The sequence below is a fragment of the Acinonyx jubatus genome, chromosome C1 (genome assembly GCF_027475565.1).
Source record: "Acinonyx jubatus isolate Ajub_Pintada_27869175 chromosome C1, VMU_Ajub_asm_v1.0, whole genome shotgun sequence".
NCBI lineage: Eukaryota > Metazoa > Chordata > Mammalia > Carnivora > Felidae > Acinonyx > Acinonyx jubatus.
The window spans coordinates 155,431,079-155,484,727 of record NC_069381.1 but is presented as its reverse complement, the minus strand read 5'-3'; the positions used below and the strand labels follow the sequence as shown (position 1 = coordinate 155,484,727).

General features: G+C 39.2%; 1 protein-coding gene across 2 annotated transcripts; it reads right to left on the bottom strand.

The window, feature by feature from the left end:
• Window positions 1-13,003: 13,003 nt before the first annotated feature.
• DHRS9 (dehydrogenase/reductase 9) lies at window positions 13,004-35,137 on the bottom strand. Of its 2 annotated transcripts, none has more exons than XM_015087294.3 (5): window positions 34,984-35,137; window positions 21,729-22,100; window positions 20,047-20,305; window positions 16,536-16,699; window positions 13,004-13,817 (listed from the first exon to the last, which is right to left on the bottom strand). In XM_015087294.3, exons 2-5 carry the CDS (start codon window positions 22,039-22,041, stop codon window positions 13,594-13,596), a joined length of 960 nt encoding a protein of 319 aa, XP_014942780.1. In that variant the 5' UTR covers window positions 22,042-22,100; window positions 34,984-35,137; the 3' UTR covers window positions 13,004-13,593. The 2 variants fall into 2 exon arrangements, with proteins under 2 accessions (XP_014942780.1, XP_053071213.1); XM_053215238.1 differs by lacking the exon at window positions 34,984-35,137 and adding an exon at window positions 32,985-33,301.
• Window positions 35,138-53,649: the final 18,512 nt, after the last annotated feature.

Sequence of the window (53,649 nt, the reverse complement as noted above, 5' to 3'; positions counted from 1 at the left end):
CCGAGCTTTTGTTAGAGAGGGGAGGTGAAAATGTCTTTAGCGCTCAGTGGTCCCTGCTCCTCGTTGAGACCCCAGCCATCTTTTTCTCTCCTCTGAAAAGTGCTTTGGCTCTAGCGCAGGGAGGTCAGTGGGAGAAACCAAGTGAGGGTCAAACTTTTTCTTTCTCCTTTATTTTTTGTTAGTCATGGTTAGTGGCTGAATTTTTAAAAAGATCCAAAAGCAGGAAGTGGGCAACTTGAATATTCTAATTTGCATATTCATGTCAAACCTGTGTTGCCAGGACTCTGTTATTTCAGAGACTGTTGCCAAGGGCCCAGCTTGGAAGGGCCTCCGCATGTAGGGGGGCACCTGGGCCTTTGCAGAGGGCTTCACAAAATGAGAATACCCCGCCGTTCCCCTTCTTTCTGCTGCTCTCTGGTCTTCCCCTGGTGGAATGAAGGACAGCTTCTCTAAGTGGCTGATGTCACCCATCCGTGTGCCTTTCTCCATGAAGGTATTCACGTGCAGTGAGCTGCAGGCACAGGATTTGGAGATAGGGGTATTTTTCTTTTTATGTCTGTGTTTTTGATCACCTGCTTGGTTTGTTTGTTTGTTTGTTTGTTTTCAGAGAGAGAGCATGAGAGAGGAACAGGGGAGGGTCAGAAAGAGAGGGAGAGAGAGAATCCCAAGCAGGCTTCTTGCTGTCAGTGCAGAGCCTGATGTGGAGCTCCATCTCATGAACTGTGAGGTCATGACCTGAGCCGAAATCAAGAGTTGGACTCAACTGACTAAGCCACCCAGGTACCCGTCACCTGCTTTTTTTTCTTCTTTTAAATTACACTTATCATTGTTTGTGCTCTGTGTTAACCTGGGTTATCCTAGATGCTAGCAATAGTGGGGCAGGGAGCATGATGGTTTTCCATCAGACACAGGAAACTTGTACTTTTACTATGTTCTCATAGCAAAGAACTAGAGGAATGTCGGATTTAGTTGGCCTGAGAGGAAGAATTCTTCAATAAGATAAGCTATTAAACAGAGAAATTAGTTTGTTTCGGAACATGCTAGATTTCTATCCATTAGAAGTGATACTTCTTAGGAGTAGAGGGACGGATTATGTTCCTTTCCAGGAAGAGCAAACAGAAACTGCAGGACCCTTCCTGGAATCCCAGGGGTTTTATGAGCACCAGGTGCCCCCTAGTGTCCAAATGGCACCAGTGGGTTTGCATGCTTTAATCCTGACAAAAACATAACACAGGTGAGGGAGAGAGGAAGGGGAATTGCAATTTCTATTTGTTCCCTGGGGCCTGGCGTGTTGCAGGGGAGGAATAGAGGAAGGAAGGGGACCAGTTTCAGGAAGCCATAGTGTCTTGCCCCCAGACCACTCGGGGAGAGGGCCGACCGAGGCTAGGGCTTCCTCACCAAGTATCACCATAAGAACAGGTCCATGCAGTGGAAAGAGCCTGGATTTGGGAATTAGAGACACTGGAGCTCATCTCCTAACTTAACCTTTAACCAACAGTGCGACCTTGGACCGAGCGCTTGATCTTTTTGATCGTGGCACCTTCTAGGTGGTGGCAAGAGCAAGTGTATTTCAAGGTTAGGATGAGAATGAGACAAATATGTGAATCACCTGCTACCTGACCCCCTTTGCCTCTTGCCTGTCCCTCCTCCCCAATTTGAAACCGCTTCCCAGGCCCAATTCGCTTGACACACAGCTACACGGGCTGGCTTCATGAATATGCTATTTCCATTTATAAAAATATTATAGGGGTTTGTGGGGTTTTTTGTTTTTGTTTTTGCTGTTCTGATAATTAAATAAAGTAAATCTCCCTTAAACTTGGCCAAAAAAAAAAAAAAAATACCTCATGCAATCATTTCCACGTGAGATGTGGCCATTTGGCTTTTGGCAATTGTTAAGAAAATGCTGAGCATTCAAACCTGCGCCACCTGCCGGCTGAATCAGGTAATCCCCTAATGGGCTGCCGTGCAGTGTCTGGGAACGACTCTTCTGAAATGAAGCTTCTGGCTTCATTAAAAGTCATGAATATATTTCCCCAGCGATCCACTGCAATGTAATATCAACATATTTTCCTGGAAAATCACAAATCTTAGCTTCTAACTTTCTCTTATCTTTATTTGGGGAAGCTTTTTTTTTTTTTTAATCAGGAGAATTTGGATTAATTAGAAAAGACTCTCCTCCTTTCCATTTTTACAATGGAGGAAGAAAAGAGGGATTATGGGTAGCCTAGGTAGCATAGGTAAATGTGAAAATATTTTACAGACTAACTTCTCTTACCATAGTCTTAAGTCTTCCCTAGAACAAAGGGGAATAAATTAGAACACATGAATAAGTCATTTTGAAAAACTTGCCTTGTGTGTGAGAGGAAGGGGCAGGAGGAATGGAGACCATCCATAAGTATCTAATGAACTAGGACTGAGTTCCACCTCAGTCAGGTCAGGTGTGTGTGTGTGTGTGTGTGTGTTTGGGCATGACAGTCAATGTCTCTCAAATCTCTGGTTTTCTCAGCTGTAAAAAGATTCGTTATAATAGCACCTACTATAAGGTTATTGAGATTACATGAGATAATGCATACATTCACATAAAAAGTGTTCAGTACATGGTATGTCTTTCTACTGTCATTCATTCACTTTCTTTTTGTGCTTATTTTGGGTTTGTGATGTATCTTTTGCAAGCTTCGTTGGCAATTTACAGAAGGAACGGGTGGTCTTACTTCACTTCCTGCTGAAATGTAAGAGAGTTGTCGCTTTAACCATCTAGGGATGAGATGTAGAGGGAGGTCTTATGCAATCCTGCAACAGGACATTTTGCCAGCCCTTGACTTGGCTCTGAAAACAAAAGACACAAAGGAAATGCTCATCACCTAACTTAGAGCCAAGGACAATGCTAACTACTAGGCAATATGCCAGTACTTATACTTGTAGGCATCATCAGATGTAGCCTCTTGTCAGCACACTGCTTCTGGGAGTTGAGGGGGCATCCAAGTAGAGTGTCCCACTAATTTGTTCTTGGTTTTGATTTTAAATGGAGACATTTGTAACAAAGAGCCATAAGTCAGGTGCCCCAGTGATGTTTCTGTTGTCATCCCCAGGCTGCTTTGTCACCTAAGGAAGGACCTGGACCTCTCAATTTTGAGCCCCCCCCCTTTTTTTAATTCCATAGTACCCTTGTCACAGTGTTCAGGTTGAGTGTGATGGCTCAAGTTCAAAACCTAACCACAATATTTCCTGTGGTTTCCACTGCATTTCATTACACAGTGCTAAGAAAGTACAGGGGGGAAATGTTGTAGTGTCATTACCTGGGAGAAAGGCAATAATGTCAGTGAATTTATGGTAGCACAAACAATATCAGACGTAAATTCACCAAAGATTTTGTATAAGAACCTGTTCTTACAGCAAGATGATTGTGGTGCTTATTTGATGATAATTTTCATAGTTCGAAACTCCATATGGAAGATCAAGTGAGTTTACTTCACTCATAAAAAATAAAACTTCTCATTGCTGAGGCTTAGATAGTCTAAAAATATACACTTAGAGAGCAAGATGGACCCTTAGCAGCATCTGGTGCTGGTGGCCGCCTCTAGGAGGCTGTCCAGAGTAGAAGCTGATTGTCCTGACTGATACCCCCCAGATCTAGATGCTGGGTAAGTTGAGTATCCTACCTGACCTCTACTCTTCTTCATAGCCACCTTGCAAGGTTGTTGTGTGAAGGTTAAGTGAGGTATTCATGCATGCAAAATAATTAACATAGTGCCATGCATGCATAGTAGTTGCTCAATACGTGGTATTATTGTTATCATCAGCCCATTTCTGCAGCTCTTCAGGAATGATGATGTTAGGGGTCTTAGATGTGTATAGGTCACTCTCTGGGGTCAGTCTTCCTTCTGTATCATGGAAGTCTCTTATCTTTCTCACAAAAGAAGAAACCCAGGTCTTATCTGAGCCTTGCTCTGTTGTGAAAATGACAGATAATCTTGTTGCAGTCTTCCTATCTTTCAAGACTCTTGTTCCTTTCTTTTTTTTTGAAATTAGAAGATGAGTCAGAGATCTGAAGGGTCTTACCACTCTGCTTCTCCAATTCTAACACATGTCTAGTAACTGGATGCCTTGTCAGGCCAGTCCTCTGTCTTTGTCATAGTACCTTAGGTAGGACGCAGTGGGTGCTGAGAAAATGGTGACTGTTTGTGTGGCTGTTTTCTCCTCCACAGGTGCTGGTTCTTCCTTTCATCATTTTGAGTGCTCCACTCTGAATTTAATCCCTTCTTATCACACTTAACTTATAGAATTGAGAAGAACAAAAATCAGAATATTGCTCTTGTCCTTGTCTCTGGCCAATCCATTCAAATAATGGGCCAAGATGGGGCTGACCTACAGCTAAGTTCTACCATGAACCTTAGATAATTTGAGAAGGTTCCAACAAAATAAACAATAACAATAGCTGACATTTATTGAGCTAAGCTTGACATGCATTCACTAATTTAATTCTTATAACTGTCTTAGGTAGCTACTCTTGTCATTCCCAGTCTATAGAGGAGGAAACTAGGGTTTAGAGAAATTAAGTACTCATCAATAGTAAAGTCAGTAGTAAAGGCAGAACTGGATTTTTGACTCCAGCAGCTCAATCCAAGAGTTCTTTCTTTTCTCTTTCTTTCTTTCTTTCTTTCTTTCTTTCTTTCTTTCTTTCTTTCTTTCTTTCTTTCTTCTTTCCTTCCTTCCTTTCAGAGCTCACACAAGCAGGGGAGGGGCAGAAGAAGAGGGAGAGAGAGAATCTTAAGCAGGCTCTACATCCAGTGCAGAGCCTGCTTGATCACATGACTGTGAGATCATGACCTGAGTTGAAAACAAGAGTCAGACACTCAACTAACTGAACCACCAGGACCCCCGAGAGTCTTTGTTCTTAATTACTTGTGAAGCACTTCTAGAAAGGTATATCACAGTTTTTAAAAGGTATTCATTTGGGACAGATGCTTAGAAGCAAGAAGGCAGAGTAGGTGAGCTGACAAGGATTGCTTTACTCCATAATTTTGCCCAATCAATGTGATGTTAATACCATCATATGGTTCTCTAACAAAGTAGCACAAACTTTGGCTTAAACAACAGAAGTTTGTTGTCTCCCAGTCCTGGAGGCTAGAATTCTGAAATCAAGATGTTGGCAGGGTTGATTCCTCCAACAGCTGGGAGGGAAGGTTCTGTTCTAGGCTTCTCTCCTTGGCTTGCAGATGGCTATCTTCTCCCCTTGTCTCTTCATATTGCCTTCCTTCTAAGTGTACTTGTCTCTGTGTCCAAATTTCCCTTTTGAGAAGGACACCTGTCATATTGGATTAGGGCCTAACCTAATGACCTCACTTTAACTTGATCACCTCTGTAAAGACCCTATATCCAGATAAAGTCACATTCTGAGGTACCACGGCTCCAAGCTATCTATTTATGTGGAGGGGACACAATTCAGCCCCTAACGGCTCCCCTCTGTCATTTCAAAGTAGTGATCCACATCGTGACCCCATCTCCCCATAGCAGGGAAGTGGTTTACTTGACAGGGAACTGTCCAAGAGAGTTAGCTTTTGGAATCAAATAGGGCAACTTTGTTAATGCCTCATTTGCCACTTTTAGGCTATACCTCTGAGAACTCACCTACAAAAATAGAAAGGACAGGTTTAAGAAATAAGGAAAGAAAAGGAATGTTTCAGTCACTGGCTAATGTTTAGAAGCTCTTGACTGTTGATGATATGCAACAGACTCTCAAACACCGTTAAGGAATCAGATATCCCTGAAAGAGGGCGAAATGTTTTCTAATTGGTTTCCTAAAACAGTTAGTTAGTCTCTCATAGAGGAGAGACTTACCTTCTGAATCACTTATTAATGATTTGGAGATCCCACTTGTAACAGTAGAGTTGGTCAATAGCGTTATACTCTTAAGAACTGCTTATAATCAACACAGTTATCTCCTTTCTTATTTTATCCAGGGTAAGGATTGTTGCACTAAATTAGAGAGGAAACAAGGCTGTACTAAATACAAGTTTTAAGATCTATTGAATGAAAGGATAACAGCACCATGATTAAGTCAAGGACTGAAGAAGTAAAATGACGAACTCACAGCCGTCTATTGCCTCTGGCTGGGCCAGATTTAGAAAGGAAACTGTGAGCATTTGTTTTAAATATTTCTACTCTTTCATTCATTGAAATTTGAACGTGTTATTGAGAAAAGTAGAAAAAGTGTGTAGAGTCTAATACTGCTACCACTTGTGTAAGAATGAGCACAAGGAGGAAATCTATATATTGGTATTTAATCTACATGTCCCAGGGGGACAAGAGCTCCCAGCTAGGAACTAGAGGACTGGTGGGAAGAAAAGTAAATTCTCACAGTATATTATTTGCAGAGTTTTATTTATTTAAACAATATCCATTTTTAAAAGTCAGTCCATGTTTTGGATAACTGCATACACACAACTAAACTAGTCAGGGACACACAAGTTCCAAGCTCCTTCCAGCCTCCCCTTCTCTGTGCTGGCCCCGGGGCTGCCTCTGGGCACTGTCTCAAGTATAGTTTAAGTTCATCTGGAAGCCTATAAATGTGGCTTTGAGCACCTTCTTCTTCGTCCTTTTCAGGCTAAGATGAGCTTTCCAGGATTGAAGAAATGACGTTTCAGACCTTATAAGAAGTGGGATGAGAGGCATTTGGCTTCTTGCTCTGTCAGATTTCAGGGACTGGAAGTTCTTAGCTGTCTATCACTGGAATGTGCCATATCTGAGTAAATGTTAGGAGTCTTAGGTTTGTGAGAGTCTTGAAATGTCAACCAAGTCCGCCATTCTGGCTCACTTGAATTCCTTCTCCAGCATCTTCCCCCCAACGGCTCTCCTCCCTGTGATTGCCTATCAGCCATGCTTGTTCTTCAGTCAAGCTCTTTCTGGCAAAAACAAAAACAAAAACAAAAATGCTCCTCCTTTATATGGTGCTGAACTTGAACTCTAACTAACTTCTACTCCTGCCCCTGGTCCTATTGTTATAGCCCCCTGGAATAAGTTTAATTTCTGCTTTCACAGGGAGGACTCTTTGAGTGACTGCTCTGTCTCCTGTTTCACAGGCTCTTCTTTCAAATACCTCCAGAGTCTTCAACTCTGTTTCCACCAAGCTGCTTTCAGATAACCTTGATCTCCTGGACACCCTCTTTGGAATGTCTGTGACTACAAGAGACTGGGGTTCCCAACATTTTACCAGTTCTCTGAGCAGCTGAGAGTACAGATAGACATCACCAACCTTAACTATATATTGTAAATTTAAAATTTAGGGATGCCTGGGTGGCTCAATCAGTTGAGCATCTGACTCTTGATTTTGGCTCAGGTCATGATCTCTCTGTTTGTGAGTTTGAGCCCCATGTCGGGCTCCTCACTGGCAGTGTGGAACCTGCTTGGGATTCTCTCTCTGTCCTTCCTCATGCCCGCATGTGTTCTCTCTCTCAAAATAAATAAACTAAATAAAATAAAATAAAATAAAATTTAAACCAAGGACAAATGATCATTTATTTATTTTTTCCTTGCAAGGGTGCTGGGAGGGGGTAGGTAGTTACTTCCTACCATTACATCACACTGTTGACTCTCTTTGAACTATTGCATAAAATGCCTCAGTATTTCTACAACGTGGCTTTGAATCCCATGCTTGTTTTTTAGAACCACAGCAGAACCCTGCCTCTTTCTCTATATCATTTCATCTTGTTAGCCCATGGCTAGAACTCAGATTTGAAACCCAGATTCTATATTCTTAGGTATTCCCCTGGTAGGTTCACAAACTGCCTCTTGTGTCTTCATCTAAATCAATGATAAAAACTGCTCCTCTTGGGGACAGAACTCAAATCGGATTCAATTCTACTTTGGAATTAGAATGTTCAATGTGGGGAAGGGGCCGACAGAAGACTTGAGTACTTGGAGAATTTTCTGACCAGATATTTATGTTTATCTCAGTTGAATGAGCACTGGAGTTTGTAAAATATGAAGATGCCTGTTTGTATTTTTTCTCATGAAGAAAAGCCCTGTTTCTTAGAAAGGTGTTAGCTGCTAGGGGTGGAGAGTGTGTAGAGAAATGAGAAGAGCCTGAAGCCCTTATCAATCATTTCTCTCAAGGGCTCAAGGACATAGGGAAGGGGCCTGGAGATCACTGGCCAGGAGATTTGTCTTATGATTTCACCAGTCAGAATTTTAGAGTTTCTCAATTAGGATGGCTACAGAGTTCCAGAAAGAACTTTAAAGTTTTAAAATCCACTAACTTTTCTTTCTCTTTTTTAATTATTTTTCTTGAGGGGAGAATTCACATTTTAGGGAATTAGAATTTAGGAATCATAGATCATTAGAGTTGAAAGAATCTTGGCTACTAGGCTCCTCATTTGTGAAATGGAACAGTAAATGCACGTGTTGTGTAAATGCTATACAAACTATATGAGAACATTCACAGACAACACTCTGGATGCTGGTGTATTTTAAAGGTTCAGTGAACACGAACTGTTATTATCATGATGGTTTCAGAAAAAGCAGCTTTTTCTCCCCTCTCTTCTCTCCGCTGACAGATTTTGGCTCAAAAATAATGAAGAATATTCCATTAACCAGAGCTAATCAACAAGGTAATTAAAAGGTGGTCAACCTACCATTCTTCAGTGGTTTTGGAGCAGAAACTTGTCAGACCAGGAATGTTGCTAGTGGGAATGTCTCTGTGAGAAATACTAGCCTGCATGTCCTCTTCCCGCCAAGTCAGAACGTCCAGCTACCTATGGTATTATCTTGGATCGCAGTGTGTTAGTGCTATGAGGCCCTGACCCCTTCCCAGCTAAGATCCTCTCCTTTTCTCTCACTAGTATTCCCAGGGCTAGCACTAGCCACAGTGACTACAACAGTCCACCCCTTCCCCCCCTCCCCCCCAGTGGCACTTCCAGAATCACTTCTGGAATTGACAAAAATTGACAAAACTACAGCCATGGGGGAAACAGTATTTGTGGGATGCTAGCTTTCTGTCCTCTTTCCTTTTTCTGATCTTAAAAGCTAAAAGATTCAAAGAGTTGGTCTTGGGTCAATACAGATAATCCAAGATTAGCAAAAGTTGATTACATATAAATTCCTCAAACTAACAATAATAGTAACAACAAATAAATAAAATTGATAACTAAAAAGAAAAACAAGAAGAAGAAACAAGAAGAAGAAAAAAAAGGAAATCTAGAGATTTTAGTTAGAAAGCTTCAAGGACCTGAAAAATGGTGTATAAGTACTTTTGTTATTTTATAAGAAGTGAGAAGAATTTTATTTATTTGTTTATTTATTCATTTATTTATTGTAATGTTTTTATTTATTTTTGGGACAGAGAGAGACAGAGCATGAGCAGGGTAGGGGCAGAGAGAGAGTGAGACACAGAATCTGAAAGAGGCTCCAGGCTCTGAGCTGTCAGCACAGAGCCTGACGTGGAGCTCAAACTCACAGACTGTGAAATCATGACCTGAGCTGAAGTCGGATGCTTAACTGACTGAGCCACCCAGGTGCCCCAGAAGTGAGAAGAATTTTAAACTAGAATAGAGGAAAACAAAAAAGAATATATATACTCAAAATTATGCATCATTCTTATGCATAGTATTATTGCCTAGGCAAGACTCATGTTAGATTAATTTAATAAAGTTTTTTTTACAGGCCCAGTATTAAACTTTGGAAAAGTACTCTGTGAGAGTCAGTTTCAGCACAGTGGCTCTGAGTGTGAGCTCTGGCATCAGACTGCTTGGGTTTGAACCCTGGCCCACATTTACAGTTAGCAGTTAGCTTGGGCAAACTGCCCACGTCTCTGTGATTTCCTTTCTCCATCTCTAAAACAAGTATCTAATATCCAAAGATACAATACACACATATTGTATCTAATATCCAAAATATATAAGGAACTTCTTCACCTCAATAACAAAAACAAATAACCCAATTTAAAAAATGGGCAAAGGCCTTGTGTAGATATTTCTTCACAGATGTGCAAACAGCCAATAGGTAAATGAAAAGGTGCTCAATATCACTAACCACTGATGATCAACTAATGCAAATCAAAATTATAACGAGGTATCTGGGGTGCCCGGGTGGCTCAGTTGGTTGAGCGCTGATTTGAGCACAGGTCATGATCTCACATTTCATGAATTCGAGCCCCATGTCGTCAGGCTCTGTGCTGACAGCTCAGAGTCTGGAGCCTGCTTCCGATTCTGTGTCTCCTTCTCTCTCTGCCCTTCCCCTGCTCATGTTCTGTCTCTCAAAAGTAAATAAACATTAAAAAAAATTTAAAAAATTATAGTGAGGTATCAACTTATATTTGTTGGGATGGCTGTTATCAAGAAAAAAAGATAAGTGTTGGTGAAGTTATCGAGAAATTGGAACTCTAGTGCACTATTGGTACAAATATAAAATGGAGCAGCTGCTATGGAAAACATTGTGGAGGTTCCTCAAAAAATTAAAAAAAAAAGAAATACCACATGATCTAGCAATCTCACTTCTGGGTATGTAGCCAAAAGAATTAAAATCAAGATCTTGAGATATTTGTACTCCCATATTCCTTGCAGCACTATACACAACAGCCAAGATGTGGAAACAATCTAAATGTTTACCAATAGGTAAACTAACAAAGAAAACGTAATATATACATACAGTGGAATATTATTTAGCCTTAGAAAGAAGGTGATCCTTTTATACATGACAACATGGATGAATCAGGACACATTATGTCAAGTGAAATAAGCCAGCCACAGAAGGACAAATACTGCATGATTTACTTACACGAGGTACATAAAATAGTCAAACTTATAGAAACAGAGAGGAGGGGCACCTGGGTGGCTCAGTTAGGCTTCCGACTTCGGCTCAGGCCATGTTCGAGCCCCGCATCAGGCTCTGTGCTGACAACTTGGAGCCTGGAGCCTGCTTCAGATTCTGTGTCTCCCTCTCTTTCTGCCCCTCCCCCGCTCCCACTCTGTCTGTCTCTGTTTCTCAAAACTGAATAAATATTTAAGAAAAAAAAAAAAGAAAAGTAAAGAAACAGAAAGGAAAATGGTGGTTTCCAGGCACTGGGGGAAGGGTATAGGGGGAGTTGCTGTTCACCCAGTATAAAGTTTTATTTGTGCAAAATGATTAGGTTCTAGAGATCTGCTGTACGTTCTGATGATACAATACTGTATTGTACACTTAGTTTAAGAGAGTGGATCCCATATTAAGTGTTCTTACCACATTAAAAACAAATAAACAACACAACAATAGCAACAACAACAAAACATACCCTGGATATGGTTGGGGTTAGATGAAATCATTTGTGTAATGTACAAATGCATTAAGAACCTGACATGTACTAAATATTAAATAACCATTGATATTATTTTCTTACTATACCTGTGGGAAGCTAGACTTCTTGCATTACCTGATCCATAAGACAGGCCCCACCGTCTATTGGGCAGCATCATACTCAATTTCCATTTGTCATATCTAAGAGGAAAAAATAGACCCAGAATCCCGAGAGTAAATCTTTTACCTGATCGTGGGACTGAATGATTTTTGTCCAGGGTTTATGCTATGTATCCATAGCAGAACCCTTCCCATGTCCAGTTCCTCAAAAGGGACTGGAGTGGGACTGTTCAGGGCAGTTGCCTGTTGTAGAATGTGACAGAATGCCATGTTGCCTTGCCTGACCTATTTCAGGCCAGAGTGCTGTTTATTTCTAGGGCCTAATCAGGCAAGAGCCGTGATCTGGTTCTTTCTTGGGCAGGTGCTGTGTGCAAAAAGAGTTTGAAAAATTCTGCTAAGCTAGAATCTGCATTAGAGCCCTGGCTATTTTAGTACCTCATATATATAGTACGAGGGAAATGACTCATATTTTCATTTTAAAAATGAGTCACAGAGCTGAGGAAGAATGTCAGTATTATGAATGTCAACAGAATTGTCTTATTTTTTAACAGGCAAAAATTCAGGAAACTGTTGACCAGCATTGTCCTTATAAACTGTGATTTAGATTAAATTGTTATGAATGATTTCTATATATTAAAAGGCTTTTCATTTTGTGACTGTTTAGCTATTTCCTCCATGCTGATGAGACTGTGGTCTCTCACATTCCTGACAATTATTGGAATTAATAGAGAAGAAAGTCAAAATTGGTCACTTTCCTTAGAAACTCCTGGAAATTTTCCTTATTAAATATTGGCTGGGTTGCCCAAGGAAATTGTGGAGTTTCTGGACAGATTTTCAATTGAAGGGGTGGTTCTTTTTAGCCTGGATGGCTTGGCCATATCCTGCTTATAGGCAGAGAATTAGATGAAATGATTCTTGATGCTCTTTGTTCTGTGACCACTGAGCCCAGAAAGCCTCAACATGGAGTTTCTCCAGACCAACAGATAGATCATGAAAAGTCACCATGGCAACTAGTTTCTGAAGGGAGGCTTACAGCAGAACCAGAGGTAGGGAGCCATTGTGGAAGTAGTCAAAGGCTTAAGGAAGTTACAGGATTTTAATTGAACTGATTCTTTTTTTTTTTTTAATGTTTCTTTATTTTTGAGAGAGAGCCAGAGCATGAGTGGGGGAGGGGCAGAGAGAGAGGGAGACACAGAATCTGAAGCAGGCTCCAGGCTCTGAGCTGTCAGCACAGAGCCCGATGCGGGCTCAAACACAGACGGTGTATGCGTCAATGATCACGGTGGCCTTGAATAGGCTGTTTAGCCTCCATAGCTCCCTCTAAAATAGGCAGGCTTGTCCTGGAATCTCCCTCTCTCCACTTTCATACTTGTTTCTAACATTCAGTACTCTTGTCCTGCTCTTTTCCTTCTCCTACTTGCAGTCCTACTTTGTGTTTTTCTGCTCCCTGTAGCCGATACCAGTCACATGATGCTTCCTCACCCTTCCTTCTCCTGACCTGTCAAAGCTTACAAAAGTGAGTTCCAACCCTTCAGAGTCTTCTTCTCAGCAAAATAACATATCCAATCCTCTCATGAAAAGCATTCTACTTACCATTTTTTTTAAAAAATGCTGTTAATTTTTTAAAGTTTATTTATTTATTTTGAGGGGAACAGGGCAGAGAGAGAGAGAGAGAGAGAGAATCCCAAGCAGGCCACACTGTCAGCGCTGAGCCTGATGTGGGCTTGAACTCATGAACTGTGAAATCATGACCTGAGCTGAAATTAAGAGTTGGACACTTAACCAACTGAGCCACCCACGTGCCCCAGTATTCTCCTTATCTCAACATTTTGGTAAGGGGCAAATACTTAACATTCTGGAGTTCAAGGGGTAGTGGCTAGAGGCATGGAGCGGGTGATAGATATCATTTTGAATGGGAAAGTCTTTCAATTTCCTTTACATCCTATTAAGCAGGCAAAACCTCAATATTGGGCAGGTGCCATCCTGGCCTTTCTATATGACCCATCATCACTGCCCTTCTTTCCAAAGAAGGCTTGAAAAGGGACCCTGGGACATCCCGAGTGGTGGTTGGATTCCCTCATTTATCAAAAGAGGCATGATCTAAATGAGTCCAGGTGGGATCAGGTAAAGAATGAGACCAAAAAGGAGATGTGTCCTTGAAAGCAGCCAATCTCATAGCCTGGGGGCAGGGATTTGTTGTCAGCTGACTCACACTGCCTTGGGATTAGCCAGCTCTACTTTCTGTTTCAACAATAAAAAGTCTTGCAAAACTGCTGGCATGTGAGACAGAGGTATCCAGAAGGTCTTGGCATCTCTTCCAGCAGCATAATGGGTCTTAGGGAAGAGACTCGTGAGAGCGTGGTCCATGCACTCCACCACCAGGGAGAGGTCCATGTTCACAAAAGAATTAGTGTCTTTCAGTTTGTCTAGACCTGTAAAAAGAGACAAAAACACCCTTATTCTTTGGAAGAAGGGGAGAAGTGGTGTGGGAGGCTAGGGTGTAAAGGGGAGGATGCGTATGTGGGTATTTATTTTGAACTGGCTGTTATAATTGAGGCCCTTTGTGGTGGGTTTCTATCTGTTCTTCAGGAAAGGATACAACCGTGCTTTCGTTAGACCCCTGGCTCTCAAACTTGAGTGGGCAGCAGAATCTCCTAGAGGGCTTGTTAAAACACAATTGCTGGGTTGGTTCTGACTCACCACCTGTGAGATTCATATATAGCCTTTAATACTACAGTGTTAAAGTGGGACCCAGTAGGTAGGTGTAAAGTGGGACTCAATAATTTCCATTTCTATCAAGTTTTCAGGTGATGCTGATGGTGCTGGTCCAGGGAACAAACTTTGAGAAGCACTACTTTAAAGCAATGAAGGACAGATGCTTTATAGTCTATGAGGCCCCTGAGCCCAGGAAGTTGTGGGTTCGAGTCCAAATTTGTTTTAGGGGAATACTATATAGGAAATGTGGGTGTGCATGTGTGTGCATACGTACACTCACATACCACATACTACTATAATTCAGTGAATAAAGAGGGAATCATTCCTAAAAGTCTTGACTCAGAATGCTAAACACAGGCTGGTTATCAGACAGATGAAATGTCTGCCTAATGAATTATGATAGCTTTAAAGAGGCAGGTATTTTATCAGAGATTGATAATGGCTCAAAGCATTCCTCCTGTGCTCTTAAAACATACCTGAGTTGTGTCTTCTTAAGAGAAGTCTATGATTTTTAAATCTTCCCTTCTACTTCAGGCCTTAGTGGCTGCAAGTTATTCAAAAAACCTAACTGAGATTACCTAATAAGTCTTAGTGTCTATTTTAAACTCTTACAACTATTGCCTTGGAAATGAAGAAAGGTAAGAAAGGTGAGCTTAAATTTGTGGTCTGCTTTGGAACTGTGAGTCTGGCTGATGTCCAAGTCCTGATTTGGAAAATTCTAAGAAGAACAATCAGTAAAAGAGAGGATACCTCAGCCAGGGGCCAAGTAAAAAATAATTTTCAGATGGCAGTTCATGATATATTCATAGGCATTTAGAAATATCAATGTCAATATCAAATAGAAAAAGCTCTTTTAAATGAGGGATTTTTTTTCTGAACTACTTAGGATCTTCAGAGTTGGTAATGAGTGAGAAGCTGAGTTTTTAATGGCAGAGGTTCTCAGCATATAGTGATATGATGGCACTGGGAGGTTTGTCAAACCAGATGTTCTCGTTGATATGTATGTATGCATCTGTGTGTGTGCACAAGTGTGTGTGTGTTGGGTGGGGTTGGGTGGTTGAGGAAGTCTGTCATTCTAAAAGCCTCCCCAGGTGGATCTGACTCAGCTCTTGGCTCCACCTCCAAAACTTCCAGCCTTGAACCTTGTCACAGTTGGCTGACTTACCAAATCCATCAACAAAGAGGCAGGACCAGAGTTTTAAGGTTAGAGTGACACAAAGTTAGGTGGGGCCCTGTTCGGCTCAAAGCAGGAGCTCAGTAAGTGTTTGAGGAATGTCGACTAAGTTTGTAATAAGACCAGGAAGTTTGAGGTGGAGGCAGAGCCCTGTCACAGGAAGTTCCACCAGCTCCTTAAAGCCTTGTTTACATTATAGTGCAGGGCCCAAGGATAAATGGTGAAGTCAGGCTGTCTGGGTTCAGATCTAGCTCTTCTACTTACTAATTGTGCAACATTGGGCAAGTTACTTCTCTATGCCTCTGTTTCTATAAAATTAAGGTAATAGCTACTTCATAGGGTTTATTTGGGCATTTTAAATGAAAGAGTCCATGTAAAGCACTTAGAATGGTGACAAGTACATAGCAAATGTTCAGTATACATTAGTCATCATAATCTAGTCTATTATTATTTCTCCATCCCTGACTCAATCTGATTTATGTTACTTCTCCTGCTCTCTCCACCCCCACCCCCACCCCCCCAACCCATGCATTCTTGCTCTGGAAAGCTTCCACCCAAATAATTCCTTCCTGTCCTTTAGGCCTTACTCTAACCTGACCTGTCTCATAAAGGCCACTTAACTAGCAATGCATTCATCCAGTTCTGAATTTCTTGGGTAAGTAGAGACTGCACCATCTAGCACCCACTCTGGGCTGTTGGGCTCTGTCTAAGAAGTATAGCATCAATTTTCTTACACATTGTAGAGTCACTGTTTTACAGTTTCACGTGGTTACTTTTTCTTGTCAACTTGACTGTATACTAGGTAAGGGTCAGAGTCTGAGTCTTTATATTTTGTAACCTCCATGAATCCTTGAACAACGTTTAGTGAGTGGTTGTTTACCAAAAAGAGGAGGTTTATGTAGAGTTGAAGATGGGGGGGCTCCAGCCTGGACACGATCAGGAAGAACTGTATAGCCTTCGGTAGGACATGCACCTTTCTAAGCCTCTGCTGACTACTCCTATGGTTCTTTTGAGGAGTAAATTATAAAATTTATAAGGTGTTTAGTATAGAACTTGGCACTTGGTAACTGCCCAGTAAATGTTTGTAAACCCTTGAAGTGAGAGATGGCACTGGAATTAATATGAATCTCTGATCCATATCTAGGATTCCCTATTGGTATATTATTATGAACACCTTATTTTTTTTCATTTAATTTTGAGTCTCCTTCGTGTTGTCTATGATAATGAACCCCAGAGGAACCCTGGTCCACCAGAGACTTACTTTTTTCAATGTAACCTTCTCCGTATTGTTGTTTTATATCTGGAGACAGATGTTTCCAAATGGCAAGTTTTTTTTCGGTGGCCTTTACTGGATCTGATAATCCTGTTTTGAATAATCCTGGTTCAATACATGAAACGTGTACACCAAAAGCTTTCATGTCCCGTCTGTGAAAAGAATACACTGATGATGTTTAATCTAGCTTGGTTTGGAGAATGTTTGCTATTTGGATGACTATTTTCTTATGAATTTTTTTCATGGAATCACAGAATTGGATAGGTTGGAAAGGAGTAGCTTGTTCTATGCTTGCAGCTTGCAGGTGAGGAAGCTGAAGTTCAGGGTGGCGAAGGGAGGGCGGTTTAGTGGCAGAATGGGAAAGGCATCTGGGTAGGCCCATCCCCAGCTTAGTACTCCATGTGAAGCCAGATTCTCTCATTAAATTGACAAGCATTCAGGTTAAGGACAGGTTTCTTCTCAGTATGCAAAGCACCTTCTGGAGAAATGGACTGATGATTGGCCTGGGTGGATAAGTTTACCTCCATTCTAGGAATGTGAAGAGATTGTGGAACAAGTGAGGCTAGGCTGAGGGACACAGTGTGACAATCCTTGATGTGGCTAATCTGTTCCCTCTGCTGCTCAGTGAGCTCTTTCATTGTGTGGCCTCAGAAAACCAAAGGTCTGCTCATTTACTGGGCAATAAGGTTTTAGGGGAATCATGGAACCCCCCTCCCCTACCCTGGGCCTTTTAAAGCAAAATAAAGTATTGCAAACCATTATATGAGTAATTACCTCCTAAATTTAATTTATATTTCCACCAAGGATATATAAGGAAGTAATTACTCATTTTATACAAGTCTTTATCCTAAGATTTTTAAAGAACTCTACCAATGAACTTAAAATGTGATTTATCTTAGGTTCTGCTTTCTAGCAACATGCCTAGTGGTTAGTTTGCAGTGTACTTAACTAAAAATACAAATTATCTTGATCTTGAAAGATTTTGAAAATATGTTGCTTGCATTAAAATTTCAAGGGTTATTTTCCAACTTAATTGTACTTCACACACCTATCTTCTGATCTCCTTTGGGTTTTGGAAAGTATTTGGGAAGATTTGTCTCCCCACCCACTCATGAAATACCATATAATCTGGGGACAAAAGGCTTTAAGTCACCCAACTAAGCTTACCAGGTAAGTAAAACCAGCATGAAACCAGTATTTTTGCTTGGCAAATACAGCTTTAAAGAGACCCAGGCTTCTCCCAGTTGGACCACTGTCCCTAAACCCTCCTACATATAGAAATTCTGGAGCTGCCACTTGACTGTGGCCTGCATGCACAGTACCTTTTCCAATACCAGTTCCATGATTTAGAAAAATACCCACTCTTTATTGGGTAATTTCAGGCATGGAGAGCTGTATTGCAATCACACAAACACTTCACTTGAAAAAAAATTTTTTTAAGTGGTTATTGGTCCCCAAGAGGATAGGAAGAAACCCTGTTGCTTTTTGTCTTTCTCTTTCCACCCATCATGTGGCCCTATGCCCAGCACACACATGGGAAGTAGATGGCAGAATAGGGTGACATCTGGTTGGAGGGAAGTCCCAGGAAACAAGAAGGAACGGGAAAGATCACAGAGAGGAGCTGAGGAAAGTGACCCCGTAACATTGTTTATGCACTGCACTTGAGCATGTATGGATCTGACTTAGAGAAGCAAACTCTGGGACAACCATCTTCTGTATCCTAGACTGGCTACTGTGTGGTACATCTATGGGACATCTCTGGTAGCAAACAGGAAAAAGTACAGCATGATGGTTAGCAGTTGTGACCTGAATACAACCTCATCAATTGTCTGCTAAAACAAAAATATCAACCTTCTCTATAGGACTTAAATAAGACCCATAGTCTCATATAATTCCAAATATTCAGCATAAAAAGAACTGGAAACATTCCAAAAGAACTGGAACATTCCAAATGTTCAGCATAAAAAGAACTGGAAAATCTCAACTCACATGGGAAAAGACAATGGCAGATGCTAATGCCAAAAGGACACAGATGTTGGAATTATCAAAGTCTTTAAAGCAGCTATTATAAAAATGTTTCAAGTACAAAAGAAAATACTTTTGAAGTCAATGGAAAGTTACAGAACTTCTCCCCAAAAGGAAAAGGCAAAGAACCAAATGAAAATTTTACACTTGAAAGATATAATAACCAAAATAAAGTATTTATTGGTTGGATTCAATAGCAGAATGGTGATGGAGGAACGTCAGTGGATTTGAAGGTAGATCATTAGAAATTATCCAATTTGAACAGCAGAAAGAAAAATGATTGAGAAAGTGGACAGAACCTTAGGGATCTGTGTGATAAAACCAAAGGTCTAACATTTGTGTTATAGTCTCAGAAGGATAAGAGAAAGAATGGATTACAGGAAAAAATGTTTGAAGAAACAATAGCTGAAACCTCACCAAATTTGGCAAAGATATAAATCTACAGATTCAGGAAGCCCTGTGAATGTCAAATGTTATAAACCCAGAGAAATCCATGTCTGGGTGCACTTTGTTTGCTAAATAAGTCCTTTGTTTTAGGCTCTGGGGTTCTCTGGTAGGCACACACGAAAATGATGTGGTCAGTGCTTTCTTGGGGGAGCAAAATCTCCACCTCTGATTAGTAAATTCCTGCTCTGAGTTTTATTTGGAAATGGAAGCACCAGAGGAAAACTGTATTTCTTGTCCTCAGGGTGGGGTTGGGGAGGTTATCGTCTCTTTAGCTGTAGTGTCTGAAATGTATGGGAATATGGGTCAGGAGCTTGCAGAGAGAGAGAGAGAGAGAGAGAGAGAGAGAGAGAGAGAGAGAAAGCTATGTAGCTGAGTCATTATTTTGTGATAATTACATTTACTTTACCAGATAATTTTCTACTGAGGGTTTATTTATTTATTTATTTTAATGTTTATTTATCTTTTAGAGAGACAGAGCACAAGTGGGGGAGGGGCAGAGAGAGATGGAGACAGAATCTGAAGCAGGCTCCAGGCTCTGAGCTGTCACCACCGGGCCCAACGTGGGGCTAACCTACAGCTGTGAGATCATGACCTGAGGGAAGTCAGACGCTTAACTGACTGAGCCACCCAGGAGCTCCTCTACTGATGGTTTAAACAGAATGGTGTTGTTGTGTCTGCAACTGATAGTTACACTAACGGAGAGGTCTGCCTTGATTTAGCCTCCCTGTATGATTCCTTAACTATTTAACAAACTGACTTGTTGAATACAAATTCACCATCTCTATCAGCATCATGCATCAATGCAAAAAGTAAAAAGAGGCTTGTCTAGACTTAGGTCCAAATCTCAGTTCTACCACTTACGAGCTGGGTGACCTTGGGCAAGTTACTTAATCTGTTTCAGGGGTATTATCTATTGGGAACTATTATTGGGAATAATTTAAAGCACTAAATAGAGTGCCTAGTGCATAATAACCACTCAGTAAACATTACCAACTAATATTTCTTAGTATGTCAATGTTTACTTTACCTTAAGCTGTCATTGAAGCCTTCTAATGCATATTTGGAGAGAGTATAACCCCCTCCACCAAGTGCAAGCCGACCTCCAATGCTGGAGACATTGATAACCCTTCCTTGAGCTTTTTTGACCAAGGGAAGCAAATTTAATGTCACATCGATGAGGCCAAACAAGTTCACTTCAATAGGTTCCCTGTAGTCTTCCACTGTCAGCCAGTCGGTGGGAGCCAGCACTCCGAGAACACCAGCATTGTTGATCAGACCCCAGAGACCTAGAACAGAGAGGAAAGAAAGGAGTTGTGATAGAAGATGGCACTGATATGGGCATCCTTGATGGAAATACAGCCCCTGCTTTACACAATTGTGCCATTTCCTCCTTCTAGCCATGTTCCTTCTTTGAAATTCATTACAGTTTTGGGAAATAACTACTCTCAGAGAAGGTGGGAAGCTAAATTGGAATAGTTGAAGCTCTGTTACAATTTCACAGTAACTCTATTTCTGGTTCTGAATGTAAAATACTGATACTGTCTGAATGAGCCTTTTACTTTTTCATCTCAGATGTAGAGTAAAATGGTCTATTTTTCCCACCTGCTAGATGGCAAAGTGAGAGATTATTTATAAACTGCTTTTTACAGACAAAGAGCAGTATCAATCTACTTCACATCTATTTTTGGTGAAAAATCTAGTCATCGAAAGTTTTATTTTATGATGGAAAACATTTAATATTGTTAAATTTGTTTGGAAATCAAGTATTAAAAATGGTCTGTAGGGGCACCTGGGTGGCTCAGTAGGTTAAGCGTCTGACTTCGGCTCAGGTCATGATCTGACGGTTGGTGAGTTAGAGTCCCTCATTGGGCTCTGTGCCGACAGCTCCCAGCCTGGACCCTGCTTCAGATTCTGTCTCCGTCTCTCTCTGCCCCTCCCCTGCTGGTTCTTTCTCTCTCTCACGTATAAATAAACATTAAAACATTTTTTTAAAAAATGATCTGGGAACATTATCAAACCATTGCTTTTAAGGTTCAGAGTCTCAACTACACAATGAAGATGTGATAGAGAAAAATCACATACATTTGGTTTCTTTTTTTCCATTTTGGACCCTAATATCTTCATTAATGAGAATATTTCAAGCTTCATTCAAGCCAATAAAAGTCCTCTAGTTTGGAATGCTGTCATCTTGGCAGAATGAGGTCCGATGGCTTACTACTCTATCACAATGATCTAAGACAGCTTTATCAGAGTCTCAGGCTATTTTCTACCTTTTCCCATGGAAAATGTGTGAGTTGTGGAATGATTTTAGAGTGAGAAGTAGGTCCCAGGTATCCAGATGGCAATTTGGGGATTGCTCTCATGATCTCCTGTAGCTTTTAGCTCCAAGTGCCTTAGCTGTATATGTGGCTAAACTAGAACTTCACGAGAGAAGAGCAGGAAAACTCAATACCTCCAATTCACTTCTAAATTTGCCCACCGAGACTTATGACTGAGAATAATGGGGGCTGTGTCTTTCATGCAAACAGAGAGCTTGCAACTTGGAACGACTGAGGGCTCTATCCTAAGATTTTCCCAATATTCTCCAGTACCATAACTGGTCTTTAGGAGACATTTTCTTGAAAGGCCATTTAAGATCCAAACACATTTAACTTAGCTGTAGCTACTTTACAACACCCCCTCCATTTTTCCCACCCCTGTATCACTCACCTTTTTCCCCAACTTGGTTTTTCACCCACTGGGCAGTCCTCTTGACATTCTCTGGGTCCGTTACATCTAGAAGCACGGTGTGAAGCCTTTCTGAGGTTTCTGCCTTTAAAGCTGTTGATTTTGATTCAGTCAGACAAGCAGCAATTACGTGAAATCCTTTTTTATCAAAAGTTCTGGCTGCCAAATTTCCAAAACCCGTGTCACACCCAGTAATGAAAATGTACTTATCAGTGATGTCTGCAATCTTTAGTTGTCTTTTGTAATTCCATACAAAACCACAAAAGATTAGGAGGGCTAATACCCAAAAGAACATGTTCTTTCCAATATATGACAGGAACTCTCCTTTCTTGTACAATAAAAGAAGATGGTGACCTGAATGTTCAAAATTAGAAAGAAAATTCAAATTAGAACCATCAAAGGATTATAACCCAATTTTTACGAACTTCAGATACTTTAATGCATTCGAGTAGTTTTTTAAAAACAATAACTGTTATTTAGTTGGAAACATGGCCATTTAAGTGCTAAACCATAGCTCTAAGTAATGTGAAAACCAACCAAGCTACAGTCAGAGAAAGTAAACAGGAGAGAGAGAGAGAGAGAGAGAGAGAGAGACAGAGAGAGAGAGAGATTGAGAGATGCCATGGCAAAGCTGACACAGGTCATTGGGTTTGATGTGACAGTAATCTCATGTGTGAATTCATCTATCTGAAACACGGACTGTCATGGTAAAATCTTATCTCTTGCAACTTCATGAAATTCAATCTATTAGAAAATGTTCAATTTCAACTGATTGATTAGATTCTTAATTATTCTCAGACTGTCAGCAAAAGGAGAGTATTTTGGTATTGCCATTATGAAAATGTTCCTAAGTTGGTTTCCAGTTTCTTATTTTCAGTAGCTTATTGTCATCCTTTAACCCAACTCTAAAAACCATCACAACACCATGCAGAGAGTATGCAGTGTGCAGCCGCCAAGGAGTTCATGGAGAGAGGGTGAGATGAGTGGGAAGAGACTGAGGGATGCTGGCTGAAGGCACAGTGTCCCAAACAGAATCAAGAAGTCTCAGATTCTGTTCCCTCTGGCTTTCTGTGAGGAAAAAGGTTTGCACGTACATAGGACAAAGGAGAGCAAATTCTTTCCTGAAAACCATGAAGCTTTGACTATAAGCAGTGCAGAATGACTTGGACAATTAGTTTGACAGGGCTAGATGGCCTAGGGCCTAAAATCAAAAATGTGGAGGGCTTCCTTTCCCCTTTACTCAGAAGACTGCACCTGCACTTTGCCTCAGCATGTATTACCTTTTTTTACTTTTTTTAAATTCAAAAAATTATGTCATGTACACTTACTACATCAATTTAGAAATATCACACTTCTTTTTGGATTAAAAATACATGTTAAAAAAAGAATATTATATTAATTTTATAATCTTGACCATTTAAATGCATATGCTGTCTTAAAAGTTACAGTAATTATTGGGGCACCTGGGTGGCTCAGTCAGTTAGGCATCCGACTCTTGATTTCAGCTCAGGTCATGATCTCATGGTTTGGGCTCTGTGCTGACAGTGAGGAGCCTGCTTGGGATTCTCTCTCTTTCTCTCTCTGCCCCTCCCCTGCTTGCAAGTACTCTCTCTTTCAAAATAAATAAATAAACATTAAAAAAGGTTATTATGCAGTGTTTGGCTGCAAAATTACAGTTGTGAATGAATCAAGCAATTGTATGATTGAAAACAAGGGTGATATTAATTTGGAAGTGTACTATCGAAAGTATCACAGGGAGGGATTTCAGACTATTTGGAGATATAAAATTCCCCAATATATACATATTCCCCATAATATAGATATAAAATATGTATTATGATGTTTGTTATTTACAAAGACAGCCAATACCGTCAATTTTACTGTGGGTACCGGTGGCCAGGGAAGGGCAAGCTATCCCATAGGACAAAGTGAACAAGAACTGGAGGGCATTTACCTGTTTGCCTAGGTCTGAGCATCACGATGGCTCAGGCCTCCTAGCTCAGCATAGGCAACACAAAGGAGGAAGATTGGTAGGTCCCACCACGTGTAAGAGCAGCCCTGGGCCTGTATTGGCTCTCTCTGCCTTTGGAAGCAAGAGGGGCAGCAGAAAATATCACCTTGGGAAAAACCCTATTTCCTTCGCTTTTGACTCAGAAAGTTTCCTTTCTTTGCCCCATGTTCACACATATCTCTGCCCTTGATCCAGAGCCACCCTTAGAATCAAGAGGGGCCTTATGTGCTAAATAGAAGATAAGACTTGAGTTGAAGTTCAGACCTTACAGGTGCTTCTGGAATCATGACTGTTTATGGACACTGTGTTCAAAGTACTTGTGAGGCCAAGCAATTTTATAAACTTTGACCTTTCTCTCTCTCTCTTTTTTTTAATGTTTACGTATTTATTTTGAGAGAGAGAGAGAGAGAGAGAGAGAGATTGAGAGAATGAGAATGAGTGAGCAGGGGAGGGGGCAGAGAGAAAATGGAGAGAGAATCCCATGCAGGCTCTGTGCTGACAGCATAGAGCCCAAACCATGAGATCGTGACCTGAGCCAAAATCAATAGTTGGATGTTCAACCAACTGAGCTGCCAGGTACCCCTGGACTTTTTTTTTCTTTCTTTCTTTCTTTTTTTTTTTTTTCTTTTTTTTTTTTTTACAATTATTTCCTGGTTTTTCATTTGAACCATTTAAAAAAATTGTTCATTTTTTTTCCTGCTTGTAAAAGTAACTTATGCTCATGGTAAAAAGAATTTGGCAAATACGGAAAAAATTAAAGAAGGAAATAATGATTATCACATTTGGCTCTTAGTGTTTTGGTAAGTCTTCTTGTATATATATTTTCCTGTATACGTAAATGTTTCTCTCCCTAATAAGGAATAGAAATATACAGAATTATACACACACACTCATGTGCACACATACACACAATTTTTGTCTGCTGCTTTATAAGGAACAGATTATTTCAGATTAAAAATAACGCAATCTGACATATCTTCTTCACTTCTCAAGGAAATTCTGGGCTCTGCCTTCATCTTTTTTCCCAGAAAAAGATATATACGTAAAGAAAGAAAAGGCAAGAGAACTATCAATTGATAAAAATAAGTCAGAGGTAAACATTAAAATATGGTAGGTTTGAGCAAACTAGTTGATTCTTTTGATACAGCTGTGCCTATTTCTAAAGCAGTCAAGTTTGTAGACTATCGTGGCTTAATAATTTGGCATAGTTTCACAAATCTTTCCTGCGTAGGAGTTATTGATTTGTGGCAAATCAATGTCCATGTAGTAGAATTTTCCCTTCTCAAACATATAAATACATTAAAAATGTATAATTTTGAGGTGAAGTGTTGGTGTAACTACCTTTTGCAAAATTTCATGTTTAGATATTTTAAGGAAATTTTGTATTTATAAATTCAATTAGTATAGTGTTATGTTCAAGTCTGGCCTCAATAAATTGAATAATTGGATAACTAAATGTTGAATATGTTTTCTGAATGGATTCTGTAGCCTTAACTGCAATCCAAACCCCATGGAATTATTTGAAGAAGGCAAATGCTCATGGAGTTTAATGTGTCCTAGATCAGAGAGTAGAAACTTTCTATGTTGTCAAGTTTTGCTGGGGGCAAGCATAAGGGGAGTAATTGTAAAAGAATGGTTTACATTTGTGAGGCATTCTACGCTATACTTTTACATATAGATCTCATTTGGTTCTCTCAACAGCTTTTTGAGTTAAAGAGGGCACATTGTTTGCCTCATTTTATAGAGGAATCAATATGCTAACTAATAAATGTAAAAGGAATGATGGAATTAGAAAATCATCATTTAGCAACTGACATCATAACAATTATATCAGAGAAGTTTGATCAATGAATGCTAAAACTAGTAGGTGAAATTCTGATAAGAAACCATTATAGAATCTCAAAAAATCTCCCCATAAGATAGGCACTAGTTAAAAAGAGAGTAATAATAATTTCAAAGAAGAGAAATCTGACAGATACCACCTTACCCAAGTGATAAAAATTAACACTGCTAGTCATGGGACAAACCAACATTAGGTGCCTCCTGGGATGGTGCACTGGAAAGGACACAGCAACACTTTTGTACATAAATGGATCCTAATCCTGCATGGAGCTACATCTTCCATAGACAATATATGGCATATACTCTTTAAAAATGTCAAAGTCATGAAGGAAAAGAAAGATTGAAGACTGCTCCCGATAAATGGAGACTGAAGAGATATGACAACCCAATGCAACATGTGATACTGGACCAGAAAACTATTTTTTACTTTTGCCAGAAAGGATGTTATTTGGTCAACTCGTGAAATTTGAGTGAGATTTGTTGATTTGGCAAATAATATTGCATTCTCAATAAACATTAATTTTTCAACTTTTATAATTTACTAAGATTATATAGAAAGTTCCTGCTTTTTAGGAAATATACACTGAAGTATTTAAAGATTAAGTAGCACCATGTCTCAACTCAGTGAAGACCATGTCTTTAACTCTGTTAAGAAAATAATAAGAATATTCATATAAATAAGTAAACATATAAAGGAAGCAAGCTGAGTTTCCATTGATAGATGAATGGCTAAAGAAGATGTGGTTGCCCAACCACAAACAGGTGGCTGCCAGGGCAGAGGTGGGGGGTGGTGGGGGTGGTTGTGGGGGGATGAGTGAAATAGGTGAAGGGGATTAACAGGTATAAACTTCAGTTATAAAAGAAATAAATCCCAAGAATAAAAAGCAGAGTATAGGAAATATAGTCAATAATAATGTAATAACTTGTATGGTGATAGGTGGCATGCATTTTGTAATGTATATGAATGTCTAGTCACTATATTGTACACCTGAAGCTAATATAATATTGTATACCAACTATACTTCAATTGACAACAAAACCCCCACATACATATGGTTATAAAGAGAGAATGAAAATGCAAATGTGGTAAAATGTCAATATTTGGGGATTCTGGGTTGTATTATTTTTTCAACTTTTCCACAAATTTGAAGTTATTTCAAAATAAAAAAGTACAAATTTGGCAAGGGAAAATAAAACATTTTTTTTTTTCCTGAGAAAAGGCTTCACTAGACCCAAAGGGTTTCATGAACAAAATAGGTAAGAACTCCAGCACTTCAGAATCTAGTGACCTTGGACTTCTACTCTTTCGTAAGTTCACCTTCACAACTAGTGGAGAAAAACAAAAACTCAAACCAAAGCAGTAAGATTCCTTCCTCCTTCCTCATCCTCTCCATTTCTCCCGTACTTCCTCGTTCCCTAGCCAAACACATTTTTCCTTGGTGACAAGCCACAGAGAAGAGCTTTTTAGTTGTTAAGGATGGGCTCACACTTTTGTTCAAAAATTTTTTGAATATTTATTTTTGAGAGAGAGAGAGAGAGAGAGCATAGTTGGGGAGAGGCAGAGAGAGAGGGAGACACAGAGTCTGAAGCAGGCTCCAGGCTCTGAGCCGTCAGCACAGAGTCCGACGCGGGGCCCTAACTCATGAACCATGAGATCATGACCTGAGCCGAAGTCAGACGCTTAACGGACTGAGCCACTAAAACGCCCTAAAGATGGGCTCACATTTTAAAATGTGTTGTCTTTATTAGGCACCTCTCTAGGCTGAGGGTCATTTCAGATGCTGGTGTCCCAGCCTGCAGCTGGAATCCAGGGGACTACCAACTCTGACCTAGAGTTTTATAAAGCCTGTCCTTACCCCAAATATTATTGTCTAAAAAATACTGGTTCTTCTTCAATTCTTAAGGTTCACATTCCTCTAGGTCATCGGACCAGTCAACCATAAACCAATACATACACACCTCTGACCTCTAATAGTATTTTAGCCAAGATTCCATGTGTTGTCATGTTCCTGAGCAGCAGCTCTTGGTCAGAGTCATTGGGAACATGACCTGTATACAGAAGCTGATTGATGGCTCATTGGTTCATTGACCACCAAGAAGTAAATGAATAACTGTGATTACTATGGCTGCCTCGACAATACACCGCCAGCCTGGTCACCTTCACATGGCTCCTTGGTCCCTAAAATTCAGAGACTTGGGGCACTGACCTTTGTGGCTTGGCTGTTTGTTTATCTGCTTTGTCTTCTATCTCACAACAAAGTGCTTACCAGGGGTACACATCACTTGGTTCAAGGCAAGGAGCACCTCATCTGTAACAGTCCTCTTAGGATGCAGTGGCTATGAGCCTGTGGACTCATCAAAGGTGAGAGCAGAGTAGAGGAGAGCAGGTCTGCAGCCCTCACACTGCAGTGTGTGGACAGCCGCATCCTCTGAACCAGTCCTGGAGATATTTCTTAAGCCCAAATAAACACTAGCCACTTTGCTAGGAAAAATAAATGTGGGAAGCAAGGACTGAGGCCACACACACACACACACACACACACGGCAGTAAGGCAGGGGTTAGGAACCCAGGTTTTAAAATCAGACAGGTAGAGGTCTAGTCCCAGCTCCTCTATCATCAGAGGTCTTTGGGCACATTATTTATATTTTCTTAGCCTCCATTTTCCTATTTGCAAAATGGAAATAATAACTTTTCCGTTGGAGAGTACCTCGTAAAAAAAAGTGACTAAATATCTGCTACATAGGCAGAAGCTTATCGCTGTGGCAGGATCAATCATGCTCACTTGGGAAGGGCTGTGGTACTTTTCCTATTTTGGGTCAAATAATTATTTGTTGTGGAGTCTGTCCTGTGCATTGCAGGATGTTTAGCAGCACCCCTGGCCTCGATCCTCTACATGCTAGCAGCACCCCCACCCCAGTTGTGACAACGAAAAATGTTTGCCAGTTGTCCCCTGGGGGACAAAACTGCTTCCATTTGAGAAACACTGGGCTAGAGGTTCCTTGCCTTGTGGGTCCAGAACTTCACAACATCAGAACTATTTTTCTGGAAGCTCAGTCATTAGTTCTTTGGTGGTGCCACATTGATGAGAGTTTATTTATTTTTAATGGCCTTACCAGAAAAGTTTTATTACTTATAAAATATAACTCACATCTTGCTAATATTAGTATTAGTTTCTATGATTTAGAAAAAGTGCCTTTTTGTCGTCATGAGGTTGGAGGCAGTGAAAAAGCCAAAGTTAGAAATTACCAGGTTAGCACTCCCAACATTTGTGAGGCCTCAATTCTGGCTAAGACTTTTGAGTTTGGGCCACTACAGGTTCCTCTGTGGAAGCCCTTCTGGTGGGATGCCAATTGATTCTGCAGAATTCAGAATATGGTACTAGAAAAACCATGGTACTTGGATTCCCAGGTTCACTTGGATTCCCTGACCAGTTCACCAGGTCAGGTAGGAACGGTAATAACTGCTATGGTTTATTGAGTGCTTGCTGTATTCCAGGCCCTCTGGTAGAATCTATGAATATTTATCTTATTTATTTATTTAATTATTTTTGAGAGAGAGATACAGAGAGACAGAGAGAGAGACAGAGACAGAGCATGAGCAGGGGCGGCGCAGAGATGCGGGGCTCGAACTCATGGACCGTGAGATCCTGACCTGAGCTGAAGTCAGCCATTCAACCAACTGAGCCACCCAGGCGCCCCTATCTTACTTAAACCTTACAGTAACATTATCTCCATTTTATAGAGAAAGAAACAAATTCAGAAATGCAGGTTAATTGGCTCAAGATACAATCATAGTGCTGTTTGGGGACCCCGGCCACTTTGATTTGGCTATTCATGCTTTAATCCTTTGCTGCACTGCCACCTGGATTCCCACTGAACTCTGTGAGTCTGGGCTATGTGTACAATTCTCTGCAACCACCAGTACTTGTGTGATACTGGGTATTAGGTAAATTAGTGCTGTAGAAGGAAAGAAGGAAGAAAAGAAAAGAAGGAAAAAGTTTCAACTCTAAGCCCAGGGTTCTGGTGATAGTTGGGTTAAGTCTTTGAGCCCTCTGAACCATCAGGCGAAAGGCTAATAATAGCAATATAATGTTCACACTTCCAATTTAGGAAACTTTAAGAACTTTTGAAGAGTGTTCAAGTAATATTTATCTCATTTAATTGTCAAAATATTTCTGTGAGCTAGGTACAGTAGGTATTGTACATGAAGTTATCAGCCAGAGAGTGGCGAGAGCTAAAATTCTGATCTCTGAACCCCTAGACTGTGTGGAAGGAGAAGGAATAACTGCAAAGAAATTAGCACATTATCGGTTAGTAGGAGGAATGGAAATACTTTATCAAAATTCTTGACCACAAAGATTCAAAAGGAACCAAGAAAGGAGAACTAATTGTGTCTTTCATTTGCCATGCAAAATGCTTTGTTGCTTTGGGAAAATATTGCAACTCGATTGCTGTCCTTGCTCACTTCTGCTTTTTTTTTTAAACTTTCTATAACTGGGTTTATTTCTCTAGTAAAAAGTCCAAAATAAGATGCTTTGATTTCACTTCTCTTACTCATCTTCCTCTCCCCTTTAAAATTAAATGACACAATTAAAAATAAACAAAAGAACTGAGAATAATGTCTCAATGTCATTCTGAGCAATGCTTTTCATAAGAAATATATAATTCTTTTAAAATACATCCTCCAACCAGATTTCATTTCATTTCTACATAACTCCATGGAGGGCTTTTGTTTTAGAAAGCAATATTGAAACTTGTCAATCACACTGATTGATAGGAATTTGTAGGGTTTGAATTTACTTGCAATTTGTTGCAATCATGGCCTAAGTTGAATCAACAACTAAGTTGTTCATTAAAAAACATCAAATGGAGAGCATTTAGAAGTAGCTTTCTAATATTTTCTTTTTGAAGTTCTCTTGCACAGCTTTCGTAATATCGATGGCATTCTGGACATATGTGTCCTTAGTACATTTAAATATCATTAACCTAGCTAAGTATACCAAATTCCTTTTTAGTTTGATCTTTTCATTGAAGTAAGAAATTTTATTTGTTTGTTTTTGTAACCCAAGTGACCTTTCACAGATTTCGGCTGCACTTTTAAGAAAAATAAGTGTTTAGATCTAATGACGCAAACTAAATCATATGACTAATAAGTTATGTTTCTGTGAAAAAAAATGTTCAAGTTGGGCACCCAGAAATCTAAGGAGAAAATTTTAAGTGAAGCCAAGGGATCCTATATGAAGTATGCTTCCATTAAGTAACAAATGCTTCTTTGAGGGTCTGATTAAAATAATAATTGATGATGATGATGACGAAAATGATCATGATGATATAACTGAGGGGGTATTTGTCATCATGGAAACATTAAGTTCTCTCATTCAATGGAATGAAGAAGCTCCTTTGACAGTGACATTCCCCTTGAGTCCTGCTTCCTCCAGGAGGGAAGTACCCTGGGTGTACTTTGTGTGGTGGGACCGGTGAGACACGGAGGAGGGCGTGCTTCCTTTGCAGACTCATTCATTCAGTCTCCTAGAAGAGGTCTGGCAGCCACTCTTAATGTAGGGAAGGCCTGACGCGTGTACATTTGGCGTTTTTAGTTCTAAGGATAAAAGTATCTCTGAGTTGCTTCTGCCTTTTCTCAAAACTTTTTCATTATCATTTATCATAACACCTACAATTAATTAATTAATTATCCCCGGTGCCCCTAGTTGATGGCTTTGCCAATATGCTTCCTGACAGTACTGGCAGGGTAAGAATTATTGGTAAAGCCATGGCTACTTTACTTAAGAGATTGTATATTGTATATGATTTAGTTTATCATCACAAGGCTTCAAAAAAAGCTTAGAATATGGAGAGAATGTTAGGTATGTATACAGAAAATGTGTTCAAAACTGCAGTGTGTTTCTTTTCCTACACAGTCATCTTTGAACAGAAGTAAAGGTGTGAGTTTTGAAAGTCTGTACCTTAAGAAAGTGACATTGTTATAAGGGTTTTAAGACAAATTCCCCCTTTCCTCATCTGAAATGTATGAGATAATGATTTTTTTCCTTGTATTTAAACATTGGGATTTGTTCTAAAATTGGGCGCACTTTTGAAGTCTCAAAAACATGAAGATGATACAACATTTAAATTTCATTTCATGCAGCACCTAGCCAAGGATATTCTTAGAGCATCTAACATACACTAAAGGATACTAAGATAAATAAAGCATGGGGTGCCTGGGTGGCTCAGTCGGTGAAGCATCCAACTTCGGCCCAGGTCATGATCTCACAGTTTGTGGATTCGAGCCCCACGTCCAGCTCTGTGTTGATGGCTCAGAGCCTGGAGCCTGCTTCAGATTCTGTGTCTCCCTCTCTCTCTGACCCTCCCCTGCTTGCTCTCTGTCTCTCTGTCTCTCTCTCAAAAATAAATAGACATTTAAAACAAAAATTTTTTAAAGGATAAATAAAGCACTGTCCTTACCTTGGGCTAGTAGGGTAGGGGGACATCTCAGAGCTATTTGTACAACCTTAAGTTGATTTTTAATCTAAATGCATGTTTTATTTAAACTTTTTCCTCAGTTGCTAAAAATTAACCCATTGAGAGAGTGTGCCATGCCACCATTTTATTCATAAAGCCTTTAACAAAGGCTGCCAAGATTAAGTGGCAGTGAAGCCACTAAATTGACTTTCTCCCTTACCTGTTGCATGTTGGGAGTCAAAGTGAATACAGACTCAGACTGGGGGAAAAGCCCAATGTCTGAAAAGCCCAATGTCTTCCAGGTAAAATGCCAGGCACAGGATCATGAAATGGAGAGTAAATATCTGAAGCAAGTTTACTGCTCTCATCTTAGTTTCCAGGAATCAAATATGCACTATGAGGAGTTCCCTGCTTCCTTCTGCCCTAGAAGGTGTTTTTCTCACCCACTTTAGTGTGCATGTGTGCATTCGCCTCAGGTGACATCTGATAATATCGGCAAGGCCGGTTGATAAACAGAACAGAACTATAGGTAGCAAATCTGCTGCTCTAGTAAGAAACTCAGCTAAGATTCCTACTGTTTTTTGGAGCCCCTCCCCCATTCAGTTTCCAGCTAATTATAAGTTTTACAGATGGTGTCAAATAGGCACAGAAAGAATAACTAGACATAAATTGGATTGTAACTCTAGAGTGCCAAAGAACATTCAAACAGAGACCTGGGAGAGCTTAAGGCAAGGATCTGGGTGACATTGGGATCACTTTTATGGTAAGATGGACTCAGTGTCCATCACAACCTTCTAACATTGTTATTGTTATTATAGCATGAAAAATAACTCGATTAATTTTGTAAGAGTGAGGAAAATCAAAGGCAGTTTGAAGACTGACATGAGAAACCAAGAGATAAAGGACAGAATTCAGTCATCGGTTACCTTACTGAGAATGAACTGGGGCGCAGAAGCTGTTGTGGACCGGCTGGGCTAAGTGCCGTCTGCCTACTGTGCTGGGCAAGGAAGGGTTGAGCCACCTGACCACACTGATCCCCTGGAGGTGTTGATGCCTGGGCTTCCGTCAAGTTCTGAGTTCATATATGTGTGAGAAGTCCTCCGGTTCCCACCTTACTCTGAGTCACTCTTATATGACACTGATGACTAACTCTCTCTTCAGTGGATGGAGGAAGCCAAGAAGCTGGGGGTCATGTGTTTCCAAAGGAATTGGTAGTAGCTTCAGTAAATTAAATTTAGCAACTTTCAGAAGAGACTTAAAAATGATTAATAACATTCCTTTAACTCTGAGTGCAATCTCTTGACCAAATTCAGCGGTTGAAATAGTGTAACGTGGAAACATTTTGTAAACTGTCTGGTGCATTGTTTTAATCATTTAATTTTGAATTATGATTACTGTTCATAATCTCTAGGGTTTTTTTTTTTCTTCCTGTTAACCTGCCTTTGCTAACTTAGTACTCCTTCCTTCCTAAGAGAGTAGGTAAGGGACACCAATCTGATGATTCTTTTTATCATTTTTTTTTAACACCGATGAGCAAGGAGATCAAAATAATTTAGTGAAATGAGGTTCTGTACTTATTTATGAGTCTTAAGGTATGTCAAGGAGATCTTACCTAAATGATTTTTGGGACTAAATCACTGAGAACAGGAAAGGATGCCCCTTCCCTTCCCAGAGTTGTTCTATTTCAGAGTTTATCACAATTGACCTGCCGTATCCAGGGACTGCAATGGAAAATATTGAGGCTCCAGAGGAAGAGGAGGAAGAGACAACGCTATTATGCACCCGCCCCATCCCCTAGGCTACCACCTCCCCCCTTAGGCACACAGCCAGGTACAAACTCCACTGATTGTTTACTTTCAGTTTCCCTACATATCAGTTTATTGCTTTATGTCTCAGACTGCCCAGACTTCTGTCTTCCCTCTTTGAAAATGCAGTTTATTTTGGTTTAGCTGGGATGACTGAATGAATGAACATATCTGTCTAGGTAGAGCTTGAACACTGCTATCACACTATAAATTAAATGGGGATCATTTGTCTCCAAAAGAATAAGAAGCCAAGACTGAAATTTATACAGGTAAAGATGTAGGGCGCCACAAATATGCCAAATATACTTCTTCCCCTTTAACATTCTGCAAGTCAAAGTAAGGCTTACATAGAAAACCCCTTAGAGAAATAATACATTGACTTAGATCTACATGAAGAAAAGTATAAATGATTAATATCAGATCCTTTCTGTGAGCAAGTTATTGTCATTGAGATGGAGAGAGCTATAAGCACCTGGGTGGTCATGTAGGATTGAAGGGAAAAGGAGAAAGAAAAGACTATGACATTAGTATGTTTTCCCCCTTGTCAAATGGTCCCATATAGGGGTTTAAGCAATGGAACAATTTGTCAGCAGTAACCATGTCTGGACTGTAACTACATCTACATTCAAATTCACATCTTAAAAGCTAAATTTCCTTTCATTCTATTCCTTAACAAGGCAAACTATGAGATGTTACTTTGTTCAGCACTCTCTCTAAGTTAGTTACACTTCTGGTTGTCGAAGGTGATGTAAAAAATACAGAGCAAATTGCAATTCTATTTTTTCCCTAGTTCCTTTATAAAGCAAAAGATTGCACTGTGGATTTCATTTAAATGTATTCAATGTTGATAATTGGGCTGTACTTTTATAGGTACTGCCAGTGTCAAAACACTAAATATACGACTCTCCTTTTTCTTCTAAATCTCTATGTCTCCCATATTTCCCCCAATTTCTGTCAAAGGGTGCCTTCTCCACCTTTCCAGACACCAAAACGCAAGGAGAATGTCCAGATTCAAGACAGTCTCTGGTGACATGTATCGGGTTTTCTACAACTAACTGCACTGTGCTGGGGTCCAAGCCAGACATAATCCTAAATGAGTCAGATGAAGAAAACCACTTACCCCAGCACCGTAGGCTGTGGTGGGTCCAGCTCCTGAATATGGTTGGTGTCACTCTGGTAAGGGGGTGGGGGGCAAGGCTGTTTATGCTGAGTGTATGTTGGCCTTCCCCTTCCTGGTATAGTATAATCCACTCTCTCAGGTCACTCCCAGTGGACTGTGCCTTTCTGAATAACTATGAGTTGGTATTACGTCTTTGTATTTTTAAAAGTGTACTTTGTAATTTTTACTTCCTCCTTTTGTCAACAGACAGCACTCTTATTTCCAGTATAAAGATTCCCCTTTTTGCACCAACAATGCGTTTGACATTCGAGCTGCTTAATTGCAAATGCTGCCCATAAATGCGTTGCTAGGCTTGGTCAAAACTAGGAGCTTTGTTGCTCATTAGGCATTTCCTGACTCTCCCCATTGTAAGATGAAGCTGGGCTAATCTTTTGTTTCCCTCCACTGTAAAATCCTTACAAATACTAATAGTTAAGGACTGAATTGTGAGAACATTTAGTAGATTCTTTGAAGAAAGATCTTATTTGCAGAACACACAACCGTTTAGCTTACTCAAACAAGAGGTCTTGGTTTGAAAGATGGGGTGAGGAGTATTATATTAGGGAGCATTGCCTGGAAAGAGCAAGAGAGATGAATGAAGGCTTAATAAGAAAAATGTGACTCTCACAGAGGAAGGAAGTGGGTCCTCCTTTTGGTGTGACTGTCACATGTAGACCATTAAAAAAACCATTAAAAAGACCATGACTTAGGAATGATCATCTTGCCAAGTTTCTTGGTTTCTTCTAATTCAAGACAACTCCCCCGCCCCCCCCCCCACCCAGAATCTTAGTTGAGATGGCTAATGACTCAAATGAAATTAAGAGCAGATGGTAGATACATTACATTGTGCAATATGTAACACAGTATGAAAGAACTCACTGGGATCCATGAAATGGAGAGAAGTTAGAGGTTAACTCTTAGCAGTTAGAGATAACTGTCTTCAGACCCTGTTTGGGGGTATTTTATATTATCTGTTCTGTGCCAAGCCTGCATTAGGTTCATGAGATACAAAGATGAATAGGCCCTTTTCTATTGAAGAACCACTTGCCATTAGCTCACTGAATGCTGATTAGGAGATCCCACAGAGGTTTTCCTCTCCTTGAATGGCCCCTGCTCCTTGCTGGCTTCCAACATGTGACTCTTACTTGTGACCTTTTTTTTTCCACTCCTTGAGACTGTTTTAGATTGCCAAGGAAAGGATGATCTCACCCTTTGCTGTGGATGTGTGAAATGCTACAGCCTTTTTTGACAGCTATCTGGAAACATCAATTAAAATAAAATATACATGATATCTTTTGACCCAGCAATCTCACTCTCGGGAATCCATCCTACAAAAACAAAAGCCAGCATATATGTATATGTGAACAAGATGTGGCAAAAAAAATCCAGGAACAAAGTATTTGCCACCTGAAGTAGGATGGCTGAGTAAATTGTGGTGGATATGCACATGGAGTATTATTTTGGAGCCATTAAATAGAACAAATTAGAACTCTTCTACTAGGCTTGGAAGGTTTTTCAAGACCTCATTTTTATAAAGCAAACAGAGAATCTCTGCATGTGAATAAGATATTTATGTGAACATGGAGAAAATATGGAGGGATATGTATTGGATTGTTAATATGGGTCACCGTAGTTAGGTGGTGTAGGGTGAAACAAGAGAGGGTGAGGCAAGAGAAAAAGGAAAAGATTTTTTTTAAGATTACAGTGAGAATGATATGATTCAGCACAATGGCAACTAGGGAAAAGTCTTATCCACACTCATGGCCTCCCCAAAAACACCAAAAACAAACAAACAAAAACCCTCAATCTAATATAGCCTTCACATCCAATTCCAATTTACAGGAAATATAGAGAATAGAGGAAACAGATTAGACTATATCCTGGAGGTCTCATCAGCAAACCAATGAGGGCAATTCTAAGGACAAATAACATGGTTTATTTAATAGAAATAAATTGCACAGACAAAAAAATGGAAAGGAAGTCTATTGATTAAAAGATGTAATAACCGTGTGTAATATATAGAAATTATTTGGATCCTGATTCAAAGAAACATACATTAAAACAACAACAAATCCATTTGAAGCAATTTTTCTGAGACAATTAGCAATTTAGATAATGGAATAGCTGATTCTATTCAGAAATTATTGTTAATTTTCCAGATGTGATGGTGATATTAGGGTTATCAAAAAAGGAATGCTTGTTGTTTAGAATAATTACTGAAATATTAATGGATGAAATAATGTGATGTCTGGGAATTGTTTCAAAATACCATAGTAGTGGGAGGAGTGGATGTGTGTGTGGTTGGGCCAGGATTAGCCATGGGTTTATGCTGGAGCTGGCGATGGGTACCTGGGAGTTCAGGATACTAATCTGTCTACTTTTATGTATATTTGGAATATTCTATTATAAAATGTTTAAAACCTGATAAAACCATACTTTTTAATTTATATACAATTTTTTACAAAAGCGTGTAGTTTTATAAAGATGATTATACACACACACAAATACATATATACATACACACATATAATCAATGTTCTTTGGAATTAAAGTTCAAAACTTAATTAGGCATTGTAGAAGCAGGGAGGGGCATACTGAGATTAGTTTCTGGTCTTGTAACTGGGCCTGGAATGCATAGCTTATTAAGAACAGACTGCTCACCTAATGGAAAGTGCAGTTTTGCTGTAGGTTTTTTACACTGCTAAATATACTTTCTTTTAAAAATTTTTTTAAACATTTATTTAGTTTTGAGAGAGAGAGAGAGAGAGAGAGCAAGCAGGGAAGGGGCAGACAGGGAGGGAGGCACAGAATCTGAAGCAGGCTCCAGGCTCTGAGCTGTCAGCACAGAGCCCGATGTGGGGCTCAAACCAAAGAAGTGAGATCATAACCTGAGCCAAAGTCAAACGCCCAACCCACTGAGCCACTCAGGTGCCCCTTCTAAATATATTTTCAAATTTTCCCTACTTCTTTGTCATAATGATAATAAAAAGTAAAGATACCTCATTGCTATTTTATAAAATACATCAGATGCTTTCCTTACAGTCATGGAGTTGAAGTTGTATTTGTAAGCACCCAAATGTCAAATCAAGTGCTTTGGCTATTAACCAACAAAACTAGTCAGGCCCTAAGTATTTATGGGGCAAAATAATTTGTCAGGTGTTATGGGAAATACAAATAGACAACAAACTTGGCCATCAACAAGTTTGCAATGTCTGGAACAATTGTTTTTATTTTATTGCATTTTATTTATTTTTAAAAAATACTTTTAAGTAATCTCTACACCCAATGTGGGGCTTGAAATCACAACCCTAAGTTCAAGAGTCACATGCTCTATTGACTGAGCCAGCCAGGCGCCCCACAATTATTGTTTTTAAGTCTAAACATCTTTATCATCTAGGTGCACTGGATTCATTTAGTTTGCAAGATTTATGGACACTATTCTATTGACTGAAATTTGTGAGATGCTATTAGCCTTTCAGATTTCTGAATATAATGTTCTTGTCCTGCTTCAATACAATTAAGTACATGGCTTTTTGGTGATTGTTTCTTTTTAAAGGTGAATTATTAGTTTGAAAGCAAACTGCCTAGAAGCTTATTTGACTATAAAACATCACATCGTGGGAATGGCCATGTTATTGTTAATGTTATTAATGAAACCGTCCCCAAAATAAAGGACATGTCCTTGTTATAATAGTCTGTTCAAGTTGATTGGCTGTAGATGCAGAAAATGACTCATAGTGGAGTATACCTGACCTAATGCAGGTCAGCTGCCCAGCCACCAGTGGCCCTCTGATGCAATGCCAAACATTTGTTAAATAAATGTCCCAAGTGAACTTTTGTCTTATCTTTACAATGTCCTTATCTTGACAACATCTCGAATCAGGGGGCTAGTTTCTTCAGCTTCTCCCTGAATGAGAGCCTTTCCTTTGCAGAACAGGGACTGCAGAACCTGGGTTTTGGCTCTGTTCCATCTGTATGGAGGCTGGTTTAACATTTAAACAAAATCTCAATAATTCCAAGAATTTTTTTTACTATTATCTTAGTTCTGTTATTAAATAAAAATATGATGTCATCAGAGAAAAATAAACAGAAAAATCATTCCTTATTTAGCAAATCAGAGCAATCCTAAAGTTCAGTTTAGTTTGTCAAGTAGTATGCTACAAGCATTATCTCATTTAATACTCATAACAACCCTATCAGTTGTTAAACTACCAACTAATTTAAAGTTGAGAAAACAGAGACCCCGAGAGGATTAAATAATTGGTCCAATTTACTTACCTAGTTATTCAGACCCAGATCTGTCCTACCTCAGAGTCCATACGAGTATATTCATGATCACTATCGCTATGTAGAGTACATTCATTTTGTCTTTTACTCCTATGATATGTGTTTGTTTGTCTGCATATGTTTTATATTTATTTTATTTTTTTTATCAAAACAGTGTCATATGTATTATTGGCTGCTTTCTAAAAAAAACCCATAAACTTATCCAGAACACTTTCTGATAATCAATAAATATTCTTTTGTTCAGTGATTTAAAAAACAAAAATTTGTATTGTATTCTGTCATATGGGTTTTTTTGGCTAACCTCCCATAATCAGACATTTAGATTGCCTCTAATTTTAAAAAATTAAAAAAATTTTTTAATGTTTATTTATTTTTGAGAGGGAGAGAGAGAGAACGAGCAGGGAGGGGCACAGACACACACACACACACACACACACACACACACAGAATCTGAAGCAGGCTCCAGGCTCTGCACTGTCAGCACAGAGCCCGATGTGGGGCTCAAACTCGTGAACTGTGAGATCATGACCTGAGCCGAAGTCAGACGCTTAACTGACTGAACCATCCAGGCGCCCCTGAAGAACACCTGTAAATGAACATCATCACACACATCTGATGTTTACTTAGAATAAATTCCTAAATGTGGACCACTTATGCATGTTTATATGGTCGAAGTTTCTGGTAGACTATTTCAGTAATGGACAAGCCTCCACATATCCATGTCCATGTGTGTAGTTCCTTCCCGTATTGAATCTGGGTTTGTCCATGTGACTGATATTGGATAATGAGTCATCAGTGGGAGTGATACAAAGACAGGTGTTAAAATGGCACATTGGAGCCTGCCTATTGGTAATGCTGTCACCGTGTAAAGTCTGGCCTATGTTGCTAGGGTCCCACAAAACAGCTGTCTGCCAGAACCAAACCACCAAACCCATGAGTGAGCCATCTCAGACTATTAGTCTGTTAGTCCATGAGACCATCAGTCACCAGATGATGGCAGCCTGGCACACGACCCCCAGTGAGACATCCCCACTCCCACCCCCACCCAAGTTGGCAGAACCCATCACAATGCTTAACTCACAGAATTGTCGGCAAATAAAGTAGTGCTTTAAGCCACCAAGTTTTGGGGGTAGTATGTTATATAGCAAAAGCTAACTGATACAAGATTGAATAAGTTTGATATATATTTTTATGCAAGGTTATTTGCAAGTCCGGGATGGAACATGACACTGGGAGAGCTTGGTAACATTATACCAGCCAGTAGGTGGTTTCTTAGTCTTTTCTAATTATCAGCTCATTTAATATGGATTTTAAATATGCAAAACATCTTTTAATTTCCTTGGAATTTCCATTAATTTTGCAGTAAACAGCAGTTTATATGCTTCCCTAGTAAAAAAGCAAATTATTTATGGTTCTCTGGACAAAGACAATGTTCTATATTTGCAAAGAGTTGAAAAATTATTTAATCATTACTATAACAGAACCAATAACTTATAAAGTGATTAAAGCTTAACCTTTCTTTCAGCCTGGAAGCTTTCAGAACTTTTCCCCTCTGTCCTTGTAATTTGCTATTTTTTGCCAGGAACTAACCAAATATGGTTCTGTTTTTATTGACCTTCAATCTTTATGCTTCAAAAATTTTCAGCTCCATTTACTTCAATGATGATTGCTTCAGTTTTTTTGGCTTTGTTTCTTCCTTGGGGAGCCTTGTAATTCTTATCTTAAGCCTCTATTTTCTATCACTTTTATTTATAATCTCTATTTAGGGGCGCCTGGGTGGCTCAGTCGGTTAAGCATAGACTTCGGCTCAGGTCAGGATCTCACGGTTCGTGAGTTCGAGCCCCGCATCCGGCTCTGTGCTGTCAGCTCGGAGCCTGGAGCCTGCTTCAGATTCTGTGTCTCCCTCTCTCTCTGCCCTTCCCCTGCTTGTGCTCTGTCTCTCTCTCTGTCTCTCAAAAATAAATAAAACATTAAAAAAAATTTATAATCTCTATTTCATCATTTTCATATTTTTATCCTCTTCCTCTACAGTCTGAAATAATTCCCACATTTAATGTAATGTGTCACTGATTCCATTTCCTACAGTGTTGGCTTGTGGTTTACTACTTGTAATGAAGATTTTAATTCTGATAGTACATTTTTAGTTGCTTGCTTCTCTTCCATATCACATTCTGTTTTCTTTCCATGTCCTTGTTTTGTCTCCTCATATCTTTTACTTCTATCTCCTGAATCCGTGTCTTCCTATTTTCTTTCTTTCTATTCAGATTGCTGAACAATTTTCTAAATTTTTGTGTGGGGATTCTATAGAAAGTCACTTTCAGATCCACATACCTGTATTAGATTGCTAGTGCTGCCATGACAAAAGATTACAAACTGCGTGACTTAAACAACGGATGTTTATTTTCTCACCCTTCTGGAGGCTGGAAGTCCAAGATCAAGATATTGACGGGGTTCAGTTCTTCTGAGGCCTCTCTCATTGGCTTGCAGATGGCCACCTTTTCCCTACGTCCTCACATGGCCTTTTCTCTGTGCTTGCTCAGACACGATGTCTCTGTGTCCACACTTCTTTTTTATAAGGACATCAGTGAAATTGGGTTAGGGCCCACCCTAGCAGCCTCATTTTAACATAATCACCTCTTTAAAGGCCTTATCTACAAATACAGTAACATTCTGAGGTACTGGAGATGAGGTACTGAGTACCTGAGGTACTGGAGTTTCAACATATGAATTCTAGAGGGACACAATTCAACCCATAATAGTATCTCGGTTATAAAAATCATGTTCCCTTTTCCTCAATGCTTGGCCACGACTTACAATTCTGAATTAGCCTTCACTTCCTGCATATGCTGAGCCTAAAGATCAGCTAGAAATGAATGTTTATTGTCTTTTCTAGTCTTCTCTGAGCATGCATGCTGCCCTGGGCACGTGCGTAGCTTTCTGGATTAGCTAGTATACTCAGGAGCTTTTCAAAGCCCTTATTCCCTGAAGAATCTCATTCCCCAATGCTTTCTTCCTGGCTTTTGTCATGTCTATTGTTTGCTTCAGTTGTTAATTTTTGTCAGGTGGCAGCACTTGACTGTCAACATTTCTGAAGAACATCCTCCACCCTAAGAGGGTTGGTTATAAGTTAAGTGAAACAAAGGTAGGCTTTTTGTGATAATTCTTCAGGGAAACCACAGACAGATCAAAACAAATGTGATTCCTTGAGAGCAGTTTTCTCTACCTCCTGTAGTACCATGAATTCATACAGAGGATTCAAGCTGCCATCTTGAAGACTGCCATTGTACCAGGGAAAGGGATGGGAGAAGGCTGAATCAAAATGCCATAGCGTTCTCTTACTATGTTCTAGTGGCCTTTCTCCTGGTTAAGTGTTCACTTGATTGCTGTAAACCCTTGCCTATTTTACAGAATTCCAATAATGTTGGTTTTTACAGTTTTTGCCAGGTTATTTGGTATTTCTGGGGAAGCACAAGCCCCTTCAGGTCCCTAATGTGCCATCTTCACTGACGTTATCAATCTGCTTGGACGATGTTTGAAGTCCTTTTGTGTATCTTCAAGTGGATAGTGGGTTGATCCAAATACTACGAATTTGCCTTCTACAGTCTAACATACTTTCTTCTTTGATGATTGTGGAGGATACTGGCAGAATTTTTTCCCCTGGTTCAATGTGTGCATCTCTGTTATGCTAAAAAGATGGACTATCTGAAAAACTTAGTTTTTAGAATCTGCCACTAGAGATTCTTCTTGTTTTTAATCTACATTCTTACAGTCATATTTTAATCTCTTTTGATGATTTCTCCTTCTTTAGTCCAACCTCAAATGATGGAGTCCTTTCAGGGATCAATTGTCGATTTTTTTTTTCCATTTTATGTTCTTCTAGGAGATTTTATTTTATTTTTTAAAATGTTTATTTATATTTGAAAGACAGAGACAGAACATGAGTGTTGGAGAAGCAGAGAGAGACAGAATCTGAAGCAGGCTCCAGGTTCTGAGCTATCAGCACAGAACCCAGTGCGGGGCTGGAATCCACGAACTGTGAGATCATGACCTGAGTGGAAGTCGGACGCTTAACCATCTCAGGAGTCCCTCCTCTAGGGGATTTTAGATCCTTCCAAGCCTGTAAATACCACAGATACTCCAATTATTCCAAAATTAACATCTCCAGTTCTGTAACTTATTGAATTCAAGACCTAGTTGTTACTCAGCATTTCTCCTTAAATCTCACAATATCCCAGAATAAACATATTAAAAACTGGACACTTAGTTCTCAGTCTTGCAATATTTTTTCCCCTCAGTTATTTTCCAGAGAAAAGCCTTTGGATTGTTGAGGAAGTTCAAAAAGCCTTGGGTTTATAAAAATGATTTATCAGAGATGTTCTAATATTAATGAAACAAAATTAGAGAAAAGGAGACTGGAGTTAGGATAAAATTCAATAGCTGTGTCAAAAAACACAGCTGCAGATCCTTACAAGGGAAAATAAAAAAAATGTGAATCCAATGGGAGTGTGAAAAAAAGAGGAAGTGACTTCATGGAGTTGGAAGTTTTAAGTACGTTCGGTGCTTAGAGATTTAAGGTGATAATTGAGAAGCCACATTGGAAATCTGAGGAAGGATATGCAAATAGCATTGCTGTGAATTTTATCGCTATTATAAAATTTAAATGGGAATGTTTTGGAATTTAGGATATACTAGGCGATACCGGAAATTACACATGGGGTTTCAGGCATGAAAAGGTATAAGTATACTTGTAAGTATTATACATTAATTTATTATACATTATTAGAGATACCAGTTTGATCACACATGGTCCCAGAACCCTCACATAGTAAATCAAATATCATCAGATGTTAAAGATTGGTCCTCAAATGTTATCACAAATGATGCCATGATTGTCTGTGATCTCATGGATATAAAACTGCATCCATACCTCTGTGGCCAGCAAACCATTCAACACAGCTTCTTTAACTGAGAGCTGTTTGTAGCAGTTTAAGCACCACGGATGATTTTTTTTCCAGGCTCTAAGTAGTAGTAGGATTCTCAGCAGGGGTTGGAGAAACCATCTCAACCTTAAAGTTGTTCCAAAAGTTGGCTAACCAGGCTTTGAGTGAGTCACAGCAGCATTTATCAGCATCAGAGCCTTTTCAGTAAGGTTACGGACAAACTGGACCATGGTTCTAGGAAGGAAAGTTTGTCACCTTGAGTGGCTGGCTGAATTAGGTATAGATATTTTACAAGATTAGATATTTTACAAGACTTATAATAGGAAAGGGAAGCAGAGGCAGTGGAGGAGAGAAAAGCTTAATGCTTTACCAGTAAACTTGAATTGTCACTGACACATCAGGAATCAGGGCAAGGGAGGAGGGGAAGTCAGTAATCACTTAGGTGGGGAATCACTCAGAAAAGCCATGATAAGTGATTGGAATGATGATTTGAGATGAATCATCAAGGAGTCACATAGTTAGACTGTTTTTTCTTTATTTCCTTCTCTTAATTTCTTGTGTCATTTTCTGAATTCTCTATGATAAGATCTGCAGAATGTATAAAATGGTGTGTGTGTGTGTGTGTGTGCCCAGGCTCTTTCTATTGTTCACCCTTTTCTTGGCACATAGCTCTTCATTTTTTCGTATGTCACCTCGTGGTCTCCAGACATAATTCCTTGAGATCTGATTTGGAGAAAAATACTGTAACTTAGAATATGATGTGTTCTGAGTTGGGCTTCTTTGGTACTTGCACACACAAACACACACACACTCCATACACATTCATTTATGCTAGAAATAAAGACATATGCAACAGTCCAGAAGAAAAAAAGGAACTTGTGACTGTCATTTGTACATGCCCATGAAAGACACGCGACACTTTGAAATGAATTTCTGGTAATTCAGGAGGCCACCCTTCCATCCTCAATAAGGAAGTGAGGATGTGCCAAATCTGCTACTGTGGGATGGGCTGTGGTCTAAAGGTAAGGGTGGCTGGCAGCATCCTGGGAGAGATAAGTATGGACTCCGAAATGCGGTCTGTTGAAAGCCCTGGGCTGACTAGGAGACTCCCTAGTGTTATGGCAGCAACCTGCATGGCTGCAGAGTCAGATGCAGCTTGAATTTGGCTGCAAGTCCTTTATTTTATCCTGCCTTAGTTTGAGTTTTGATGCTCATGACCAAAGTCCTTGAATTAATCACTCTTATTCCATGTTACTTAAAAATGTGACATTTTCTCTGCACTGTTTCAATTCTAAATTGTTATGGCATTTTTCTGCAGGTAAAATTAATAAATAAACAAGGTGAGGCATTTTATCACTGAAAAAGAAAATTGTGACATTTTCAAATGTGTGCCTAGACAAGTCAGTGAGAAGCAATGAATTAGTGAATCAGCTCTAGATAACTCACTGCTTTAAAACTTTAAAGCTAAGTTTCCTGTGTATTAAGGAGTCACCCAGAGTTAGCAAGAGTGGAACTGGGGAGCTCTGAATTGCCATCTCCAAGAAAGCAGTAAAAATAATGCGTCTTCAATTTTTTTCCTCAAAGCTATAAGACTAGTTTGCCAACATCTACCTGGATTGACAAGCTTACTGAAAAGAGAGCTGGATTTTGGTTTTATAAGTCTACTGGATTGTTGTTCAAAGACATGATTGACTAATTTGGTAAAACTGGTTCCTTGTTGCCAGGATATATTGTATTAACAATGAATTGCCTTGCATTAAACTAGGGAGTAGCAGATACTTTCTCACACTCATACGCTATTTATAACCACTTGGTGGAGATCATTGTGACCTCTGCTTGACGATGGTTTCCAAGATTTACATATCACTTTAAGAAGGGAGGTGTCCTGGGTGAAGCTACGACTTGAAAACCCAGTCTTCCTAAAGCCTCAGCAGGCTTGCCCCTCTCCAGTGAGAGATGAATTCATTTTACAATTCAAGTGACTGCTCAACGCCATAGGCATAATCTCTTGGTAATGAATGTTGTTCTATAGCATTGTTTTGGATTTTCTTTTTCTTGTTTTTTTTTTCACCTACTCTTCTCCCTTTTCCAGTTACTCATGATTTTTATAGATATATGTCCAACAACAAGCCTTCAGGGGAAGATGAGAACTAGTACACTCAAAGGTATGAGAAAAGATTTGCTCACAGATGAAATATATATTTTTGTGTCAGTTTTCCTCATTAGAGAGGGAAACAAAAATAGAAATTCTGGCCAAGTACTGAGAGCTGAAGAAGATAAATAGTTGTGGAGTTTAGTGTATTTCATCAGATAATTGTAAGCCACACTTGCTAAGAGTGTGATGAAGTCTCATTTGGTGTTGTTAATTCTATAGGGGGAAGATAAAATAGCTAACAATATAGTGAGGTTACCCAACTCACTATTTTTAACTTTTGTCTCCACAACCATCTTAAAAGAAGCATGAAGACCATCAAGAAGTGTTTTATGAGCCAAATGTTTTACTCTAATGGCCAACCGAGTGGGGTGAGGAGGAGTCCCAGGAGCCAAAGCCAGATGTGACATAGGGTTGGGGCAGACCGTACAAGGACCCAAAGGGGATCTCAAAGACTGTTCAGATTAGAGCCAGCTTTTGGGAGAAGTGGGCCCAGAGGCACAGGTCTGGAGTAGGATGAAGCTACCTCTAGGTTTAGGCTACTGGGCCATACTACTGAGTAGCAGCTTCAGGGCTTGTCTGCATTTGGATGGACCCGGATTGCAATGCAGACAGACTTCAAATCCATAGTAATATTCCCTGTCATGTCCAAATGAGGGCTCCATAGTTTTTGCACAAACTAGAGCCTCCTGGAAGAAAAGCACTAACTGAACCACAGCTAGCGTTTGGAGAACATTCAAAACCTGTAGATACATTATCAACAATAGTCAATTATGGAAAGAGCCCAAATGTCCATTGACTGATGAATGGATAGAGAAGATGATGTGATATATACATCTCTCTCTCTATATATATACAAGTAGATATATATATATATATATATATATGTATACGTACATCTATCTATCTAATCTCTCTCTCTCTCTATCTATCTATCTACACACACAAGCCATCAAAAAGAATGAAATCTTGCCATTTGCAATGATGTAGGTAGAGCTAGAGTGTATTATGCTAAGTGAAATAAATCATTCAGAAAAATACAAATACCATATGATTTCGCTCACAGGTGGAACTTAAGAAACAAAACAGATAAACATAGGGGAAGGGAGAAAAAGAGAGGGGGAAGCAAACCATAAGAGGCTCTTAACTATAGAGAACAAACTGAGGGTTGATGGAGGGAGGTGAGGGAATGGGCTAAATAGGTGATGGGCATTAAGGAGGGCCCTTGTCATGAGCACGGGGTGTTATTATATAAGTGATGAGTCACTAAATTCTATATCTGACACCAATTTTACCATACATGTTAACTAGAATTTAAATAAAAACTTGAAAAAAACCCAACAAGACCTATAGATATATTTAAAAGATTGTTAGCAGTATAAATTTTATTAAGCATCTTTATAGGCATTAATTTTTGTCATATACTTTATTCTTTTCATTTAATAAATTATATATGAAAAAGTAGTTTGCTTTTATTGTATACAATTGAGAAGATGAAGAAAAGCACCAAAAAGATAAAACTCATGCATACTCACATTCTTTTTTCTTATTGCATCCTAGTCTTGAATGTTTATTTTTTATTTTTTTTAATTTTATTTTTTTAATTTACATCCATATTAGTCAGCATATAGTGCAATAATGATTTCAGGAGTAGATTTCTTAATGCCCCTTACCCATTTAGCCCACTCCAGCTCCCACAACCCTTTCAGTAACCCTCTGTTTGTTCTCCATAACTAGGAGCCTCTTATGTTTTGCCCCCCCCTCCCTGTTACTATATTATTTTTGTTTCCCTTCCCTTATGTTCATCTGTCTTGTCTCTTAAAGTCCTCATATGAGTGAAGTCATATGGTTTTTATCTTTCTCTGACTAATTTCACTTAGCATAATACCCTTCAGTTCCATCCATGTAGTTGCAAATGGCAAGATTTCATTCTTTTTGATTGCCGAGTAATACTCCATTGTATATATATACCACTTCTTCTTTATCCATTTATCCATTGATGGACATTTGGGCCCTTTCCATACTTTGGCTATTGTTGATAGTACTGCTATAAACATGGGGGTGCAGGGTCTCTTTGAAACAGGGGGTGCAGGGTCTCTTCGTATCCCTTGGATAAATGCCTAGTAGTGCAATTGCTGGGTCATAGGGTAGTTCTAATTTTAATTTTTTGAGGAACCTCCAAACTGTTTTCCAGAGTGGCTGCACCAGCTTGCATTCCCACCATCAATGCAAAAGAGATCCTCTTTCTCCACATCCTCGCCAACATCTGTTGTTGCCTGAGTTGTTAAGGTTAGCCATTCTGACAGGTGTGAGGTGGTATCTCATTATGGTTGTGATTTGTATTTCCCTGATGATAAGTGATGTTGAGCATTTTTTCATGTGTTGGTTGGCCATCTGGATGTCTTCTTTGGAGAAGTGTCTATTCATGTCTTTTGTCCATTTCTTCACTGGATTATTTGTTTTTTGGGTGTTGAGTTTGATAAGTGCTTTATAGCTTTTGGATACTAACCCTTTATCTGATATGTCATTTGCAAATATCTTCTCCCATTCTGTCAGTTGCCTTTTAGTTTTGCTGATTGTTTCCTTCGCTGTACAGAACCTTTTTATTTTGATGAGGTCCCAGTAGTTCATTTTTGCTTTTGTTTCCCTTGCCTCCGGAGACGTGTTGAGTAAGAAGTTGCTGTGGGAGAGGTCAAAGAGGTTTTTGCCTGCTTTCTCCTCAAGGATTTTAATGGCTTCCTATCTTACATTTAGGTCTTTCATCATTTTGAGTTTATTTTTGTGTATGATGTAAGAAAGTGGTCCACATTCATTCTTCCACGTGTCGCTGTCCAGTTTTCCCAGCATCACTTGCTGAAGAGACTGTCTTTATTCCATTGGGTATTCTTTCCTGCTTTGTCAAAGATTAGTTGGCCATATGTTTGTAGGTCCATTTCTGGGTTCTCTATTCTGTTCCATTGATCTGAGTGTTTTTGTGCCAGTACCATATTGTCTTGATGATTACAGCTTTGCAGTATAGCTTGAAGTCCGGGATTGTGATGCCTCCAACTTTGGTTTTCTTTTTCAAGATTGCTTTGGCTATTCGGGGTCTTTTATGGCTCCATACATATTTTAGGATGATTTGTCTTAGCTCTGTGAAGAATGCTGGTGTTACTTTGATAGGGATTGCATTGAATATGTAGATTGCTTTGGGTAGTATTGACATTTTAACAATATTTGTTCTTCCTATCCAGGAGCATGGAATCTTTCTCCATTTTTTTTGTGTCTTCTTCAATTTCTTTCATAAGCTTTCTGTAGTTTTCAGTGTATAGATTTTTCACCTCTTTGGTTAGATTTATTCCTAGATATTTTATGGTTTTTGGTGCAACTGTAAATGGGATCCATTCCTTGATTTTTCTTTCTGTCGCTTCATTGTTGGTGTATAGGAATGCAATCGATTTCTGTGCATTGATTTTATATCCTGCAATTTTGCTGAATTCATGAATCAATTCTAACAGTTTTTTGGTGGAATATTTTGGGTTTTCCATATAGAGTATCATGTCACCTGCAAAGAGTGAAAGTTTGATCTCCTCCTGGTCGATTTGGATGCCTTTTATTTCTTTGTGTTGTCTGATTGAAGAGACTAAGACTTCTAATACTATGTTGAATAACAGTGGTGAGAGTGGACATCCCTGTATTGTTCCTGACCTTAGGGGGAAAGCTGTCAGTTTTTTCCATTGAGGATGATATTAGCGTTGGGTCTTTTGTATACGGCTTTTATGATCTTGAGGTATGATCCTTCTATCCCTACTTTCTTGAGGGTTTTTATCAAGAAAGGATGCTGTATTTTGTCAAATGCTTTCTCTGCATCTATTGAGAGGATCATATGGTTCTTGTCCTTTCTTTTATTGATGTGATGAATCACATTGATTGTTGTGAGGATATTGAACCAGCCCTGCATCCCAGGTATAAATCCCGCTTGGTCATGGTGAGTAATTTTTTTAATGTATTGTTGGATCTGGTTGGCTAATATCTTGTTGAGGATTTTTGCCTCCATGTTCATCAGGGAAGTTGGTGTATAGTTCTCCTTTTTAGTGGGGTCTCTGGTTTTGGAATCAAGGTAATGCTGGCTTCATGGAAACAGTTTGGAAGTTTTCCTTCCATTTCTACTTTTTGGAACAGCTTCAAGAGAATAGGTGTTAACTCTATCTTAAATGTTTGGTAGAATTCCCCTGGAAAGCCATCTGCCCCTGGACTCTTGATTTTTTTGGGAGATTTTTGATTACTAATTCTACTTCTTTACTGGTTATGGGTCTGTTCACATTTTCTATTTCTTCCTGTTTCAGTTTTGGTAGTGTATATGTTTCTAGGAATTTGTCCATTTCTTCCAGATTGCCCATTTTATTGTCATGTACTTGCTCATAATATTCTCTTATTATTGTTTTTATTTCTGCTGTGTTGATTGTGATCTCTCCTCTTTCATCCTTGATTTTATTTATTTGGGTCCTTTCCTTCTTCTTTTTGATCAAACTGGCTAGTGGTTTATCAATTTTGGTAATTCTTTCAAAGAACCAGCTTTTGGTTTCATTGATCTGTTCTACTGTTTTTTTGGTTTCGATAGCATTAATTTCTGTTCTAATCTTTATTATTTCCTGTCTTCTGCTGCTTTTGGGTTTATTTGCTGTTCTTTTTCCAGTTCTTTAAGGCATAAGTTTAGGTTGTGTATCTGAGATCTTCCTTTCTTCTTTAGGAAGGCCTGGATTGCTATATACTTTCCTCTTATGACTGCCATTGCTGTGTCCCAGAGGTTTTAGGTTGTGGTGTTATCATTTTCATTGGCTTCCATGAACTTTTTAAATTTTCTCTTTAACTTCTTGGTTAGCCCATTCATTCTTTCATAGGATGTTCTTTAGTCTCCAAATATTTGTTACATTTCCAATTTTTTTTCTTGTGGTTGATTTCAAGTTTCATAGCATTGTAGTCTGAAAATATGCACAGTATGATCTCGATCTTTTTGTACTTGTTGAGGGCTGATTTGTGTCCCAGTATGTGGTCTATTCTGGAGAACATTCCATGCGCACTGGAGAAGAATGTATATTCCACTGCTTGAGGACGAAATGTTCTGAATACATCTGTTAAGTCCATCTGGTCCAGTGTGTCATTCAAAGCCATTGTTTCCTTGTTGATTTTTTGATTAGATGATCTGTCCATTGCTGTGAGTGGGGTTTTGAAGCCTCCTACTATTCTGGTATTACTATCAATGAGTTTCTTTATGTTTGTGATTAATTGATTTATATATTTGGGTGTTGCCACATTTGGTGCATAAATTATTAAAATTGTTAGGTCTTCTTGGTAGATAGACCCCTTAATTATGATATAATGCTGTTCTTCATATCTTGATACAGCCTTTATTTTAAAGTCTAGATTGTCTGATATAAGTATGGCTACTCCGGCTTTCTTTTGTTGACCATTAGCATGATAGATGGTTCTGCATCACCTTACTTTCAATCTGAAGATGTTTTTAGGTCTAAAGTGGGTCTTTTGTAAACAGCATATAGACGGATCTTGTTTTCTTACCCATTCTGTTACCTTATGTCTTTTGATTGGAGCATTGAGTCCATTGATGTTTAGAGTGAGTACTGAAAGATATGAATGTACTGCTATTCTGTTGCTTGTAGAGTTGGAGTTTCTGGTGGGGTTCTCTGGTCCTTTCCAGTCTTGTTTGCTTTTGGTCTTTGTTTGTTTGTTTATTTATTTATTTATCCATCTTTTCTCCCCTCAGAGAGTCCCCCTTGAAGTTTTTGCAGGGCTGGTTTAGTGCTCACAAACTCCTTTAATTTTTGTTTGTCTGGGAAACTTTTTACCTCTCTATTCTGAATGACAGCCTTGCTGGATAAAGAATTCTTGGCTGCATATTTTTCTGATTCAGCACATTGAATATATCCTGCCACTCCTTTCCGGCCTGCCAAGTTTCTGTGGATGGGTCTGCTGCAAACCTGATCTATCTTCCCCTGTAGGTTAAGAATTTTTTCCCTTGCTGCTTTCATGATTCTCTTGTTGCCTGAAATTTCTGAATTTGACTATGATATGCTTTGTTGATGGTCAGTTTTTGTTGAATCTAATGGGAGTCCTCTATGCTTTCTGGATTTTGATGTCTGTGTCTTTCCCCACGTTAGGAAAGTTTTCCGCTAAGATTTGCTCTCATAACCCTTCTACCCCTATTTATCTCTCTTCTTCATCTGGACCCCTATGATTCTGATGTTGTTCCTTTTTTAATGAATCACTGATTTCTCTAATTTTTAAATCGTGCTCTTTTGCCTTAATCTCCCTCTTTTTTTCTGCTTCATTATTCTCCATAAGTTTGTCCTCTATATCACTGATTCTCTGTTCTGCCTCATCCTTGCTGCTGTGGCATCCATCTGAGGTTGCAGCTCAGTTGTAGCATTTTCTATTTCATCCGAACTAGCTTTTACTTCTTTTATGTCTGCAGAAAGGGATTCTAATCTATTTTCAACTCCATCTAGTATTCTTATTATTGTGATCCTAAATTCTGGTTCAGACATCTTTCTTGTTTCTGTGTTGGTTAGGTCCCTGGATGTCCTTTCTTCCTGCTCTTTCTTTTGGGGTGAATTCCTTCGTTTCATCATTTTGAAGGCAGAAAAGGAATTAATGAGGTAAAAAAATTAAAATATTAAACACACACACACACAAAATCAAATAAATGATGCTAGGTCCTAGGTGTGTTTTGATCTGGGTGTTGAAAGGGACTTGATATATTAGAGAAAAAAGGGGAAAGAAAAAAAGGAAATTGTTTGAAAATTTGAAAAAATGAATAGACTGAAGTAGACTAAAGTGAAATGATGGAAGTGAAATAGAATTTGAAAAAATTTACACAAAAGTAAAAAATATAGTAAAAAAATTAAAGAAAAGTATTTTTAATAAAAATTGAAAATAAAAATGAATTTTTTCTCTTTCTGTATTCAAGAAAAAGAAAAGAAACTAATAAGAGAAAAAAGAAAAAAGAAAAAAAAAGAAAGAAAATTGAATAGAGGACCAGTGAACAGAGTGAAATACGACTGAAATTACTTCATTTTTCCCTAGAAGTCAAACTGTGAAGTGCTTTATAGTCCATAAACTAAGCAGGCAGAGAGACTTGTGTTCCTGAAGAGCTAGGTTGGCCCAGTTGGGCAAGGCTCAGTGTAATGGCTCCATTATCCATTAGATGGCGCTGCTTATCTTACTGGGGTGGATTGTTGTGGCGCTTGTAGG

Excerpts from the sequence above, each read along its gene's own strand:
- DHRS9 (XM_015087294.3), bottom strand. The coding sequence starts at position 22,041 with ATGTTCTTTTGGGTATTAGCCCTCCTAATCTTTTGTGGTTTTGTATGG. Across the intron at positions 16,700-20,046 it reads GGCTTCAATGACAGCTTAAG|ACGGGACATGAAAGCTTTTG; the intron begins GTAAAGTAAACA and ends TTCTTTTCACAG. Across the intron at positions 13,818-16,535 it reads AGAAGGTTACATTGAAAAAA|GTCTAGACAAACTGAAAGAC; the intron begins GTAAGTCTCTGG and ends CTCTTTTTACAG.